The sequence below is a fragment of the Limanda limanda genome, chromosome 20 (genome assembly GCF_963576545.1).
Source record: "Limanda limanda chromosome 20, fLimLim1.1, whole genome shotgun sequence".
In the NCBI taxonomy this organism is placed as follows: Eukaryota; Metazoa; Chordata; class Actinopteri; order Pleuronectiformes; family Pleuronectidae; genus Limanda; species Limanda limanda.
The window spans coordinates 1,029,768-1,099,336 of NC_083655.1; the positions used below are offsets into that span (position 1 = coordinate 1,029,768).

General features: G+C 45.2%; 7 protein-coding genes across 7 annotated transcripts in view; 6 read left to right on the forward strand and 1 right to left on the reverse strand.

The window, feature by feature from the left end:
• The first annotated feature begins 1,254 nt into the window (after nucleotides 1-1,254).
• Nucleotides 1,255-4,909, forward strand: hus1 (HUS1 checkpoint clamp component). The gene is made up of 8 exons (XM_061093827.1): nucleotides 1,255-1,432; nucleotides 2,422-2,549; nucleotides 2,745-2,921; nucleotides 3,006-3,113; nucleotides 3,337-3,411; nucleotides 3,911-4,010; nucleotides 4,174-4,308; nucleotides 4,573-4,909. The coding sequence occupies exons 1-8, from the start codon at nucleotides 1,381-1,383 to the stop codon at nucleotides 4,653-4,655; spliced, it is 858 nt and encodes a 285-aa protein (XP_060949810.1). The 5' UTR covers nucleotides 1,255-1,380; the 3' UTR covers nucleotides 4,656-4,909.
• Nucleotides 4,910-23,120: 18,211 nt separating this feature from the next.
• On the forward strand, nucleotides 23,121-32,532 carry LOC133027218 (NLR family CARD domain-containing protein 3-like). Its single transcript, XM_061094250.1, has 7 exons — nucleotides 23,121-23,176; nucleotides 26,088-26,290; nucleotides 26,522-27,847; nucleotides 28,624-28,816; nucleotides 29,353-29,526; nucleotides 30,831-31,004; nucleotides 32,207-32,532. The coding sequence occupies exons 1-7, from the start codon at nucleotides 23,121-23,123 to the stop codon at nucleotides 32,223-32,225; spliced, it is 2,145 nt and encodes a 714-aa protein (XP_060950233.1). The 3' UTR covers nucleotides 32,226-32,532.
• Nucleotides 32,533-37,456: 4,924 nt separating this feature from the next.
• On the forward strand, nucleotides 37,457-40,669 carry LOC133027219 (CD276 antigen-like). Its single transcript, XM_061094252.1, has 6 exons — nucleotides 37,457-37,528; nucleotides 37,907-38,009; nucleotides 38,133-38,214; nucleotides 38,385-38,737; nucleotides 39,101-39,361; nucleotides 40,183-40,669. The coding sequence occupies exons 1-6, from the start codon at nucleotides 37,457-37,459 to the stop codon at nucleotides 40,494-40,496; spliced, it is 1,185 nt and encodes a 394-aa protein (XP_060950235.1). The 3' UTR covers nucleotides 40,497-40,669.
• A 12,408-nt stretch (nucleotides 40,670-53,077) lies between these two features.
• LOC133027220 (NLR family CARD domain-containing protein 3-like) lies at nucleotides 53,078-56,511 on the forward strand. Its single transcript, XM_061094253.1, has 4 exons — nucleotides 53,078-53,082; nucleotides 53,175-53,338; nucleotides 53,567-55,367; nucleotides 56,078-56,511. The coding sequence occupies exons 1-4, from the start codon at nucleotides 53,078-53,080 to the stop codon at nucleotides 56,508-56,510; spliced, it is 2,403 nt and encodes an 800-aa protein (XP_060950236.1). The 3' UTR covers nucleotide 56,511.
• Nucleotides 56,512-56,707: 196 nt separating this feature from the next.
• Nucleotides 56,708-59,976, forward strand: LOC133026592 (ribonuclease inhibitor-like). Its single transcript, XM_061093478.1, has 3 exons — nucleotides 56,708-56,961; nucleotides 57,340-57,513; nucleotides 58,327-59,976. Exons 1-3 carry the CDS (start codon nucleotides 56,708-56,710, stop codon nucleotides 58,337-58,339), a joined length of 441 nt encoding a protein of 146 aa, XP_060949461.1. The 3' UTR covers nucleotides 58,340-59,976.
• A 1,377-nt stretch (nucleotides 59,977-61,353) lies between these two features.
• On the forward strand, nucleotides 61,354-68,499 carry ssr1 (signal sequence receptor, alpha). The gene is made up of 9 exons (XM_061093505.1): nucleotides 61,354-61,495; nucleotides 63,235-63,368; nucleotides 64,240-64,336; nucleotides 64,431-64,534; nucleotides 64,633-64,791; nucleotides 64,941-65,017; nucleotides 65,255-65,333; nucleotides 66,122-66,215; nucleotides 67,163-68,499. Exons 1-9 carry the CDS (start codon nucleotides 61,429-61,431, stop codon nucleotides 67,228-67,230), a joined length of 879 nt encoding a protein of 292 aa, XP_060949488.1. The 5' UTR covers nucleotides 61,354-61,428; the 3' UTR covers nucleotides 67,231-68,499.
• A 636-nt stretch (nucleotides 68,500-69,135) lies between these two features.
• The window catches only part of LOC133026593 (sodium channel protein type 4 subunit alpha-like), an 87,796-nt gene continuing 87,362 nt past the window's right edge, over nucleotides 69,136-69,569 (reverse strand). The window contains exon 32 of the mRNA XM_061093479.1: nucleotides 69,136-69,186. Within this exon, the coding sequence (XP_060949462.1) occupies nucleotides 69,136-69,186 (51 nt within the window). The remainder of the gene's footprint in view (nucleotides 69,187-69,569) is intronic.

A 69,569-nucleotide genomic window follows, 5' to 3' on the forward strand; every position in this document is an offset into this window, starting at 1 on the left:
CACGTGTGATATCAATAAGTTGTATTTATTTACTTTTACTTTAAAAAGAGGATTAACAACTTAAATTAAAATGCAAACAAATACAAAATCTGAATTCTGAAATATAAGGAAAATAACTTTCAATCAAACAACATTGAAAAAGATACATTAACAGAATAAGACAAATTTATGTTCACGATTTCCCTTTATTTTTATTTTTTTTTACAAAACATTTATATTTCACACTTGATCTTGTTCTGTAGTCGACTAAATAGATTTGAATCGTAGCTGCTTCATCATCAGTCTGAACAGGAGTGATTTCATCTATACACAACGGTGACCTCTGACCTCTGACCACTGAAACCTCATTTGGTCATTGTTTGAAGAACTGTTCCTGAGAAACTGTTGATTTGTAAAGTTGAGTGTCTGCACTTCATCATAAAAAAAAATCACAAATGAGATTTGGTGGAAGTGATTATTCATCATTATTTCCTCCACACACACACACACACACACACACACACACACACACACACACACACACACACACACACTGAGAAACTGTTGATTTGTAAAGTTGTGTGACTGCACTACATCATAAAAAAAAATCACATATGAGGTTTGTAAATTAGTAGATTTAGTTTTAGATTTATGTATAAATAAAGAAACCCCTGCTTTATTTTGTTATCATGACAACAAAATAAGAGGATGAAGCAGGAGGAGAAAACACTGAAATACATCATAGTGATGAATTCTACACACTCGCTGTGTGCTCCAGAATCTGCTCCAGATGTTTAAATAGTTTACAGATGAATCCAGGATTGTTCTGTTGTTTCAGACACAGGGAGAATCAGAGGAAAGATTTTTGATTCGCTGAGCAGATAATAATAATCAAGCTTTATTTGTAACACGCTGCAGAAAAGACAATGAGTCAAAGGTCAAGCAGAGAAACTTCACACGCTCATGATATGTTACTGTTCAACTTTCTTTCCACTGTTTCTACTATTTTTCATTTCAGGTTTTTAAATCCATTTTTTTAATATACGTGTTTACACTTGCTTGTTTGTTTCAATAAGATTACATTTTTTAAAGGAAGTTAATTTTATGGATGTAGATTTTGGCAAATATAAATCATACATAAATAATCAGTAATAAGACATAAGTAATCAGAAAAATCATAAACGTTGTTCATTGGGAGAAATGGATGAAAACTTATTAACAAATCGTGTTTTTAAGTGAAATGTATTTTATTGGGATCGGTAGGAATGTATTGACAGTGTCTTGTTTCCCACGGACCGCTGATCGCACGGACCGAATACAAACAACCGCGGCAGCGAAGTCTTCCGGCTGAATGTGAACATCTCTCCGACTTCACGCGTCGCTTTACGGCCAAAGATCAACATGAAGTTCCGAGGGAAAATCATAGATGTGTCCTGCCTCACCCACTTCACCCGTGAGCCGCTTCACCTGCTAGCCTGCTAGCTAACCTGCTAACTTAACTTACCTGCTAGCCTGTTAACTTAACTATCCTACTAGCTTAGCTAACCTGCTAGCTTAACTAACCTGCTGATCTGTCAGCATAACTGTCCCTGCTGACCTGCTAGCTTAGCTAACCTGCTGACCTGCTAGTTTAACTAACCTGCTAGCTTAACTAACCTGCTAGCTTAACCAACCTGCTAGCTTAACTAACCTGCTTCTATGTGCTAGCGTAACTAGACTGCTGACCTGCTAGCTTAACCAACCTGCTGACCTGCTAGCTTAACTAACCTGCTAGCTTAACTAACCTGCTAGCTTAACCAACCTGCTAGCTTAACTAACCTGCTTCTATGTGCTAGCTCAACTAACCTGCTGACCTGCTAGCTTAGCTAACCTGCTTCTATGTGCTAGCTCAACTAACCTGCTGACCTGCTAGCCTGCTAGCTAACCTGCTAGCTTAACTAACCTGCTAGGTTAACTAGACTGCTGACCTGCTAGCTTAACTAACCTGCTTCTATGTGCTAGCTTAACTAACCTGCTGACCTGTTAGCTTAACTAACCTGCTAGCTTAACTAACCTGTTAGCTTAACGAACCTGCTGACCTGCTAGCTTAACTAACCTGCTAGCTTAACTAACCCGTTGACCTGCTAGCTTAACTAACCTGTTGACATGTTAGCTTAACTAACCTGCTTCTATGTGCTAGCTTAACTTACCTGCTGACCTGTTAGCTTAACTAACCTGCTAGCTTAACTAACCTGTTAGCTTAACTAACCTGCTGACCTGCTAGCTTAACTAACCTGTTAGCTTAACGAACCTGATGACCTGTCAGCTTAACTGACCTGCTAGCTTAACTAACCCGTTGACCTGCTAGCTTAGCTGTCCCTGCTTACCTGTTAGCCTAGCGGTCCCTGCTGACCTCCTAGCTTGACGGAAGCGGTCCCTAACTAGCTCCTCCCTCCTCCCCAGGGGTCGTCACCACCATCTCCAAGCTGACGAAGCTGTGCGTCCTGAGACTGACTCCAGATCACCTGTTCTTCGTTCTGTCTGGGAAAGTGGCCAATGGAGGGGTCAGCATGTGGTGTGAGCTGTCACAGGTAAGAGACCGGTGGGTCACTGACCTCCCACCACCACCACCACCACCACCCCCACCTCCCTGTTACTGCATGGGACCTGGACCGAACTGATTCGTTGTCTCTGGACAGTAATGGAAACGTCTTCAACCACCTGCATGACTCAGTATCTCCAAGCTCTTTCAGCTCTTCCCTCCGTTTGCCTTCCTCCCTCTGCAGGCCAACTTCTTCGATGAGTACCAGATGGAGGGTGTGTCCTCTGAGGACAATGAGATCTGTCTGGAGGTGACTCCAGAGAACCTGTCCAGAGCCCTGAAGACGGTCCAGAACGCCAAGTCCGTGAAGCTGAAACTGACCAAGAAGCACTGCCCCTGCCTGACCATCGCTGCCGAGCTGGTGAGTCTGTGGAGACGTGTTGTGTTCAGCAGCAGATGTGACAGCCATGACACGTGAGGTGACTCCTCCCTTTGTTCCGTCCAGCCCACGCTGTCCAGCATCAGTCGAGTCGTCACTCACGACGTCCCGGTCAACGTCATCCCACGCAGACTCTGGCATGAGTTCAAAGAACCGAGCATGCCCGACTTCGATGTGAGTGCAACACACGTCCCGGTATTAAATCAAGCAGCGTGCACATTAAACACGTTTGGTTCAAGTACAGGTCACTCTCTATGTGTCACTAAGATTTGTCTGAAGTGTCTGTCTGTCTGGAGACGTCTGTGAATGGAACACGATGCTGGTTTAGTTTCAACATAGATTTAAAGATGAGATTGTCCTCTGCCTCCAAGGTGAGTTTGTGTGTCTGTCGTCTCAGGTCAGCATCTACCTGCCTCCTCTGAAGACCATGAAGAGCGTCGTGGACCGGATGAAGAACCTCTCCAACTTCCTGGTAGCGTCACATTCCTCCAGAGCTGTGTCTGAGTTTAAGGGCCGGTACAGTTCCAACGTTTTCAAACCCGAAAGCATGAATGTCAGATTAAATAAAGTGTTTAGTGAACAACACATTAAAACGATGAACAGAGAAGTTCTACGTGTTTGAGGCAGAGTTGTTGAACCACAGACTCCAAAGGACGTCAAGAAGCACAAGATGGCTGCATTCGTATCTGAATCGTGGTTTGAGTTATGACAGTTATTATTATTCTTTATTAACAGTCTCTGATTCAGACCAATGACAATTTATTCCTGCTACATCCTTCTCTACTTTTAATTCTATGTGAAAGGATGTGAACAGGGGAACATGAACTTCAACAATATTATTCCAGATAGAAATTATGCACAAAAACTTTTAAAATAATAATCACAATGATTTGGACTAAATATACAGTGACCATTTCAAAGGTTTTCACTGTGTGTGTGTGTGTTTGTGTGTGTGTTTGTGTTTGAATCAGGTAATCGAGGCCAACCTGAACGGACAGATGAATCTGAAGATTGAGACGGATCTGGTTTCCGTCACCACGCACTTCAAAGACCTGGGGAATCCACCGTGGGGTGAGACTGGTTTTTATTTTATTTTGTGTGAGAGCGAGTCTGGTTCAGACAATAATATCGATGATGCTTCATGGTGAAAGATAAATCTGCTTCACTATTGAATGAGCACTCTCTTCCTCCTCCCCTTCTGTCCCCCTCCCCTCCCTGCCTCCTGTCCCTGCAGGTGAAGACGCCTCCCAGGAGGACAGTGCGTCTCAGAGCCGGGACCCAGAGTCCATGGCTGAGGCCAGAGTGGACATCAGGCGGCTGCAGCAGTTCCTCATGGGACAGCAGGTCAACCCCAGCAAGGCCATGTGCAGTAAGTCCGCTCCTCGTCCAGCTGTGCTCGGCTCAAAGGGATTATTCATACGTCACAATATCAGCATTCTAACGGGAGAAAGGTTTTTAATACAACATCACTTTTATCTGCTACATCGTTTCTATAGAACCTAGAGAAGTGTGAAGCTCATAAAGTCAGGACTGGTGCTGGTCACGTCTGTTTTGTCTCTGCTGTAAACGTCCCTGAAGGATTTCACTCTGCTCCATCACTGGTTGAACATTATGTTTCTTCTCGTCCTGTCAGATATCGTGTGTCAGAGGGTCGTCCACCTGATTCTGCTGCATGAAGATGTGTCGCTCCAGTATTTCATCCCCGCTGTGGCCTAGACGCCAGAGCTCATGAGCTAGTTCTGCTCGCTGTGAGTGTGGGGAAATGAAAACTGGACAACAGAACAGTTTCAGGAGTGTTTTCCCCTCATCCTGTTTCCTGTCGGAGCTCAGAAGAACAATGTGAAGAGTTCACCTGTCCCATGTTTCAGAGACCTTGCTCCTTTCCAGTCCTCCCACTGGACCTCAGGAACACACTGACCTCTGGTGGACAGATGGTAAACACACAGGAAGCAGTGTTTGGGGCAGTTGGAATGCACAAGCGAAAAAATTTGCACACACCTTGTTTAAGGAAGTACAGATGTTATATTTTTCATTAAAAAATGTTGAAAAACGAAAAATATTTTGATTGAAGTTCTTATTTAACAAACACACAAACCTTGTGGCTCTTATTTGGTTCTGGTCATGAAAGATCTCGTTAGCTTTTGGTGAGATCACGTTCTTTAACAATGTAAAATCTGATGTTTTCATTCATAAAGGACTGATATTCACGACTGTGTGTGATTTGGGGCAGATTGAGCTTGCAGCACTGTTGGTTCTTGGCGGAGATGTGGGATCTACTGAGAGACTTTCTAGTTCTGGGTGTGAAGTTATGAGTAATGATGATGTGCTTTTATTTTAAAGTAAAGGCAGAATGAGAAAAGCTGACTTGTCATATAACGCAGCTCCATGTGTCTTGTAGAATATTTTACTGGAGTTCCGAATTAATATTTTCATTTTTTAATTTAGTACAGGTATGACTGAGTTATTTTGCAAATTTAAATGTATATTATGAAGATGGCTCATAGAAACAGGAAGAGGACAATGAAACTAAACTTAGCTGTTAGTAAAAACTGGGAAAATGCTAAATTTTGGTACATGATTCATAGTTGAACCTCTCTATGCTGAGACTCAGCTGTCAGTCATGTTCATTTATATAAATTAAATAAGGACTTAGCTAACCTATTGTTAGCAGAACAATGTGACATGTTAGCATTGATGCTGACCTGCAGCTGGTATTTAACAAGTTTTCTTATTGTATATGTATTTAAAGACTTAAAGTTAAATATCAACCTCTTCTCATTTTACTCCAATATGTTTAATTGGAAAGAACTTTTAAACATTATCTAAAAATGAAAAGTGTAGGGAGCCCCCAGTAATATGTCTAATAAAGGTAACTGATTGTTCTAATAAATTAACAAAATATCTGCCTGAAGTTTAACACAATAAATAAAGTAGAAATACATAAAACTAGTAAAAAGTTGTACTAAAATTTGAGTTTGGATGATCATTGATGGAGCCCTAATTCACATCTTATTCTCTACGAGAACAATAATATGTCATGTTTTTATGTGTGTGTCTCCTCCCCCCCACAGAGCAACTGTCATGTGATTTCTTATAAATGCTGAGAGGATGAGGAAGTGAAACTTAGGGTGTAGTCAGACTCCATTTTAACAACACAACGCAGACGGTGAAACAAAGTGCAGAGTCCAGTGAGTGTTAACACAACGATGTGTTGAATCTATCATTTTACTGTCAGAGACTCAGAGTCAGGTTTCTACCGGTGGACTGTAGAGAGAAGAAGAGTCGGGACAGACAGAAGTAAAGCAGGAAGTGTGTGTGTGTGTGCGTGTGTGTGTGTGTGTGTGTGTGTGTGTCACTGTTCACAGATCAGATCTGTTAAGGCGTTGTAAAGGTCACCGCCGTGCACTTTATGGATCAAAAAAAAAGTTACATATGTCATTGGTCAGACACCTTAAAACTATAGGAATGAGGAAATGGATCTATGTATGTTTTTGTTTATTATTTGTGTGATTGTTTATTATTTGTGTGATTATGTAAATATGGGGGTTTTGTAAAGGAAATGTGTTAAATATGGGGAAGTGACGTCCCGTCGAGAGGTGTGTGTTTTTTTTTGGAGCTGCGGGCGGGCGGTGCGGCCAGTGGTTCGAGGAACTGGATATATAATTTACAACCGAAAGGATTTTTTCTCTGGAACGGGATTATTACCTGGGAGATTTTTGTAATGGCTTATATCGTGGACTGAACATTTTCTGGGCACTGGAAGGGGGGGAGAAAGCGTGGACTTTGATTTGTTTGCGGCACTCACCTCGCCACACCTGCAGACATTTTTGTTTTGGACGTTTGTTTGGGGATTATGTTTGGACCTGGGGTGGGAAAATATTGTTGTTTGAGTGTGTGTAAATAGCTTGTTTATGTTCACGGGTCCGCCAATGTTTGCGGGCATGAGCGAGGGGGGTTATTGGTGTTTTGTGTAAATACAGTATATAATAAGCAACCGGTTTGAGTGTTTTCCGTTTATATATATATTTAGTTAATTTTTGGTAAGACCGATAACTAGGTTCGGTCCAATTAGGGATTTTTCGTTTATGTTAACTTGTTCAGGCAGCGTGCAACAAACACAGTGGGTCGGCTCCGCCCGTGTCCTTTAAATTTAATGCGTAGTAACTTTGCCCTGGGGTTGAAACAGGGCGATTTGTTACAGAGTGGTGGCCAGTATGGGGACCAGTGGATGATAAATTAAAATCGATATCGCTGTGACGGAGCATGTGCGTTTGTCCCGAGGAGTTTTTTTCTCCCGTCGGGCTTTTGTTTGTTTCAAGTTAAAATAACACGGGCCGAAAATTGTGTTTGATACAGCGAATTCTTCAGTATCACGGCACTTTACGTGTTATCTATATTTCATTAAGAATTAAGTTGCATAACTGTGTTGTTTTTTCCAATAACTGTATTAGATATTCAGTGACTGTTAAGTTTAATTAATTGATTTGTGGCATAACTGTGTTGTTTTTTCCAATAACTGTATTAGATATTCAGGGACAGTTAAGTTTAATTGATTTGTGAAGATTAGGATCAGAGCAGGGTAGCTGTGCAAACCTGGCCTACCTATATATATATATATATATATATATATATATATATCTATACATACATGTATATTGCAACTACAGTACAGTGAATACATCCTTGTATTAACGAATACTGCAACATTAAGCACACATTTCCCTGAGGGCTTAGCTTCACTTGTCAGTTAAAATGGCGGCTTCAAGGCAGCAGGGGTCACCCAGGTGTGATGATGCACCTGAAGAGAGCTCACTGCCCCTCATCGATTTGGCTCGAAATATCCCTTCTCCTCCTGAAGATGACAATTATCGGCATGTTACCTGCAGACACAACCGCAGTGGCCTCAGTGAGGTAACCAGCATGCTCGAATCGATGTATCTTGACCCCCAGGATGAGGATCAACATCAGTCAGAGGACAGTGATGATAATGGAGCCATTGGAGTGGAGGAACATCTGCAGGACTTACAGTTAAAAATTGAGTCTTTGGAGAACCGGTTTAAGGAAGCAGCCGATAGTACGCTCAATCGGGAGGAGGGGCTCCGAGCAGCAATTGATGCAATGGCTAAGGAGGCGAAGGAGTATATTGACACAAGGCTGCAGAGATTTGATCAAGCTCTGGTATCCTGCCTGCAGCGGAGGGATAAACGGTGGGATGAAGAACTTAAGAAGACCATCAACAAAAGCCGGTCTTCATGGAAGCCTGTTAGTTTCTCCACTCCGGCTGTGGTCTTGTCTGCCGGCCGCCAAACATCTGTGAGAGATGGTTCACTCCCGGCCGCGGCCGCAGCTTCAGCTAAACCACCTATTAGAATGGAGTTTCCCCAGTTTGGTGACTCGAGGAGTTCAGCTGATGTCACTGATTTCATCGAACAGTGTGAGAACTTTCTTTCTTTAAGACCACTGAGTGACTTTGAGTTCCTGGGCACCCTTAACGCCGTTCTAAAAGGACCAGCACGGAGCTGGTGGTTAGCCGCTCGCAGCAAAATAGCTAATTGGGAGATGTTCAAAAATGCATTCCTGGAAGCTTTCTTGCCCACTGATTACCAGTCGGAGATTGAGGAGCAGCTCCGTTCTAGTGTGCATCACATGGAGATGCCGTCCTTGACTCAGGCTGCACATACACATTGATGAACAGAACCTTATGGAACAACCTAAGGAGGGCTGGAGAGACTCTGAACGTGAGTGAAGTCCCGAGGTTCGTTATGGCCAATGGACATGAGAGTAAGGCTCTAGGGAAAACTAACCTGCTCCTCACCCTCAATGACACTCATGTCTCCATCAGCGTTCATATATTGAGTGATGATCAGCTGTATATGCCTCTACTACTCGGGTTAGACTTTATGTGTGCAAGCCAGATAGTCTTAATGCCCCACCTTAGGAAGTATGTCATGCCAGGGGGGACAGAGCACAAGTTTTTAACGAAAACCCGGGATGCATTGCAGTGGGGGTTTCAAGGCTCAATAATACATTTTTACGTAGCAGTATTTGAAGAGGCTAGCATCAAGCAGCCAAGCCTGCCTCTAGTAGAGGCTCAACCGGTGGTGGTTAGGCCACTGCTGCAGAAATGGCCTACAGTTTAGACAGAGTCCACAGGTGCAACTGAAATCGTAAAGCACAAAATCATGACCACGGATGAGCTGCCAGTGCGAAAGAGAGCCTATAGAGCATCGGTACATAAGCAAGCAGTCATCAAGGAGCAGATTAAGAAGATGCTCAGTGATGGTGTGATAGAGCCTTCCTCATCGGCCTGGGCCTCCCCAGTGGTCTTAGTCCCAAGGAAGGATGGGACACCCCGTTTCTGTGTGGACTATAGAGGCCTCAACGCCAAAACGCATCACGATGCATATCCAATGCCGTTGGTGCATGAAATTCTGGAGTCCATGCAGGGGGCCCGATATTTTAGCTCACTGGATCTCCAGAGTGGTTACTGGCAGGTGGCCATGGACGAAGAAAGCAAAAGGAAGACCGCCGTGACCACCCATCTAGGCCTCTTCCAGTTTAGAGTTATGCCATTTGGACTGCGGAACGCAGGTGCCACTTTTCAGCGGTTGATGGAATCTGTCCTTGGGGAGTTAAAGGGGAAAATCTGTTTCGTGTATATAGATGACATCATCATTTTTTCCAAGACTCAGGAGCAGCATTTACAAGATCTGGATGCTGTCTTCCAAAAGCTGCATGAGGCCAGCCTAACCCTCAATGTGAAGAAATGCCATCTTCTTCAGACTCAGTTAACATTTTTGGGGCATATAGTATCAGGGGAGGGTGTAGCCGTGGACCCAGCAAAGATTGTGGCCATATCAGCCTATCCAGCACCAACAGACTTGAAGAGTCTCCAAAGATTCCTTGGATTAGTGGGCTGGTACCACAAGTTTCTACCTAGACTAGCGGACATTGTGGCTCCACTGAATAACCTCAAGAGGAAAGGGGTATTGTGGGAGTGGACTGAGCAATGTCAAGACGCCTTCGAACATCTGAAGATGATGTTGCAGTCACCACCAGTGTTGGCTCAGCCGCAGCCGCTCCTTGGCTTCCAGGTGCACTGTGATGCCAGCGACGTGGGACTAGGGGCCGTCCTGATGCAGACTATTGAGGGGGAGGAGAAGGCCATAGCCTTTGCCTCAAGAACACTGCAGGGTGCAGAACTGAGATACTCCACCTCGGAGAAGGAGTGCCTAGTGGTCGTCTGGGCAGTGGAGAAGTGGCGACACTACCTAGAGGGGGAGATGTTCCAAGTATTCACGGACCACAGTGCTCTAACCTGGGCCTTTAACTGCCCTAAGACGTCGTCTCGCCTGACCAGATGGACTCTGCGGCTCCAGCCTTACTCCTTCAGAGTCAACTATAAGAAGGGCTGCTGTAATATTGTCCCTGATGCACTATCCCGGGCACTGCCATTATCAGAAGGGAACGTTTGTGTTGCGGTTCCAAAATCAAACTGGTCTGCCTTACCCAGCTCCCTTCAAGATATTGAAAGCGCCCAGCAGTCTGACACACTTTGTAAAGAACTTGGCCTTTCCATCGAGCAGCCCACACCTGGTCGCATTCACTATGAATACCAACAAGGAGTGTTGTACCGGGGTGTGCCTTCAAAGTACGGGGGATTTAATTACCAGATGGTTACCCCAGAGGTATTGGTGCCAGAGTTTCTGGTTTATTTTCACAACAGCCCTTTTGGAGGACATCTAGGGAGGATGAAAACCCTCCTGAAAATATTGGAGGTGGCGTGGTGGCCAACGGTCCGAAAAGATGTGTGGAGCCATGTCCGAGCCTGTTCTGTGTGCCAGCAATATAAGCCATCCAACGAGAAACCAGCTGGGCAACTCCAATCCACAGAGGTCAAGGTTCCAGGAGAAATGATTGGAGTAGACTTCATGGGACCCCTACCACTAAGCAAAGGCCGGAATTCAGTGCTGATGGTAGTCGTGGATTACTACGCCAAATGGGTGGAGCTTTTCGCCCTGAAGGATTCTAAGACGCCAAAAGTCTGTCAGGTCCTGAAAAATGACATTTTCACTCGCTGGGGGGTTCCCAAGTACTTGGTGTCAGACAAAGGCCCCCAATTCACAAGCCAGCTGATGGCTAGCCTTTGTCAGTCGTGGGGCGTAACCCATAAGCTCACTACGGCCTACCACCCACAGACCAATCTGACAGAGAGGGTCAACAGGACCTTGAAGACCATGATCGCCTCTTTTGTGGGGAATTACCATTATGATTGGGACCGGTGGCTGCCAGAATTTAGGTTCGCGATCAACACTGCAGTGCACGAGACCACTGGGGTGACCCCTGCAATGTTAGCTCTTGGTCGCACCCTCAAAGGCCCACTGGAGCGTCTCATACACCAGTCCCCTGCACCTAGCTCATCAGCATATCATATCCTACACTCACACACACAATTGCTGGAGGAGGTTGAAAGGCATGTTGGGGTGGCCAAAGCTAGACCAGCCAGATATTATAATGCACGACGCAAAGATGTACACTTTGCTGTTGGGGATCTGGTCTGGGTTAGGGCACATCCTTTGTCTAAAGCCTCAGCTAAATTCTCTGCCAAATTTGCACCCAGATGGTCAGGGCCTGTAAGGGTAGAGAAAAGGTTAGGTCCTATTAATTACCGAGTTCGTTGGGTGTCTGACAAAATGAAGGTGGACAATATAAATGTGGTCGACCTGAAACCCTACTATGGTCCCGATAAGCCGCTGGCTGGGGGGGGGGAATGTAAAGGTCACCGCAGTGCACTTTATGGATCAAAAAAAAAGTTACATATGTCATTGGTCAGACACCTTAAAACTATAGGAATGAGGAAATGGATCTATGTATGTTTTTGTTTATTATTTGTGTGATTGTTTATTATTTGTGTGATTATGTAAATATGGGGTTTTTGTAAAGGAAATGTGTTAAATATGGGGAAGTGACGTCCCGCCGGGAGGTGTGTGTTTTTTTTTGGAGCTGCGGGCGGGCGGTGCGGCCAGTGGTTCGAGGAACTGGATATATAATTTACAACCGAAAGGATTTTTTCTCTGGAACGGGATTATTACCTGGGAGATTTTTGTAATGGCTTATATCGTGGACTGAACATTTTCTGGGCACTGGAAGGGGGGGAGAAAGCGTGGACTTTGATTTGTTTGCGGCACTCACCTCGCCACACCTGCAGACATTTTTGTTTTGGACGTTTGTTTGGGGATTATGTTTGGACCTGGGGTGGGAAAATATTGTTGTTTGAGTGTGTGTAAATAGCTTGTTTATGTTCACGGGTCCGCCAATGTTTGCGGGCATGAGCGAGGGGGGTTATTGGTGTTTTGTGTAAATACAGTATATAATAAGCAACCGGTTTGAGTGTTTTCCGTTTATATATATATTTAGTTAATTTTTGGTAAGACCGATAACTAGGTTCGGTCCAATTAGGGATTTTTCGTTTATGTTAACTTGTTCAGGCAGCGTGCAACAAACACAGTGGGTCGGCTCCGCCCGTGTCCTTTAAATTTAATGCGTAGTAACTTTGCCCTGGGGTTGAAACAGGGCGATTTGTTATAGCGTGTTTTTTTATCCTATATAATGAGAGAAGCCGATCCAAGATTTTGGTTCAATCAAATGTTTTATTTAAAGATACAATGAAGAGTTATTCATAGCTATGGACAATTATCACAGCCTATGCTAATTAAGTTAGCAGTAGGAAGATGAAAATGGCCCCGAACAGAAGGGGTTTGATATAGTTATAACAGTAGATTTGATGTGATTGGTTATGAATATTTGGAGGGGAGTCACCGCAAATCACTTTGGATCTCCCTTATTGGTCCAGCCGCAGTCCCACGCCTCTTGTTACCGAATCCAGGAAGTGACAGCGAGCAGCTCTCCGTCATGCACCTACGCTACTCTACCGGTTGCTAGGGCAACTCTATCTACCCTGACAGTCTGATGTTGTCTCGTAATTCAGCCTTGAGTAGAAAGTGTCTTGCTCCAGCCATCTCGGCTGCACCAACTTAACCATAACAAACTCAAACTCAGGACAGCTGTTAGACTGGCCATCCTTGTGACGTACAAACATTATTAGAAAATTCCAAATATTAAATATGATAAGCGAAAGGTTGAAAATAATGATTTGTATAAGGTAATGTTATTGACCCACTGCTCCTACCTCCCCTTCCGCCTTTATGAAAAGAGTCATTCATTATGGTTTGAGAAACTATTATTGTGTTATTGTGTGTCTGCTCCATCAAAACAATCTTGACTGTGAATGTGTAAACATTCGCATCCTCGAAACTAAACAATGTCATACTGACTTTGCCCCAGAAAGGACAGCTCCTTGAATTCTGTCTGATGTTGAATACAGCTAATGAAAATATGCTTTAATATCCAAGAAGTTAATTATGAGGACAACTAAAAGATACATTATTGGCACTAAACAGCAACGGTTATTAAATTAATTTGTATGTGCATTATATCTAGCTAAAACTACCTCTAGCTTTATTATTAAGAGTTCTTTCAGACACAACCTATACTTAAAAGTTTGAAATTCCTAACAGATCTCCACAGGAAACGCCTCCATCAGGCTGACGGGGCTGCAGCTTCAGGACCTGGGCCGATACAAGTGCTTCACCATCACCTTCACTGGAGCCGGCAAGTCGTCATTTATCAACCTGAGAGCAGATGGTAAAGAAACAGTGAAAACACAACACAAATACTAGAAGTGATATTTGTCTCTTGTTGCTGTTCCCTTGTTTAACATGTGTACTGTTGGGTTGAGTTGAAGCTGATACTGAAGCATTGGACGTCTCGCTGCTTGCCGGCACCATTACCTCTTTGAAACATGGTTAGTCTCTAAAGTGCAATGCATCCTGGGACAGGTTGGACGGGGACAGATCCACCATGATGAACAGCAAATACTAGAGACACACACACACACACACACACACACACACACACACACACAGTGTGTGTGTTGTACTAAATTTAAACCATAATATGTCATGTTTAAATGTGCGTGTCTCCCCACACAGAGCAACTGTCATGTGATTTCATATAAATGCTGAGAGGATGAGGAAGTGAAACTTAGGGTGTAGTCAGACTCCATTTTAACAAAACAACGCAGACAGTGAAACAAAGTGCAGATCAGGTGAGTGTTAACACAACAATGTGTTGAATCTATCATTTTACTGTCAGAGACTCAGAGTCAGGTTTCTACCGGTGGACTGTAGAGAGAAGAAGAGTCGGGACAAACAGAAGTAAAGCAGGAAGTGTGTGCGTGTGCGTGTGTGTGCGTGTGTGTGTGTCTCCTCCCCCCCTCCTCCTCACAGAGAGATTGTCGTTTGATTTCCATTAAATGCAGAGAGGAGGAGGAGCAGTAACTGAAGGTGCAGTCAGACTCTATTTTAACAACACAACGTTCAGAGTCTGGTGAGTGTTAACACAACAACATGTTGAATCTATCATTTTACTGTCAGAGACTCAGAGTCAGTTTTCTACCGGTGGACTGTAGAGAGAAGAAGAGTCGGGACAAACTTCTGTCCTCATACGGACACACAAGTAAAGAAGGAAGTGTGTTGTGTTGTGTTGTGAGTCGATGGAGTCGGATCCTGTGTGTGTGTTGCTCATTGTAAAGGCTCCATTATGCTTCTACGTATCCGTGTAGCGGAGAGAGACGCACGGAGAGCGCGGACTCTCTGATTTTTGTTTTTCCGACGACCGTCCGTCTGAAAACAATTCACCGCCAAACAGTAGGTGGCGCAACGGAAGACGAGCTCAGAGAAGTCTACCCCACTTCTGGCAAGAAGAAGTCCACGCTGTTTATTTACTTACTCCCCACTTTCTGCACACAGTGTAGCTACGATGGCAACTAAATAAAATAAAGTGACACCCAGCGGGTCAAGATGCTGATGTAATCGTTTCTTAGCGCAGCGGTTCCCCGGTCTTGTTTCCGAACTGTGTTGCTGATTCCACAGCTTGAGGCTACATGTAGCTAGAAGCTAACCGGAGCTAGCTCCCCCCAGCTTCCACACACAGTCAGCAGGACTCCCGACACTAACTACTATCCAGTGTTTGCTTCTAACCTGACGGTATTATAGAAACAGTGTCATGATAGAAGTGGAATTAAAGTCGTGACCGCGGGTTTTTGCACTGTTACCACCGCAGTTAGCATGGTGGCTAGCCCGCTAGCTAGCCCGCTAGTGCCGTTTTGAAGTCTCGTTATAACCGTATGTGACCGTGCACACATGCCCTCAGTGCTCTAACGAGCCACCGTCAGCCGGACAACTCCGCTGGCTTAACACACACGTCACATTAATCGTAGAATCATAGTTGTGTTTGGGTTTGATGTGACACAGGGAAGGAAACAGGAAGTTTGAGGGCTGGAAATGACTTTGTACAGAAATTATGTCGTTAGCGGACCAATCACAGCCAAGAGCGGTCCGTTGGGTCTCCGAAATAAACACGGACAGTTAGAAAAATCAGAGGTGTACGAAAAGCTCTCCGAGGCGCTCGGAGAGGGCGTTCCTATCTGTCCGTATCCGTCAAAACGTAGAAGCATAAAGGAGCCTTAACCCTGGGTCCAGACTGTGTGTGTCTGGTGTTGAACTGAACTTGTTGACGAGTCGTTTCCATGATGTTTACATGAGTCTGATGAACTGGATTCAAACCAGCACCCAGTGACGTCATGTCAGGACCTGATCAGAACATGAGGTCACCTTGGGCCATTCCACTCCGTGGCCCCGCCCCTTCTTCACCACAGTAGCGGAGGTGTGTCCTGTGGGACCGAGGGGCGGGGCCGGGGGTTGGAGCCGAGGGGGGGGGGGCTCTATACCTGTCCAACCGGTCCTGACAGATAACTCACTTCGAACTGAGGTGTACCCAGAATGCCTTGTGAATCACCTCGGAGAGAGACACACAAATGCAGTATTTTCTCCATTAATAACAATTTAAAAAGTGTGTGTGTGTGTGTGTGTCTTTACCAGTGAATTCAGAGAGGAGGAGCATTAACTGAAGGTGAAGTCAGACTCCATTTTAACAACACAACGGGTCCTGACAGGAATCCTCACTTCTAACGGAGGGTTACCCTGAACGCCTTGCGAATCACCGGCCACCTGAGAGAGACACAAATGTAGTATTTCCTCGTTTAATAACAATTTAAAAATTACGAATCTGAACCTCAGCTGCTCTGACTCTGTGTCATGAGTCGAACCATCTGTTCACTGGTCTCTTCTTCCTTTGATCCACATTCAGTTCTCACAGGATGAAAGAAAGATGTCTGCGTTCAAGTCTCTGGTTGTGTTGATCCTCAACTTGTGGACTCTCACCACAGCAGGTCTGATCTTACTCAGAAATCACAGCTTCTGTTTGAACGTAGGACTTTGTACAAGCATGTTGGTTTCCATCAGACCAAGCAGGAAACATGAGAAATGATTGTGAAGGTTTATAACAACAAAGAGAAACATGTTCTCACTGAGCTGGAGGTGAAACAGTTCACACCAGATGTTGGGTTCTTATATTCTTCATAGAAACGTGAGCATCAACAGATCTGTGTGTGTGTGTGAGTGTGTGTGTCCGCGTGTCCGCACGGGCAGAATATACAGGGAAAATTTACTTTCAACACAGTTGTTTCACACACGATTCTAAAAAAATTAATCTTTCTTTACGTCTAAATTTCCAGATACTAAACTCTTCTCATTACTAGGAATGTTCAGATTTTGTTTTTTGACCCGGTGTCTCACAGATGTTGAGGTCTCCTGTGTTTTAGCGGAGAGCTGCATCTTACCCTGCAGGTTTCAGCCTGGTACAGACCCAGTCATCTACTGGGTGAAGGTGGAACCAGGAAACACTCGTGTCCACTCCTACTACAGCTGTTAACTGGTCTCTTCTTCCATTGATCCACTTCCAGTTCTCACAGGATGAAGATGTCTGCGTTCAAGTCTCTGGTTGTGTTGATCCTCAACATCTGGACTCTCACCACAGCAGGTACGTGAAGTCTGATCTTACTCAGAAATCACAGCTTCTGTTTGAACGTAGGACTTTGTACAGGCATGTTGGTTTCCATCAGACTGAGTTGTGTTTTTTAAGTGTGTGAGTGTGTGTGTGATTGTGTGAATAAATATCATCTCCGTCTGCCGTTGTCACACATTGATGCGGAAATGAAAAAATGGCGGTAATGAAAATCCAGCCGCACCGCGCCCATGTTAACAAACCAGTTCTGTTGAGACGTGGTTCAGTTCTCTCTGAGTTTCTCTGCGTTCAGCTCGTAGTTCACTGCAGAATATACAGAGAAAATTAACTTTCAACACAGTTTCAACGTTTATCTTTTAAATTAATCTCATAAAGATAAATTACTGCATTGCTGCCTTTGCACATAGCAAAATAAAAGCAAATCAGCGTTTCTGTGTAGACCATAGACTGTACAGTGGATATAAACAGTCTACACACTCTTGTTAAAATGACAGGTGATGTTGAGGTCTCCTGCATTTTAGAGGAGAGATGCATCTTACCCTGCAGTTTCCAGCCTGGTAGAGACCCAGTCATCCACTGGATGCAGGTGGAACCAGGAGAACCTCTGGTCCACTCCTACTACAGTGCCAGAGACCAGCTTGATCTCCAGAACGAGCGCTTCAGAGGCCGGACATCGCTGTTCACAGATCAGATCTCCAGAGGAAACGCCTCCATCAGGCTGATGGGGCTGCAGCTTCAGGACCAGGGACGATACAAGTGCTACACCAGTACCATCACTGGAGTCAGGGAGGAGTCATTCATCAACCTGAGAGCAGATGGTAAAGAAACTCACAGTGAAAACACAACACAAATCCTAGAAATTATATTTGTCTCTTGTTGCTGTTCCCTTGTTTAACATGTGTACTGTTGGGTTGAGTTGAAGCTGATACTGAAGCTTGAACGTCTCGCTGCTTGCCGGCACCATTACCTCTTTGAAACATGGTTAGTCTCTAAAGTGCAATGCATCCTGGGACAGGTTGGACGGGGACGGATCCACTCGTTGGAGCTCGTCTTCAAATGCAGACCCTGAATTGAGACACAGCTGATGTCAGCAGCTCCACATATTGGCTCATATGTGACATGTTAAATAATAAGCACAATATGTCAGATTAATGAAGAGCTCCACAGAGCACGAGGCAAAGATGATCAATGAGTTATAAAGAGAACTGTTGTCTTGCAGCTCCGGTGCGTCACGTGGACATTGAGCAGGTGGAGGACAGCTTCACCTGCCGCTCAGAGGGGATCTACCCCGAGCCGCAGCTCACCTGGTCCACCAGGCCTCCGTCCAACGAGACCCTTCAGAACCAAACCTCAGTGAAGAGGACGGAGCAGCAGCTCTATGAGATCAGCAGCACAGTGACACTGTCAGACAGAGACACTGTTCTGATCTGCAGCATCAGCACTCGCAGTGGCTGGAGGAGCTCGGTGTGGTATCAACCCAGTACGTTGGATCTGCTCTATGGAACTGAACCTTTGCTTGTTTCACCTACTGCTGCATATTCATATCTGCTCCTACAGATAATTCACATCTTATATCAATGCTGATTCTCAATCTTTACCTTGTTTCTTTTTCTGCTGAACAGATTTCCACTGAACTAGTTGTGAGGATGAACGTGGGCCACAGGTCCCTCAGTAGAGCTCAGACCTCCACTAGGCCCAACAGTCTCCTTATCAAACCACATGGAAATTCCCCAGGCTTAAGATCTGCACCAAATTTCACACACTCATAAATATCAGTCCTCTAAATTTGTCAGATTGTTTCTTCACCTTCATCAGTTATTCGAAGGGAAATCAATGAAAATGTTGAAAAACGTCCTCTCTCACGATGTTAATGTGAAAAAACAACAAATCCTGGATCCACACAAACATGTGATGAGTTCTTCTGTGAGCCTGACCCACAACTCACCTTCCTGACAAGTTTCATGGAAATCTGTTCAGAAGTTGTTGTGTAATGTTGCTTGAAGCCCAACAAACAAATGGAACATGGAACAGATCCATTAGTTTTCTTTCTTTAACATTGGACCTTTCTGGACATTTCCCCTGAGAGGACTGATGTGTGTGAGATGTGGAGCAGCTTGAAGTGACTGTTGGTCCTTGGAGGAGATATCAGCTCCACTGAGTGACCTTCTGGTTCAGTTCATCATTCCAAGGCCACACCCTCCTCCACATGAATCATTCTGATGATAGAAGATGTTCAGAAAGTCTCATCAGAGCCTGAAACCACATTCTGACAACAATGATATTATTTGATCTCTTTTCTTTTCAGCTCCCGTCCATGTGTCATCGTTTAAAACAAGAACAACAATCCACTGCACTGCTCCAAACACCAAACCCCCGACACACCGGGTGTGGAAGTTCAACCACAGTCAGATCATTGTGGACCAGACCGGGGTGGACGGCCCCCCCAGGGTCTCAGAGCAGTGGAGGCAGCAGGTGGAGGATGTGTCAGCGTCAGGCAGCCTCAGGCTGCACCACTTATCTTCAGATCACCAGGGAACGTTCACCTGTGAACTCAGTAGTGAAGAGGAGACGCACTTCATCAACCGCTACGTGACGATAGAGGAAGGTAAGATCCCATGAGACGAGAAGTGATGATGAAATCCTCAGAGCGACTGTCAGACCTGAGGCTGGTGCAGTGAGTCCTGGTTCCTCCTGGTGGAGCAGATCCCCCAGGGCTCCGTCCTCCAGCTCATCAGGAGCTTCATGTCCACATGTTGTCAGGAGAACATCCAGGAACCAGGAGGACACACAAACACACACACACACACACACACACACACACACACACACACACACACACACACACACACACACTACACTTTACACTGAAGACACATCACATCACTTTGTTGATGCTACAGTTCTACTCTCTGAATTACAGGTTCTTCAGGTTCAGTTGCAGCGATTGTGGTCGTAGTCCTCCTTGTGTTAGCATTAGTAGCTGGAGCAGCATTATTATACTACTGTATAAGACTAAAGGTAAATGTTAATATTTACAATAATTCTGCTACTTATTTATTATGTGATGTTTCTTCTAATGATTATTTCTTTTGAACTCAGAGAAAAAAGAACAAACCCAAAACGAACAATCCACCATCAGACGCTCCAGAGATGAAACCTTTACAGTAAGTTTACTGTATATTCTGTCCTGAGAATTACAATATTCTGCTCTAAAGAATAACCCTGTTGTCATGGAGATGCTGTAAACTACTTTATTCTTGTCACGTTGCTCTAACAGCTTCATCTCCGCTGCATCAGCAGACTCGTCCTAAAGCATCAGTTTCTGAGAGTTCGTTCAAAACCATATCATATTAGAGTGAAAGAAAATCTGATACCGATATATCAGCCAATAGATTTATGAAAAAGATTTGACAATGATTCCTAAGATGTCGTTATCAAACCCTTACGACAAAGAAATGTAACTGAGAATTGATATTTTACAGTTTAACCACGAATTGTATTATTAATAACACAAATACAAAGAACTCTCATTACAATATTTGTATTTATTTCAAATGTAACATCTATTAGTATCGTTCATTCTGTAAAATGAAAGTTTCCATATCAGCAAATATGAAGCAGATTTGTCTGTGAACGTCTCAGATAATTTCATCTGTTATTTCTGTCGTTTCCTGGAGGAGATGTTTGTCTCAGGTTCGTGGAGCAGAAGCAAAAGCACAAAGAAATGCATGATATAAAAAAAGAAGTTCAATGGATTCAATAAGATTAAGAGAGAAAGAAAATGTTTCCTCACTTCAAACGGAGGGTTACCCAGAATGCCTTGCGAATCATCTGGGAGAGAGACACACAAATGTAGTATTTCCTCCATTATTAACAATTAAAAAATTACAATAATGATTGTAACATCTTAATTTAAGATCATTTAAATGGTTTATGGTGACTTATGCTTTTTTTAGGGTTCCCAACGACCCTAAAAAAAACCTAGCGTTAGAATACTGGCCTTAGCATGCTAGCTAGATGACTACTGAGAATGTAACGGCTTCTTGAAGGACTGTCCCTAATCGCAGGGGAAGTTCCAACCACACACACACACACACACACACACACACACACACACACACACCAGTGATTTCCAGTAACTGCCGAGCAGAGGAGGAGGAGCCTCCAGTGAAAGTGTTCAGACTTAGTTTTATCTGTAAGGAGCAGACGCACGCGTGAAGTCTGAAGCTGGTGAGTGTTCAGCAACATTTATATGTGTGTGTTTGATCTCTCACTGTTTTTCTTCTGAGTGGTTATGTGGAGGAAGAGGAGGAGAGAGCAGAGTCTCCAGGGTTCAGCTGTCTGTCTCTGAAGAGTGACTGGTCCATGGGAAATCCTCCAGTCTTCAGTAATGAACCTGGACCCTCACACACAGAGTAAGAGACCTGCTACAAACCCGTAAACTGAATCCTCACAGACAGTGGCGATTTTAGCCTGAAATTTCTGGTGGGGCAATTTTGTATGACGTCATGTCACCGTCACAAAAATAGAGGTAGCTGATTATTATAAGCAGTAGGCCTATATAGACCAGTGAGATATACCATGGGCTGCATTTTGAGCAGGGAGCAGAAATCCTATTTCAAATACATTTCACATGCTTTAGCGCTCAGCCCGACACAAAGATGTTGCCTATATTACAGCATTAAAGTAAAATGATTGCAACAAAGTAAAAAGATTAGACAGACACATAGCTCAAATAACTTGCATAATTTATTATTATCAACATGAGGCGACATGCACCAGCTTCATCTGCACAACACTTTGTGTTTTCCTCCCCAACTAAAGACGGCCTGCAACTGTTTAGAGTTGGCAGTCATTGCTAAGTGTCATGGATAAAAGAGTTTATTTCTATTTTCATTATATATTATATATTCAAATGAAGACTTATTAGAACAATGTTTATCTTTTGCTTTCTGATTTGATACACTTTAGATAAGAACCCAGTGTTTTATTCTTCTTCTTTGCCATAAGAGACAGAACACGGTCAGCACAGCTGTGTCCTTCAGGCTCGTCCGTTCCTAATAAAATGATAGGAAACATAAAATATGGCATTATTGTAGAGGAAGTGTTACACAAAGTTTATATCTTTATTTTCTGTGGATATTCAACTACTGATTTTGAATATGGTTTTGGATTAAACTGTGCAGTACTAAGACGATGCATGTACTGTGTGGAGTTCTTCCACATTATTAGTATTTCATAGCTTATTCTCCAAACACACTCATCCTCATAAACGAACGCTTCTCTCTGCTGGGTGGCCCGGATCATGTGGCTTCATGTCGGGTCAATAACTTCGTAGGCTATGGTCCCGTTAGCATCGCTATTACTACTGTAGGCATGCCTGCGGGCTAGCCGAGCTAAGCTAACACCCAGGTACAGCAGGTACCGAATCCCTACTTTTACAGATAACTACAAAACTAAACTTGACAAACCTCACCTCAGAACCGGGAGCTCACACGTCTTCAGCCTCTCTGCCAGGAGAACAAGCTGAACTTCAAAACGTATTATTCATCCGATGTGAGTGAACCTCTCCACAGACCCGGGTGGTGTCCACTGAGGAGCTAGCCTGTTAGCCTGTTAGCTCAGGTGACGTCGAACTGGAGCGTCAGCCTGTTTCCGGGCGACGCTGACGCTGGAGTCGAGTAGCTCGCCGGGAAACGTCGTAGGGCCCATCTGCATAATCACTACTTTCCAATGTTAACAGTGGCCTGTGTGCTTCACGCTGATTGGTGCTCCCATGGCAACAGGTCTGCAGCTTCCCCTGTGTGCCCACAGCTGAGAAGTACGGCAAGAGGGAAGCGTTTGACAAAGCAAACTCACAGACAGAAACACACACGAATCAAATGACTCCAAAACAAGACTATAATGCTTGTGAGTCTCGTTTATTCACACACACATTCACTCTTTTTGCATATAAAATAAAATAAAATATATTTTTGCCACAAAGTTCAGATATGCAGTATTTAGCTTTCTGCACACCAGCGCCATCTGGTGGGGCAGTGCCCCACCTGCCCCTTATGTAGAAACGCCACTGCTCACAGAATGAACCAGTGAATGATGTGTTCTGAATAAAAACATGTTTGTGTTTGCAGAGGTCAGGACCACAGACTGAGAGCAGAGTCTCCAGGGTCCAGCTGTCTGTCTCTGAAGAGTAACATGTCCATGAGACCTCCTCCAGTCTTCAGTAAAGAACCTGGACCCTCACACACAGAGTAAGAGACCTGCTACAAACATGTGAACCTGCGAACTCTCCACTAGGGATGCACCGATCCGATATTTGTATCGGTATCGGTACCGATATTGAAGAAATTTCTAGATCGGGTATCGGTGACAATGGGCCGATCCATATCGGCTGATCTATTCAGTGTAATTCTATGCTGTGCGCTGTGAGTGACGTCATACGCAAGCAACAAGCCGTGCGGAGCCGACAGTGTCCGGCGCCTCTCCCCCGGTTCCTGGTGCGAGCCGAGCCGCCTCCACCAGGGCCGCGGTGCTCCCCGGAGCCGGGCTGCCGGCTGCTGGTGCTGCTGCCCCGGGACCGGGAGCCGGACCGGGACCCGGAACTTTGCCCACTCCGCCCCCCGCCGCCGCTAGCTTCCCCCGGGCGGCTGTGAACCACGGTCCGGGTCCCGGTCCGGCACCCGGTCCCGGTCCCGGTCCGGCTCCCGGTCCGGCTCCCGGTCCCGCTCCCGGTCCCTCCGCCGGCCCGGTGCCGGACGGGTCCCGGTCCGGATCTCCCGCCCTGCTCAGTTTGAACGGAACCGGCGGAGTTGCAAAGTTGGTGAACTTGCCCGCGGCTGACTTAGAACTGGTGCGGACCAGGGGAATCCGACTGTTTAATTAGTATCGGTATCGGCCGATACTAAACCTCAGATATCGGTATCGGTATCGGAGGTGAAAAAAGCGGATCGGTGCATCCCTACTCTCCACTTTCTCTCAGTGTTTATTTGGTGGAGGTCACTGCTTGTAGCTCTAAATATGTTTTTCATGTTGGTGAGTTGATGCTGACCACTGAGGTCACTTTGTTCTCGTAACATTGCCTCAGAATTAAAACCACATTAATTGTGGACAAAGGGGAACGGAGTAGCTGCAGGCCCCAGCTGATCCAACAGATGATCGTTAGTGACACAGGTGGAAGAACAGAAGATCTCAGGAGTCTTAGGAAACATCAACATTACTGTGTTGAACTAGCAATGTAAATCCCGTGGAGTCATTCTGCATCGAGGTCTGACAGAGAAGCAAGTTGCACCATCCACTCATCTAAAGAAACAACCGTGAATCCCAGTGAGCATAATAACTCCTCCCAGGTTTCTCTTTGAGGATCTTTAACAGACTCCAGTGTGTTTGTGGCTCAGCTCATTAGAATCTGCTCTGTTGAAGCTTCATGACCACATCCTTCTGTCTGTGGCCTCTGGGTCTGCTGCTGTTTGAGTTCTGCTGGACGTCACCACAGCGTTCCACACAGTCCTGACATGTTAGTAAAACACCTGGAGGTCCAAGTTGCTCTTCATCGTCCAGTGTTGAAACGTTTCGCTTCCTTAACGAGAGACGGAACCTTCTTTCATCCTCTGCTCCCATCGATTGTTGTGACCATCAAGGTTCAATTCATGGACCACTTTTATTTTCACTGTTCCTGTGACTTCTCTGCTCGATCCATCTGTTACGTGTGGCCAGGAGGTGGGGCTCTGTGTGAGAATGTGTGTGTGTGTTTGTGCCTCTCTCCACCTTTCTCTCTCTCTCCACGCAGCCAGTCCTCAGGTGAGACTCATCACCTCGTCAGCTGGAGCTGACTTAAGGAGGCTGTGAATTTCTTTCTTGCTCTCTATTCTTCCATGCAGGTGAACGGGTGAGGAGACCGAGGCTCCGGTTTCCCCCATGCCAGAAGTCCTTTTGAGCTTTTGTTATGTTGGTAGTTGGTTCGGGGGTTCCCGGTAGTCCTGTTTTCGGATAACCTTTTTCTTTCATTTAGGTAGTGGGTTATTTAGGCAGACTTAGTTCGGGGGTGAACACTGACTTCGACGGCCGATGGCTGGCTCAGTGTTCCCCTCTCTTTTGTTTGTTTTGGCCGGGAACCTCCAACCCTTTTGGTTTGTTGCCTTTCTAAATATTTGTTTGTTTCAACCAATAAACATTTGTTATTATTTAGTGGCAACAGTTGTTTCTGATTCGTTTATTTGATGTGTTCCGGGCCTCACGAGCCATTTCTTATAGGTCCGTAACATATTTGGGGGCTCGTCCGAGATCACATGTTGGGTCTTCAGTGTTTTCTGTTGATTCCAACTGTGAGTGCCGTGTCTATTGTGATAGGCCGTGTCTAGTTGATTTTGTGGTGTGACTTGGTCGTCACTGACAGAGTTTGTTGGCTTGGACTTCCTAGTACAGTAGTAAAGTACAATCGTCTTTCTAACTTTAATGCAGACGACATAGTTTTATCCTCCAGTTCCACCTGACGCCTGCAGCTTGCCCCAATACATTTTATTAACGGTCTTTATGATATCAAACCCTGGAGCTTTGAACAAGTCAATAAAAACAAACTTAATTATTATATTTGACCCTCAAAGCTCTTGAGACCCTTTACTCTGTGACACCCAGCAGCCAGAAGCCCCTTGTTCTCAGGCTCTGTCCGTCCAGACCTTTCTTGTGAACGGGATATCTCAAGACCGCCGTGAGGGACTTTCATCAAACTTGCTACAAATGTTCTTTTAGACTCATTCACCAGATTTGGGAGGTCGAAGGTCACGGTGGCCTCACAAATCATGTTTTGGCCTCTTGAACAGGATGTCCCAAGTCTGTTGTGAGGAAGTTACTTCACATTTTGACCACTTGTCACTTGGTCTTAAAGATGAACTGTTTAGATTTCAGTGGTCAAAGGTCTCTGACCTCATGAGTCTGGAAACAATTGGCAGTATTTCCAGTTTGAACCTGTTTGTCTTGTGCTTCTCATGTCTCCATTATTAATCAGTTTAAATGTGCTTTATATAAAATATGAGTTGCCAACTTGTTACTCTGGAGTCTGCCTGACTTCAGATGCTTAACTGCAGTCATCTTGAAGCTGTCTATCATTCATGACAAAATGACAATCTGTGACTGTGACATGTGAGTGATCAGGAAATGTCTTCACAGGGAGAGGAAGAGGAGTCATGTTTCTGAGGAGGAGCAGTCGTCCTGCTGTGCTTCGTGTCAGGACGTCCTGAAGGATCCAGTCTCCACCAGCTGTGGACACTGGTTCTGCAGACAGTGCATCACCTCATACTGGGACCAGTCTGGTTCTTCAGGAGACTCCTCCTGTCCCCAGTGTGGAAAAAGATCCAGAACAGGAGCTGGAGGTCAGACAGCCGGTCAGAGCAGCACTGTACATGTGTCTGCTGATGTCTTCACTTCTGACAACAGCACATGTGCTTTTATTTTGTTCCTTCATACAGCATCAACATTTAACATCGTTAGAAAAGCACAAAGTTAAAAAGCTTTTATTTTCTGTAGTTTTTCTGTATCTGATGAAAACAATCAGCAGATTCTCAGATTCTCTGTCTCTGACATTGTTTCTTGTCTTTCAGCAGATCGTGGTCTGCAGGAGGTTTTTGATGAACATCAGCTCAGTCTGAGGAGGAGATGTGAACATGTGACTGAAGGAAGTGATGAAACAGGAAGTAGAACCCTCCTCAACAGGATCTACACTGAGCTCTACATCACAGAGGGACAGAGTGAAGAGGTTAATACTCAACATGAGGTGAGGCAGCTTGAGACGGCTTCCAAGATGAAGATCCTCCACGACACTCCCATCAGGTGCCACGACATCTTTAAAGCCTCCACTGACCAGCAGAGCAGCATCAGAGTCGTCCTGACCAACGGCGTCGCTGGCGTTGGAAAAACCTTCTCGGTGCAGAAGTTCACTCTGGACTGGGCAGAGGGTTTAGAGAACCAGGATGTGGGTCTGCTGACTGTGCTTTCGTTCAGGGAGCTGAACCTGGTGAAGGACCAGCAGCACAGTCTCCTCACGCTGCTCCGTGTTTTCCATCCAGCGTTACAGAAGCTCACGGCAGAGACGCTCGCTGTCTGTAAACCTTTGTTCATCTTTGACGGCCTGGATGAAAGCAGACCTTCTCTGGACTTCAACCACAGGGAGCTTGTGTCTGAGGTCACACAGAGGTCATCAGTCAACGTGCTGCTGACAAACCTCATCCGGGGGAATCTGCTTCCCTCGGCTCTCGTCTGGATAACCTCCAGACCTGCGGCGGCCAATCAGATCCCTCCTGCATGTGTTGACAGGGTCACAGAAGTACGAGGCTTCACTGAGGCCCAGAAGGAGGAGTACTTCAGGAGGAGATTCAGTGATGAAGAGCTGAGCATCAGAATCATCTCACACATCAAGACGTCCAGGAGCCTCCACATCATGTGTCAAATCCCAGTCTTCTGCTGGATCAGTGCTACAGTTCTGGAGCACATGTTGACCACAGACCAGAGAGGAGAGCTGCCCAAGACCCTGACTGACCTGTACTCACACTTCCTGCTGGTTCAGACAAAGAGGAAGAACAACAAGTACGGTGAGGGACATGAGACGAGTCCACAGCAGCTGACGGAGGCTGACAGGGACGTTCTCCTGAAGCTGGGGAGGCTGGCACTGAAACATCTGGAGGAAGGAAACATCATGTTCTACCAAGAAGACCTGGAGCGGTGTGGTATTAATGTCACAGAGGCCTCGGTGTACTCAGGAGTTTGTACTGAGATCTTCAGAAGAGAGTGTGTGATCTTCCAGAAATCAGTCTACTGCTTTGTTCATCTGAGCGTTCAGGAGTTCCTGGCTGCAGTCTACATGTTCCACTGTTACACCGAGAGGAACACAGAAGAACTCAACAACTTCTTGGGAACATATAGGAACAGAGACAGTACCTTCTCCCTAGATGACCTCCTGAAGAGAACCATGGAGAAATCCCTCACCAGTACAAATGGTCATCTGGACCTGTTTGTTCGCTTCCTTCACGGCCTCAGTCTGGAGTCCAACCAGAGAGTCTTAGGAGGCCTGCTGGGTCGGACAGGGAACAATCCAGAGATCATCCAGAGAGTCTTAGGAGGCCTGCTGGGTCGGACAGAGAACAATCCAGAGATCATTCAGAGAGTCATCGATAACCTGAAGGAGATGGAGAGTCGTGGTTCTCCTGACAGAAGCATCAACATCTTCCACTGTCTGACTGAGATGAACAACCACTCAGTTCATCAGCAGATGAAACAGTTCCTGACGTCAGAGAACAGATCAGAGGAGGAACTCTCTGAGATCCACTGCTCAGCTCTGGCCTACATGCTGCAGATGTCAGAGGAGGTTCTGGATGAGTTGGACCTGAAGAAGTTCAACACATCATACCAGGGTCGAATGAGACTGATCCCAGCTGTGAGGAACTGCAGGAAGGCTCGGTGAGTGAGTGAGTGAGTGAGTGAGTGAGTGAGTGAGTGAGTGAGTGAGTGAGTGAGTGAGTGAGTGAGTGAGTGAGTGAGTGAGTGAGTGAGTGAGTGAGTGAGTGTGTTCCTCTGTCAGTCTGAATGAACACTTGAACCAAATCTGAAAGGATTCTCTTGAGGAGTTTTTAACATGAGGGGATTTACCAGGGTGAGGGTCACATGATCACGTTTTGTATGAATGTTGTGTTTTCTGATATTATTCTAACAGATATTTTCTTTAATTACAGTCTCGCTGGTTGGGAACTCTCAGAGACTCACTGTGAAGTCGTGGCCTCAGCTCTGAAGTCAGACCCCTCACATCTGACAGAACTGGATCTGAGTAACAATGACCTGCAGGATTCAGGAGTGAAGCTGCTGTGTTCTGGACTGGAGAGTCCAAACTGTCGACTGGAGACTCTGAGGTCTTTAAATCCTTCTTCACTTTTCAGACTTTCTTTCTTATTGGGTCATTATTTATTTAACTTGTCTCAGTTCTGCTCTTCTCACTGTCCCTCAGTCATCTGTCCCTCACCCAGCCTGTCAGTCACGTCCACCTCATCAACTCCATTCACCTGCACTCACCTGCTCCTGGTCACTGAGAAAGTCTCAGTAAATAACATGTGGACTGAGGCCTAGCACTCGTCCTCCTCAGGTTTTCAAAATAAGACACATTCTTATTGAAACACGTTGGACAGTTGATAAGTATAGAAACAAACAGGAAGTGACATCAGGAGCCGTCCCTACTTGAAACAGTGTTTAATTACACAAACCTGCTCAGTGACCAACACACAGAGAAGAAGCTGATGAATGAAACAATGGTCCAACATGTCTGATCTGATATTTATCTTCAGGTCACAGACTGGACTGAGGTCAGCAGCATGTTGAGAGTCTGTGTTGACATGATGACGATCCACAACAACAGGAGGACACATTCTAATATTCATATTTCTTTATCCAGGTTGAGGAGCTGCAGTCTGTCAGAGATCAGCTGTTCTTCTCTGGCTTCAGCTCTGAAGTCAAACCCTTCTCATCTGAGAGAACTGGATCTGAGCTGGAACAACCTGCAGGACTCAGGAGTGAAGGAGCTGTGTGGTTTTCTACAGAGTCCAACCTGTCGACTGGAGACTCTGAGGTCAGTTCACTGACTGACTTTTGTAGATCTCATATCTATAAAACAGCATTTATACACAATTGATCTCATTTAATTATAATTTAACATTATTCCTCTTCATACATAACTTGAATCCATTCATTAATTAATCTGTGACATTTTAAATATTCATCTACTTGAGCAGCACCGGCTCACGGGCGGGCCGGTGCTGCCGATAAGCCTCAAACATTGTTATTTTCAGAACTGCCTCGTACCGCTAGATACTGATGCAACATATCATTAGAAAGCTAAGATTCTTCCGATTCAACTGATGTAAACCATTTCAAGATCCGATCACCACAGCCGGTACAATTAACGTCTCAGTCAAGTCACTAACACAAAAAAAACAATCACAAAGTCGACGTCACTCACCTAAGAAGCTTCATATTAATCCACCGATCGCTAATATTCCAACGAAAACAGTCTTGGTACAAAGGTCCAGACGATCCAATTCAGTAACATAATCAGTCCAAAACACACTATTACATCAAAGAATAGCCACAGTCAGCTGTTGCGTAATCTCAGCGCAGCCAGCATCAAGATGTAAACAACATGAAAGATGTTTATTTGTATAAATTTTAAACCATATGACCGGTTTTGCCTCCTTTATATAAAAGTATGATTTTGAGTGTAAAAGAAGCCTTTTTAGCCTGGTTGGTTACCATAGTTCCAAATGGCCTTTGTGGAAAACGCCTAGACATGCCCTTAGGAAAAAATCTGTGAAATATTCATTTTCTGTGGTATTGTTATCAAATTTGAACCTGGGCTAGTCAAGGCTTCATGCTAGGATCCCAGTGTGTTTTCCAGCTCATAAGTCCCAGCTAGAGTCATCTGCAGGCATCTGTTTAACAAAAATTATTCAGGTGAAAATAAAAACCTTCTACTTCACTGTGTTCCAACTGCTATTACTCAATGTCAGTAGCACTTAGACTGATTCTGACTGTTGGGGGGGAAAGTTCAGAATGTTACCTTTCAAAGAGACCAAGCTCATGCATGTACTCCAAATGGTTCAAGAACAGCTTTCAATTTACTTTCGGTACTCCTCAGACAGGCACTTTAGGCGAATCTCACCCGCTGCTTAAGAGGCTACAACACTGAGTTTAGTTCTGGATTTCCTAAACTGATCTGCAGGACAGAGACCGGGTCCAAATAATCTATTTATACTGAATCAGGACTCTTTTTTAGTCCAACATGTCTGATTTCATATTCATCTTCCATGTTTTGAGTCTGTGCTCACATGAATACGTGTCTGCTATTTTCACAGTTAAGTTTTATTCTTTATCCAGGTTGAAGAGCTGCAGACTGTCAGAGATCAGCTGTTCTTCTCTGGCTTCAGCTCTGAGGTCAAACCCCTCTCATCTGAGAGAACTGGATCTGAGTGACAACAACCTGAAGAACTCAGGAGTGAAGGAGCTGTTTGATCTTCAGCAGAGTCCAACCTGTCGACTGGAGACTCTGAGGTCAGTAGATGGGTGGAGTCAGTCCACGCTGCTTTCATCAGTATTTTACTAAACACAGTCAGTATCACAGATCCAGGGTCTGTGCTACCAAGCAGGATTTGTGGTTATCAGGTTAACTTCAGGTTTAGTTTTTTCAGTCCTACGAAGCTCGTCCACTTTTTAAGGAGGTAAATCACCATGGTATCTTCTGATGAACGGCTAACCTGCTAGTGGTCACGTGATAAAGTGACGCAGACGTGAGGTGTTGAACTGAAGCAGATTATTGATCCAATTCATCATTTACATTAAAACCAACAGCTTAGTTTTGCTCGCGCGACATATCTGCTCCACAGCCTTTTAATCTCCACCTCACTAACAAACACTAACAATGTCAGTGTCAGAAAGTTTCACTTCCTCTTGACATCGCTTGATGCCGTGACTCCATCAGGACTCACGGTGGAAACGCATTGGTCAGCAGCATAATTTAATATTCACGCCGTGCTTTGCATTGACCATTTATGGTTGAAAGTGGGCGTGTGGAGGGCGGATTTGGAGGCAGATCCACATACAAATGTTTCCAGGTGGACTGTGATTTATAAAGCGAACATTGCGTTCAGGTGTACGTGCGCACGGTTTTATAAATCGGAATTATCTTTTGCGTACGCCATTTCCGGCTTTTGTACGTACTTACACTTTCAGTATGAATCCTGCGCACTGTTTTATAAATGAGACCTCAGAAGCTTAATACACGGTGTAGTCTTCATCTGATCTGAGACAGTTTGTCCTCTCACTTCATCAGTGAAGAACTGATCAGGTGGATCTTTGTCACAGCTCTGAGATCAGTGGGACTGAAGCCTCTCCTCATCACCATGGTAACCAGGAGCTCTTTATACAGAGCAGAACCTCTGCTGAGGTCCATCTGTCTCATCTGGTCCCAGTTTGTCAGAAGCAGATGTTCATCAACACACAGTGAAACATGTCTTCACCTGTAACAGCAGTAAATCCACCTCTCAGGTGTCCACTCTGCACTTTGACATGCAGAGGACACACACTGAGCTCTTAGCGTGTTCATTCCAACACGTGAACATGAAGCAGAGAGGAAGCTGCTCCACCTCTGAGCAGGACTGAAGTCCCTGCTGCTCTTTCTACTGGATGAGCTGCATCACTGACTCACAGCTGATGAAGTGAGTCTCTGGGACACTGATGTCTTCTTCTCTCAACAGATGGGGGTGGAGATCTTAATGTGTAGAGGACAGTGTGTGTGGACGGAGGCTGAGCTGTGTCCTGAGGATCCAGAGGCTGAAGCAGCAGCAGCTTGTGTGTAGTCTCCAATCTACACAACCCCTAATCTGCATGTGTTTGTGAGATGAAGCCGGAGCACCTGGAGAAAACACGTGGAGAACATGCAGACTCCACACAGGAAGACCCATCTGAACCGGATTCAAACCAGCAACCTTCCTGCACCGATTGTGTTTATTCACATGAAGATTGTGTTTATTGAAATGACACAACACAAGCAGAATATATAAACCCTCTATAAAGAGTCACATACAGTGTGTTTAAGTTTGTCTTTATTATTGTCCACCTTTGTCCCTCAGTATGTCTCCATGTGTGTAGAACCACATTCTGTGTAGATGTTTGTTTATGATCTTAAAGTTCCTGGATTCACGTCACAAATTGATTTAGTTCAACACAAAGTTAAACACATTGAAATCACTTTTAAAATCAGAGTTTTGTCTTTGACACAAAAGATCAAAACTCTGGACTTAAAAATGGGACGTTTTCATTTCTGCATCAGGTGCAGAGCGGTGGTGGCTTTTCTACTTTTGACCCACAGGTGGCGCTGCAGTATAACAGCAGCACATCCCAGTCAAAGCCTTTATATTCCGTCTTTGAGTCAAACACATGGATCATTTCCTCTGTGACAAACCAGATGTAACGAGAAGAAAAACATCTCAGAGAGAAAAGTTCTGTTTCTACTTGTCTCTGCTTTAATGCTCAATAAACATCCTTCCACCGACTTCACTGGAATCATGACTCAGCGTTTCTTTCCTCTTCAAACAAACAGGTGGAAACATCTCGTCCTTGGTGCAGGTAAAAGAACAAAATCACCAGTTTGACAGAATGGAAACAAGCAGAAGAAAAGTGAATGAGACATTTACAGAATGAAGAAGAGTCGATGAAGAGCAGAGCATCTTTAAGTCTCTGAGGAAACTGTTTCATAAACATTTTACCATATTTAATAGAAAACTGACCCGAGGACGTTTTATACAAACGTAGATGAAGATTCTTGTTGTGTGTTCTCGAGCACCACCTCAGAACAACCACCAGGGGGAGACTGTAGCAGCCTCTGGGAACAGCTGCATGCTGGGAAATAATTGATGATGGGAGGTTCCCAGCAGAGACAAGGGACAGAAAGTGTCTGAGAGATGATGTCCTGAAGACAGGGGACATGTTGGGCCTGTTGTGTTGAACAGTTTGTGTTATTTTGTGGAGACACTTGTCTCAACATGATGATGTCACTTCCTGTTCAAGCCCGTCTCAGTTCTTTGTGACTTCAGGATCAGAAATGTTTGACAGAGTCAGTTCCTGACAGGCTCCAGTTCTCACTGTGTGGAGAGGTCATCATGTGACTTTGTGATGATCCTCAACACACGTGTGTCAGTGTAACATGTGACTGTGACGCCATGTTCATGAACACGCTGCTCTAACATCTGTCCAGCAGATGTTGATGCTCTGAGGTCACTTCCTGTGCAGCAGAGTGAGACCATCATCTCTTCATGGAGCTGTGCACCAGGCTGTTGTCACGGTGATCAACACACAACCAACTTGGTGTGAATCTGAGCCTCTTTTAGTTCACATCTTTGGTTTGACAGTAAATGTACGTTACACATTTGAATGCCTCGTGTGGCAGGAGGTTGTTTCTGTGAAAGCAGCTCAGATGAAACTACTGTGTGTTAACTGTCAACAGCCAAACAGACAGACACTTCCATCAGGATATTTACATTCACAATCCGTCTGGGAGCAAATGCTCTAATTGCACTTTGAAAAAAGCTTCTATTCACCACAGTTGATCCTGAACTGGTTGTTTTTTTACCCGGTGTCTCACAGATCAGAATCAGAATCAGAATCAGAATTCTTTTATTTGCCAGGTATGTTTGCACATACAGGAAATTGCCTTGGTGTCATTGGTGCACTACTTTTGTACATAAAACAACAATATAAAAAACAACAATATATAAGAAATAGAATAAAATAAAATAGAATAAAATAAAATCTTTAAGAGTCTTTTTGATTTTTACTTCTCCGACACAGTCCGTCCGAAAAAATTCATCGCCAAACCCATAGGTGGCGCAACGGAAGACGAGCTCAGAGAAGCCTACCCCATTTGGGAAGAAGAAGTCCACGTGTCTCTGTTGACATGTTAGCTCCTCCCACACACTGAACCATGGCAACTAACAGAACTAAATAAAGTGACACCCAGCGGGTCAAGATGCTGATGTAATCGTTTCTTAGCGCAGCGGTTCCCCGGTCTTGTTTCCGAACTGTGTTGCTGATTCCACAGCTTGAATCTGCTTGAGGCTACATGTAGCTAGAAGCTGCACGGAGCTAGCTCCCCCCCCAGCTTCCACACACAGTCAGCAGGGACTCCCGACACTAACTACTATCCAGTGTTTGCTTCTAACCTGACGGTATTATAGAAACAGTGTCATGATAGAAGTGGAATTAAAGTCGTGACGGCGGGTTCTTGCAGTGTTACCACCGCAGTTACCATGGTGGCTAGCCTAGCCCGCTAGCCTACCCTGCTAGCGCCGTTTTGAAAGCTCGTTCTAACCGTATGTGACCGTGCACACATGCCCTCAGTGCTCGAACGAGCCACCGTCAGCCGGACAACTCCGCTGGCTTAACACACACGTCACATTAATCGTAGAATCATAGTTGTGTTCGTGTTTGTTGCTACAAGTAAACAGGAAGTTTGAGGTCTGGAAATACGGAAATGACGTCATACGGAAATTATGTCGTTCGCGGACCAATCACAGCCAAGAGCGGTCCGTCGGGTCTTCAACATGAAGACGGATAGTTAGAAAAATCAGACGTGTACGAAAAGCTGTCCGAAGCACTCGGAGAGGGCGTTTCACGACGGATAGGGCGGTCTTATCTGTCCGTAATAGAAAAAACGGAGAGGTATAAATTGGCCTTAACAGAGTTTTAAAATCAGAGTTTTGTCTTTGACACAAAAGATCAAAACTCTGGACTTAAAAATGGGACGTTTTCATTTCTGCATCAGGTGCAGAGCGGTGGTGGCTTTTCTACTTTTGACCCACAGGTGGCGCTGCAGTATAACAGCAGCACATCCCAGTCAAAGCCTTTATATTCAGTCTATGAGTCAAAGCTGTGCGAAGGTGCAGAGATTGGTGATAGTGCCAGTAGTATATAAGTAATAAATTATAAATTATGTGCAGGGGGTGGGGTGTGGTGGGGTAGAGTCAGTGTGGTGCAGGGGGCTTGTTTGTGAGCCCCACTGCCACGGGGAAAAAACTGTTCAGATGGCGAGACGTTTTGGTCCTGATGGCCCGGAACCTTTTTCCGGAGGGAGTCTCTGGAACAGGTGGTGACTGGGATGTGAAGGATCAGCAATGATCTTGCCTGCTCTCTTACTGGTCCTGGAGTGGAACAGGTCTGGGAGAGCCGGCAGGTCGCAGCCGATGACCTTCAGCTGACCTTATGATCCGCTGCAGTCTGCCCTTGTCCTTGGCAGTGGAGGCAGCGAACCAGACGGTGATTGATGAGGTGAGGATGGACTCAATGATGGCTGTGTAAAACTCAACCATCACTTTCCGCGGCATGTTGAATTTCCTCAGTTGCCGCAGGAAGAACATCCTCTGCTGGGCCCATCTTGATGATGGAGGTGATGTTCTCCGCCCACCTCAGGTCCTGTGCAATGATGGTCCCCAGGAATCTGAAAGACTCCACTGTTCTAACTGGGGAGTCACACAGGCTGGGGGGGGGTGTTTGGGCTGGGCTCCTCCTGAAGTCTGCCACCATCTCTACAGTCTTCAGAGCGTTCAGCTCCAGGTGGTTCTGGCTGCACCAGGAAGCCAGGCTGTTAACTTCCTCTCTGTAGGCGGCCTCGTCCCCATTGGTGATTAATCCAATAAGGGTCGTGTGGTCTGCAAACTTCAGGAGTTTGACAGTGGGGGGGCTGGAGGTGCAGCTGTTGGTGTAGAGAGAGAAGAGAAGAGGGGACAGCACACAACCTTGTGGGGCTCCAGTGCTGATGGTCCGGGACTCAGAGACAAGCTTGCCCAGCCTCACGCGTTGCTTCCTGTCGGTCAGGAAGTCAGTGATCCACCTGCAGGTGGGCTCAGGCACGCTCAGCTGTGTCAGCTTGTCCCGGAGAAGAGCTGGGGCGATGGTATTGAATGCCGAGCTGAAGTCCACAAACAGGATCCTGGCGTAGGTGCTGGGGGAGTCGAGGTGCTGGAGGATGAAGTGGAGTCCCATGTTGACTGTGTCGTCTACGGACCTGTTGGCTCTGTAGGCAAACTGCAGTGGGTCGAGGAGGTGGTTGGTTAAGGTCTTGAGGTGGGTCAGCACCAGGTGCTCAAAGGTCTTCATTACCACAGAGGTCAGGGCGACTGGTCTGTAGTCGTTAAGGTGATCCTCTGCTTCTTGGGAACGGGGATGATGGTGGATGTTTTGAGGCAGGCGGGTACAACACATTCAGCCAGTGAAGTGTTGAAGATGTTCGTGAACACTGGAGAGAGCTGGTCTGCACAGTGCCTCAGTGTGGAGGGGGGGGGGACAGCGTCGGGTCCAGGTGCCTTGCGGGGGTTCAGTTTCTTCAGAAGCTTGTTTACATCTCTCTCCTGAATTGAGAGAGGTGTGATGGGGGGGAGGGGGCAGTCAGGGGCCATATTGTGGGGGGGGGGGTTGAGTCTTTGTCCAGGCTGGGGTGAAGAGGTGTAGTCATTCAGTTCGTTTGCAAGTTTCAGGTCTTCCACAGAGTGGGGGGGGGTTTGGTTTTGCAGCCGGTGATCACCCGCAGCCCCTCCCAGACTGACGAGGAGTCGTTGGCTGCAAACCAGCTTCTTTGAATACTGGCGTTTGGCCTCCTTCATCTCCTTGCCAAACGAGTATTTTGCCAGTCTGAAACTATCCATGTCCCCACTCTTGAAGGCCGCCTCCTTCTCCAAACAAAGCTGTTTGAGTTTTGCAGTGAACCAGGGCTTGTCGTTGTTGTAACTCACCCTGGTGCGTGTTGGAATACATCTGTCTTCACAGAAGCTGATGTATGACGTCACAGCATCTGTGTATTCATCAAGGCTGTTGGAAGCAGTTCTAAAAATGTCCCAGTCAGTGTTGTCCAGGCAGTCACGCAGCTCCTCCACAGCTTCTCTGCTGCTCCAGTTCTTTGATCTCAGCACAGCAGGTTTAGAAAGTTTGAGTTTCTGCCTGTAAGCCGGGATCAGATGAATGAGAGCGTGGTCGGACAGGCCCAGAGCAGCACGGGTCACTGCATGATACGCCTTGTTGATGGTGCTGTAACAGTGATCCAGAGTGTTCTCCCCCCTGGTCGAGCATTTGATCAACTGTTTATATTTGGGGAGTTCCTGAGATAAGTTCCCCTTATTAAAGTCCCCGAGGACAATAACAGGGGAATAAGTGTTCTCTCTCCTCCTCTCCACCCCCAGGACCTGCTCGGCGAGTTGTCGTTGTGCCTCGCGCACGTCCGCTTGTGGGGGGGTGTAAACTCCTGCCAGGATGAAAGAGGTGAACTCACAGGGAGAGTAGAACGATCTGCAGGTGATGAAAAAAGTTTCCAGGTCTGGAGAACAGGACTGTAAAATGACTTTCACGTCGCTGCACCAGCCCTGGTTTATATAAAAACAAATCCCTCCGCCTTTTGCCTTGTGTGAGAGGATCGGGTCGCGGTCCGCGCGTCACAGCTGGAAACCGGTCAGCTGTGTGGTGGAGTCCGGTGTGGCTTCGGTCAGCCACGATTCCGTGAAACACAAGACAGAAGTAAGGGAAAAGTCTCTATTTGTCCGGATGGGGAGGCGCAGTTCGTCCATCTTATTGCACAGCGAGCGGACATTGGAGAGGAGGATGCTCGGGAGAGGTGAGCGTAACCCCCGCTCCCTGAAGCGCACCAGGGCCCCAGCGGGCTGCCCTCGTCGTCTCAGCCGGAGTCTCACTGCGTGTCCGAGGACCACAGCACCTTTGATGAGTAGGTCCACTAAATCCACGGAAGAGGCGATAAAGTTGGGACATAAATCGGATGGTGTTGTGTCCCTGATGGAAAGAAGCTTGTCCATCGTGAAATTAATCTGAGTAGGGTCGCAGTAAACAGAATTAAAAACTAAAAACAAACACAAAAGTGCGCACCAACACACCGAGGCGACCGTTCGTGGCGCCATCTTGTAACAAGTTGATTGAGGTCTCCTGTGTTTTAGAGGAGAGCTGCATCTTACCCTGCAGGTTTCAGCCTGGTACAGACCCAGTCATCAAATGGAAGAAGGTGGATCCAGGAAACCCTCGTCTCGTCTCCTACTACAGTGCCAGACACCAGATTGAACTCCAGAACGAGCGCTTCAGAGGCCGGACATCGATGTTCACAGATCAGATCTCCAGAGGAAACGCCTCCATCAGGCTGATGGGGCTGCAGCTTCAGGACCAGGGCCGATACGAGTGCTACACCAGTACCATCACTGGAGTCAGGGAGGAGTCATTCATCAACCTGAGAGCAGATGGTAAAGAAACTCACAGTGAAAACACAACACAAATACTAGAAGTGATATTTGTCTCTTGTTGCTGTTCCCTTGTTTAACATGTGTACTGTTGGGTTGAGTTGAAGCTGATACTGAAGCATTGGACGTCTCGCTGCTTGCCGGCACCATTACCTCTTTGAAACATGTTTAGTCTCTAAAGTGCAATGCATCCTGGGACAGGTTGGACGGGGACGAATTGAGACACAGCTAATGTCAGCAGCTCCACATATTGGCTCATATGTGACATGTTAAATAATAAGGACAATATGTCAGATTAATGAAGAGCTCCACAGAGCACGAGGCAAAGATGATCAATGAGTTATAAAGAGAAATGTTGTCTTGCAGCTCCGGTGCGTCACGTGGACATTGAGCAGGTGGAGGACAGCTTCACCTGCCGCTCAGAGGGGATCTACCCCGAGCCGCAGCTCACCTGGTCCACCAGGCCTCCGTCCACCGTGACCTATCAGAACCAAACCTCAGTGAAGAGGACGGAGCAGCAGCTCTATGAGATCAGCAGCACAGTGACACTGTCAGACAGAGACACTGTTCTGATCTGCAGCATCAGCACTCGCAGTGGCTGGAGGAGCTCGGTGTGGTATCAACCCAGTACGTTGGATCTGCTCTATGGAACTGAACCTTTGCTTGTTTCACCTACTGCTGCATATTCATATCTGCTCATACAGATAATTCACATCTTATATCAATGCAGATTCTCAATCTTTACCTTGTTTCTTTTTCTGCTGAACAGATTTCCACTAAACTAGTTGTGAGGATGAACGTGGGCCACAGGTCCCTCAGTAGAGCTCAGACCTCCACTAGGCCCAACAGTCTCCTTATCAAACCACATGGAAATTCACCAGGCTTAAGATCTGCACCAAATTCCACTCATAAATATCAGTCCTCTAGATTTGTCAGATTGTTTCTTCATCTTCATCAGTTATTCGAAGGGAAATCAATGAACATGTTGAAAAACCTCCTCTCTCACAATATTAATGTGAAAAAACAACAAATCCTGGATCCACACAAACATGTGATGAGTTCTTCTCTGAGCCTGACCCACAACACACCTTCCTGACAAGGTTCATGGAGATCTGTCCAGTAGTTGTTGTGTAATGTTGCTTGAAGCCCAACAAACAAATGGAACATGGAACAGATCCATTAGTTTTCTTTCTCTAACATTGGACCTTTCTGGACATTTCCCCTGAGAGGACTGATGTGTGTGAGATGTGGAGCAGCTTGAAGTGACTGTTGGGCCTTGGAGGAGATATCAGCTCCACTGAGTGACCTTCTGGTTCAGGTCATCATTCCAAGGCCACACCCTCCTCCACATGAATCATTCTGATGATAGAAGATGTTCAGAAAGTCTCATCAGAGCCTGAAACCACATTCTGACAACGATGATATTATTTTATCTCTTTTCTTTTCAGCTCCCGTCCATGTGTCATCGTTTAAAACAACAACAACAATCCACTGCACTGCTCCAAACACCAAACCCCCGACACACCGGGTGTGGAAGTTCAACCACAGTCAGATCATTGTGGACCAGACCGGGGTGGACGGCCCCCCCAGGGTCTCAGAGCAGTGGAGGCAGCAGGTGGAGGATGTGTCAGCGTCAGGCAGCCTCACGCTGCACCGCTTATCTTCAGATCACCAGGGAACGTTCACCTGTGAACTCAGTAGTGAAGAGGAGACGCACTTCATCAACCGCTACGTGACGATAGAGGAAGGTAAGATCCCATGAGACGAGAAGTGATGATGAAATCCTCAGAGCGACTGTCAGACCTGAGGCTGGTGCAGTGAGTCCTGGTTCCTCCTGGTGGAGCAGATCCCCCAGGGCTCCGTCCTCCAGCTCATCAGGAGCTTCATGTCCACATGTTGTCAGGAGAACAGGAACCAGGAGGACACACACACACACACACACACACACACACACACACACACACACACAACCACACACACACACACACAGACACACACACACACACATACACACACACATACACACACACACACACACACACACACACACACTCACGCATACACACACACACACACACACACACACACTCACGCATACACACAGACACACACACACACACAGACACACACACACACACACAGACAAACACACACACACACACACACACACACACACACACACACACACACACACACACAGATACACACACACACACAGACACACACACACACAGACACACACACACACAGACACACACACACACAGACAAACACACACACACACACACACACACACACACACACACAGATACACACACACACACAGACAAACACACACACACACACACACACACACACACACAGACACACACACACACACACAGATACACACACACACACAGACACACACACACACACACACACACAGTTGATGCTACAGTTCTTCTCTCTGAATTACAGGTTCTTCAGGTTCAGTTGCAGGAATTGTGGTCGGAGTCCTCGTTGTGTGTTTAATAGGAGCTGGAGCAGGATTATTATACTACTGTATAAGACTAAAGGTAAATATTAATATTTACAATAATTCTGCTGTTAATGTATTATGTGTTGTTTCTTCTAATGATTATTTCTTTTGAACTCAGAGAGAAGAGAGGAAACCTTTACAGTAAGTTTACTGTATATTCTGAACTGAGAATTACAATATTCTGCTCTAAAGAATAACCCTGTTGTCATGGAGATGCTGTAAACTACTTTATTCTTGTCACGTTGCTCTAACAGCTTCATCTCAGCTGCATCAGCAGACACATCCTAAAGCATCAGTTTCTGAGAGTTCCTTCATAACCATCGTTATCAAACCCTTACGGCAAAGAAATGTAACTTTGACTTGGTATTTTACAGTTTAACCATGAACTGTATTATTAATAACACAAATACAAAGAACTTTAATTAAAATATTTGTATTTATTTCAAATGTAACATCTATTAGTAACATTCATTCTGTAAAATGAAAGTTTCTATATCAGCAAACAAGAGGCAGATGTGTCTGTGAACGTCTCAGATAATTTCATCTGTTATTTCTGTCATTTCCTGGAGGAGATGTTTGTTTCAGGTTTGTGGAGCAGAAGCAAAAGCACAAAGAAATGCATGATATAAAAAAAGAAGTTCAATGGATTCAATAAGATTAAGAGAGAAAGAAAATGTCCTGATGTTTGATAGATTCACATCTTCTGCAGTTTGTGTTTATGACTGATATGAAATCCAGGAGATTAAGATTTCAGCAGCTCTGAATTTTCTTTTACGTTTACAGGTCAGTCAGTGAAGAAAATGATGAGAACACGACACGAAAATGAAGAAATGCTGCTTGAGACAGACGAAGACGAACAAATATCTAAGGATGAAGAAGAGGAGCCGAACATGTAGAAGATGAAGACGTCAACTTGGAAAGACGAGGAGGTTCCAGAGCTTTAGGTGATGAGGCCGACGTTGGTTTCCATGGTAACGAGTCCGACCCGGACAACATCCTGCTGCCTTCTTCTTCTGTGAAAGAGCAAACGGCTTCAGTCACTGAACCATCAAACCCATTTGAATCCAGCTGCTGGTTTGAGGTGGAGACATAGTGTTGCTTTAAGTCTGTTTGAACTCTGGACAACATCCGGCAGAGACTTGAAAACCAGCAGCACCTGAATGAAACATCTGAGAGCAAACTCATCTGACACGTTCAGCAGACTCACACAACCTGAACCAGCTTAAAGCTGAATTATAATCATTTAAAGCTCTGGAAAGAATGTACTGCTTTGTATTTTATATCTGGTACTGTTTTGTATTTGCACATATTTTTATGAAACTTTACTTCGACTGTTATTGCACATTTAATGTTTTATTAAAATGTATTTGTGACGGAGCGCACGGCGCTCGTCACTGCAGTAGTCCACTGCTCCGTGTACCCGTGTGTGCGGGTGCGCATGGCGACCGTCGCGGCCTGAAATAAACTGCCCGTTGACACGTGTTGTGCTGTATAAATGTTTTCTATGTGTGTTACCTGTCTGTTGTGGACCCGTGAACTCGCGGTGTTCCAATTTTGTGTCCCTATGTTCTAGTATTAGTAGGCTATGCCTTCTTGGAACAATGGGGTGTATATATGTGGCTGGTTATGTTACCAGCCATATGTAGTTTTATTGTATCAGCTGCTGAAGCTATGTAGAGGGCTTTACCTGGGACACCCCTGTAGCTAATGAATATTGGAATGTTCCAATTGTACGGGGTGTGGCTAGGTCTATTTAAGCCGGGCTGCTCATTGAGTCGAGGAAGGAGACATGGGAGGACGTAAGTCTGAGAGAGCTGCTATGAGAAAAGACATGAGTCTGAGAGTTCTCCCCAGTACCGTGTGTTTAAACAGTATATTGTTATTGTAATTATTTGTGTGGCCATCGTGCCTTTTTATTTTCTTATTTCGAAGTGTTTGTTTTGTTGCTCTTGTTTGATGTTATATTTGCTTTGATAAACTCTGCCTTGTAAGCATTATATTGGGAAGAATAAAATTCCTGCTTGCACCTACATCTCTAAAATACTCCTGAGAGTTATTTCCATCAAGCTCAGCCGCTCATCGTCATACCTACCTCTAACAGTATTTTTATAAATCTGTGTGGTATCTTTCTGTATTTTACACATTTAGGATTTGACTCATCAGTGGATGAAAAGCTTAAATACAGAACAGAGGAGGACTGCTCATGACTTTGGTGAACTTCTATCTTGTCCTCTAGCGCCACCTGCAGTTCCAAGCTTCCATTTATCCACTGAAATCTAATGAATCTCCAGATGTCTTCTCCTCTGGCTCCACCGTGTGGTCACTGGTTGTTCCAACACTTCCTGAGATCTTGTTCCTCTATGATCATGAACTTCACCCTCAGTGGAAACACTGGTTTCCTTCAGGAGACAGAATCACTCTTTTCTTTGATCCTCCTTCACTGGATCACTTCCTCCTTGACTTCCAGCCCTCGTCCTCTCACACTGATCATTGGTTCATCTCAACACAGAGAACACGTGACTCTCACTGATCGATGCAATCAGCTGCTTTTACTCACGGTTCCTCACGTGTCACCGATGTGTCTTCTTTTCTCCGACACTTTTCTTTTCGTCACATTTTCTTTGGACACAATAAACTCACATGGATGTTCACAGTGTTTGTGTCTCCTCCTCTGTCGCTCTATCCCTCCATCATCTCTCCCAGCTGTCATCACCTCCTCATCAGACATCGCTTTATTTCAATTGAATTAGTGAAATTAAATCATCACCAGAAATGATATCATGATCAGAGAGAAGAAGAAACTATTGACAATACACCACTGTTCACACACATACACACACTTTAACGTGTAGTCAGAGACACATAGCGTAAACACACAAACATAACACATAGTTCTTCTCCTGCTTCTCAACCTCAGAATGTTTCATACTCCTTAAAAAGGGAGTCTGCCTTAGCGGACAGATAACAGGTTTTCAAACCTCTGGCTTCATGAATCACTTCATTATATTAGTTCTGAGACATCCTCTCCTGTGCATGGTACGTCCCACACATCAGTACACACACATACATAAATAAGCGCACACACCGAGGCAATATGCTCATGAACTCTAGTAACCGCGACTCAGCGTGCACGTCATCACGCAACGCCAGGAAGAAGACCCAGTGACGCCAGGAGGATGACCCAACGAGATCCGACCAATCCCAATCCAAGAAGAACCTCTGTCACGCCATTTTTCCTGAGCAGGACTGATGGCCCATGCATGGACCCATGCATGGACCCATGCATGCTCATTTGCTAGACACCGCAGTTTCCTGACCTGTGACCTCTGAATAAACTTGCTTAATTTTAACTTGAGAACGACGCCTCCTGCCTTTGATTTCCACCCGCAACAAAACACTGAATATACAGGATGTTGCAAAACAAAATATATTCAACACACACAAAAAATATATATATATTAACATTGTAACAGCACATTATTCTACAGTATTTGTCACCAGTTATAATTTAGATAAAAGTGCAGGAATCTACACGGAAACACTGATATCTGCTTACAATCATATTTTAATTGTTTATATGCTGCTTATAAACGGCGACTTTCAAGTGTGTTAGCATTATAATAAAATATATACAGAACAAAACTAAAATCAAAGATGTCTGCTGAGTTCAAATGTTTATTCAAACCACACAAATCAAATTAAAATACTATTTTAGTTATTCTTTTATTCAGTTGTCAACTTTTGATTAAAGAAACACACAACTATGCACCTGGACCCACAAATAATAAAGATGCAACAAACTTCAGACCCACATGGCAGTGTGTGTGTGTGTGTGTGTGTGTGTGTGTGTGTGTGTGTGTGTGTGTGTGTGTGTGTGTCTCTGTAGTCCACATTGTTGCTACACATTGTTACACTAAAGTTGAACTCTGCCGGGTGGATCTCTGCGTACAGCTGCTCTGTCATCCCTCCGTCGTCCTGTGGACTCACCACTGCACAACCAGAGCAAACACACAGAGCAGTTTGGTGTAGACAACACACACACGCAACAACACAAAGAGCTCACACACAAAGGAGTTTTTGTCTTTTCACTGGTTCCTCACAGAATCCTTCATGGACCTTGTCGTGTTCTTTTATCCCAAATATGAGAAGAGCCGGTGTCGGTTTGGTTCAACAAGTGTTTATTAAGAAGCAATAAAAAGGTATGAAAAGGTTCAGCACAGCAATGGTTACACAACACACTGCCCCGGCCCTAGAGCAGCACCGGTTGTAATATTTATAACAGTAGGTAGAACAGGATAGTCAATAACGAGGGGGGGTTTAGACTCTGTTCTTCCTTGATGGTGCTCAGGTGTAGTCCCCGGCTCTTGGCACTGGAACCAGGAAATGATGAGGAGCCGCTCCCAGTTATGTGCAAAGTTTGATTCTGTGTTTCATAAACAAGTCTGGACTCGGTGACGCCCTGTGAGTCTTCAGTGAGCAGAGCGTTCTCCAGACTCAACCACACCTTCCTCTCCCTAACCCTGTCAGAACCTGAGGCAGCTGCTGGAACTCTGTGTGAGGATGAATACAGCTCAGGAGTTATGCTTTAATATGAAAAGTTAGGTATGAGAACAAGTTAAAGTACAGTGTATCACATGCCACAGATTTACAGTCTCCTGCCAGGCAGCGGCTCTTATCAGAGCTCTTATCAGACAGGTGTGAGGCTGAGCTGCGATGTGACGCACACACACACTAACCAACTTCAAGATTAACACAACGCAGCAAAGGTTATTAATAAATCATTTGTGTGAAGTCCTTATATCTGCTCAAACTGCTTCCCCCCTCCTTTCTTTTATTGTTTAGAGTGTAGTTGCATAAACATCTTCACACAGACCAGCTAAAATGTAATATCCCAGCAATCTCCACAGACACACACACAGACACACACACACACACACACACACACGATGTATAAAGACGACGAAACAGAAAACTAAATACTTCATCCTTGGTATCTTAGATTGTTTGTCTTATTAGGTGTGTGTGTGTGTGCGTGTGTGTGTGTGTTGTACTAAATTTAAACCATAACAGGTTAGTTTTTAATGTGTGAGTCTCCTCCCCCCCCCCCCCCCACAGAGCAACTGTCATGTGATTTCCAGTAAATGCTGAGAGGATGAGGAAGTGGAACTTAGGGTGTAGTCAGACTCCATTTTAACAACACAACGCAGATAGTGACACAAAGTGCAGAGTCCAGTGAGTGTTAACACAACAATGTGTTGAATCTATCATTTTACTGTCAGAGACTCAGAGTCAGGTTTCTACCGGTGGACTGTAGAGAGAAGAAGAGTCAGGACAAACTTCTGTCCTCACACGGACACACAAGTAAAGCAGGAAGTGTGTGTGTGTCTGTGTGTGCGCGTGTGCATGTGTCTCCTCCCCCCCTCCCTCCTCACAGAGAGATTGTTGTCTGATTTCCAGTGAATTCAGAGAGGAGGAGGAGGAGCAGTAACTTAGGGTGCAGTCGGACTCCATTTTAACAACACAACGCAGACGGTGAAACAACGTTCTGAGTCCGGTGAGTGTTAACACAACAATGTGTTGAATCTATCATTTTACTGTCAGAGACTCAGAGTCAGTTTTCTACCGGTGGACTGTAGAGAGAAGAAGAGTCGGGACAGACAAGTAAAACAGGAAGTGTGTGTGTTGTGTTGTGTTAAGTTGTGTAGTGTTGTGAGTCGATGGATCCTGTGTGCGTGTGGCTCGTTGTAACTCTGGGTCCAGACTGTGTGTGTCTAGTGTTGAACTGAACTTGTTGACGAGTCGTTTCCATGGTGTTTCCATGAGTCTGATGAACTGGATTCAAACCAGAACCCTGTGACGTCATGTGCTGGTTATCAGGACCTGATCAGAACACTAGGTCACTTGGGGACATTCCACTCCGTGGCCCCGCCCCTTCTTTAACCCTGTAGCGGAGGTGTGTCCTGTGGGACCGAGGGGGTGGAGCCGAGGGGGTGGAGCCGAGGGGCGGGGCTCTAACTGTCCAAACCGGTCCTGACAGATAACTCACTTCGAACGGAGGGGTACCCAGAATGCCTTGCGAATCACCTGGGAGAGAGACACACAAATGTAGTATTTCCTCCATTATTAACAATTTAAAAATTACAATAATGACTGTAACATCTTAGTTTAAGATCATTTAAATGTTTTATGGTCATTTGTGTTTTTTTTAGGGTTCCCAACGACCCTAAAAAAACACTAGCGTTAGCATGCTAGCGTTAGCATGCTAGCTAGATGACTACTGAGAATGTAACGTCTTCTATAAGGACTGTCCCTAATCGCAGGGGAAGTTCCAACCAAAACCCTGTGTGACTCTCTCACACGCACGCACACACACACACACACACACACACACACACACACACACACACACACACACACACACACACACACACACACACACACACACAGAGCCTCCAGTGAATGTGAAAGTGTTCAGACTTGTTCTCACTTCAAGGAGCAGAGGACACGTGGAGTCTGAAGCTGGTGAGTGTTCAGCTACATTTATATTATATGTGTGTGTTTGAGCTCTCACTGTTTTTCTTCTCAGACTGAAGATGAGTGGTTATGAGGAGGAAGAGGACAGAGCAGAGTCTCCAGGGTTCAGCTGTGTGTCTCTGAAGAGTGACATGTCCATGGAGCCTCCTATAACCTTCAGTAAAGAACCTGGACCCTCACACACAGAGTAAGAGACCTGCTACAAACATGTGAACCTCCAAACTGAATCCTCAGAGAATGAACCAGTGAATTATGTGTTCTGGATAAAAACATGTTTGTGTTTGCAGAGGTCAGGACCACAGACTGAGAGCAGAGTCTCCAGGGTCCACATGTCTGTCTCTGAAGAGTGACATGTCCATGGAGCCTCCTATAACCTTCAGTAAAGAACCTGGACCCTCACACACAGAGTAAGAGACCTGCTACAAACATGTGAACTGAATCCTCAGAGAATGAACCAGTGAATGATGTGTTCTGAATAAAGACATGTTTGTGTTTGCAGAGGTCAGGACCACAGACTGAGAGCAGAGTCTCCAGGGTCCAGCTGTCTGTCTCTGAAGAGTGACTGGTCCAAAGGAAATCCTCCATTCTTCAGTAATGAACCTGGACCCTCACACACAGAGTAAGAGACCTGCTACAAACATGTGAACTGAATCCTCAGAGAATGAACCAGTGAATGATGTGTTCTGAATAAAGACATGTTTGTGTTTGCAGAGGTCAGGACCACAGACTGAGAGCAGAGTCTCCAGGGTCCAGCTGTCTGTCTCTGAAGAGTGACTGGTCCAAAGGAAATCCTCCATTCTTCAGTAATGAACCTGGACCCTCACACACAGAGTAAGAGACCTGCTACAAACATGTGAACTGAATCCTCAGAGAATGAACCAGTGAATGATGTGTTCTGAATAAAGACATGTTTGTGTTTGCAGAGGTCAGGACCACAGACTGAGAGCAGAGTCTCCAGGGTCCAGCTGTCTGTCTCTGAAGAGTGACTGGTCCAAAGGAAATCCTCCATTCTTCAGTAATGAACCTGGACCCTCACACACAGAGTAAGAGACCTGCTACAAACATGTGAACCTGCAAACTCTCCACTTTCTCTCAGTGTTTATTTGGTGGAGGTCACTGCTTGAAGCTCTAAATATGTTTTTCATGTTGGTGTGTTGATGCTGACCACCAGTGTTGCCACAGTTACTTTGAAAAAGTAACTTAGTTACTTTACAGATTACTTGATTTTAAAAGTAACTTAGTTAGATTACAAGTTACTTGATTTTAAAAGTAACAAAGATAGATTACAAGTTACTTTATTAGTTACATTCAGAAGCTGCCGACAACACCCCCGTCGCCTCAACATAAAAATGACAACCGGTTTTGCCAACACTCACTTTATTAGAAGTGCATTTTTAACAGTAATGTACACAACAACAACGTATAATGTATCTCCTGACATTTTAAGTTGAACTTAAAAACTATTTCCTGAAAAAATACATTTTTTTATAAAAATAAAATAAAGACAGTCTTTCTTGACCTGACATATTTAACTGTTAACACTGTAATGGAAAAACGTACTACCTTGTTTATAAAAGTAACTTTTCAACATGTTTTATGAACATTGTACCTGTTGTTCACAGAATTAGACAAGCAAGGAGTGGTTTTACAAAAAGCTGTTCTGTGAGGCAGCCCGGTGTAACAGGCCATAGTATACCCCCCGGCCGGACTATACCCGGGGTTAAAGTGGCCTAGGCTACATTATACCCTGGGTATATTATGGCCTAGGCCAATTTATACCCCGGGGTATATTATGGCCTAGGCCAATTTATACCCCTCAGGCCAGATTATACCCCAATGATATCAGTAGTGTTGAATGATATACACAAGAATTACTTAATTTTTCAACATTTTATTGGGGGTTCAGCTTTGACAGGTAAATTAAGGGAGAAAGCTAACTAACTTAAATCTCAAAACTCTAAATTTCTTTTTTGCTGTTGTGTCGGTGATCAAAGGCACGCTTCTGGGGTCTCATTTATAAAAGAGTGCGTAGGATTCATACTAAAAATGTAGGTATGTACAAAAGCCGGAAATGGCATAGGCAAAAGATAATTCTGATTTATAAAACCGTGCGCACGTACCTGAACCTGAACCTGAACGCAATGTTCGCTTTATGAAACACAGTCCACCTGGAAGCGTTCGTACGTAGATCTGCCTCCAAATCCGCCCTCCACACGCCCACTTTCAACCATGAATGGTCAATGCAAAGCACGGCATTAATATTATTTGGTGCTGCTGACCAATGGGTTTTCACCGTGAGTCCTAACGGAGTCACCACATCAAGCGATGTGAAGAGGAAGTGAAACTTTCTGACACTGACATCGAGGTGTTTGTTAGTGAGGTGGAGGTGGAGAGCGACTTTATGGGACAGCAGTGATGTCACTAATAAAGAAACTACACTGAAACTCTGCCACTGCTGCTGTGGATAACACACTGTGTGAGATCAGAGATCACATAACACACTGTGTGAGATCAGACATCACTGAACCCTCGCTTCCTCCTCGTCCTTCCATTCACATGCACACATCGAGCAGATCCCCGCTCCACTGATTCCCTCACATCAGTGGATCCTCACCTCCTCTGGGATATTATTTGGAAAGTTTCTTGATTTGTTGTAAGTGATTTCCAGTGCGCTCTGTGCACCGGAATCTGCCCTCTTTCCCGTCTCCAAAACGTTCGTACGCATGGGTCAGGGTTTTCGTGGAAATACGCAAATTCTCCCGTCAAGTTTGTTTTTATAAATCCCAACGTTGGCGTGAGAAGTGGCGTACGCACGTTTCAGGTCTGTTTTGTACGTACGCAACGGTTATAAATGAGACCCTGGTTGCAATTCCAATTGATGCAGTGTAAATTATCATTAAAATATAAGAGAATATCAAGCCTAGATTTTGAAGATTTAAATTCTTTGATAGCACAATACAACTACTATGCCTACCTGACCTTAGAGCTAAATCAACCACATATCCATCATGTATAGTTTTGCCTTGGACAGTGTATCCCCTGGGGTATACTCTGGCCTGGAGGGGTATAGTTTGGCCTAGGCCAGTTTATCCCCCGGGGTATACTCTGGCCCGGGCCAAAGTATACCCGGGTTTAATTTGGGCGGGGGTTAATTTGGCCTGTTACACCGGCATTGACAGTAGTAGGGACCTTGTTTATTATGGCACGAAACGAGGGCGATTCAACTTAATTGTCACATAGGCTACATGACCTCACTCCCAGAGACGCAAGAAGAAAATCAAATATATTGTAACGGACTGGGTTTATGTTTATGTTTGGATTTGACGTATGTTCAGTAAAACACTGTTTTGAAGGAGCGTTCCGATATCCTGAGGGTCAGTGAAGGGGTCGGGGTGGGACATGTGACTGTTTGGACCAATAGGATGGCGTTTTGGGGGTTGTCAGGCCCTCATTGGCTGCTTGTGTTGGGGATCGGGGGGGGGGGGGCAATGAGGAAGTGAAGTCTTGTTGATGTATGCGAGTGACGGAGTAAGAGCGGGAAGTGCACATGTTTGTGTAGATGATAATAAAAGTAACAAAACGTAGACAAAATAGTAACGCACAGTGACTTGGAGGAGTAACTTTAATCTGATTACTGGTTTGGAAATAGTAACGCGTTAGATTACTCATTACTGAAAAAAGGGGTCAGATTAGAGTAACGCGTTACTAAGTAGCGCGTTACCGGCATCACTGCTGACCACTGAGGTCACTTTGTTCTCGTAACATTGCCTCAGAATTAAAACCACATTAATTGTGGACAAAGGGGGACGGAGTAGCTGCAGGCCCCAGCTGATCCAACAGATGATCTTTCGTGACACAGGTGGAAGAATAGACGATCTCAGGAGTCTTAGGCAACATCCACGTTACTGTGTTTTAGTTTTAAACACAGTCATGTTGCTATATTTCCACCTCACACATAAAGTAACAGACCACAAACCCGTCAACCTCCAAACTGCTCTCTGTTTATTGAGTTGACGTCACTGCTTGTAACAGGAGATGGGCTCTTACAGCAGGTGGAGAAGATTCTCTCATTAGAAACCAGGGGTCCCACTCATCATCCTCTGTGGAGGTTAGCAATGTAAATCACGTGGAGTCATTCTGCATCGAGGTCTGACAGAGAAGCAAGTTGCACCATCCACTCATCTAAAGAAACAACCGTGAATCCCAGTGAGCATAATAACTTCTCCCAGGTTTCTCTTTGAGGATCTTTAACGGACTCCAGTGTGTTTGTGGCTCAGCTCATTAGAATCTGCTCTGTTGAAGGTTCATGACCACATCCTTCTGTCTGTGGCCTCTGGGTCTGCTGCTGTTTGAGTTCTGCTGGACGTCACCACAGCGTTCCACACAGTCCTGACATGTTAGTAAAACACCTGGAGGTCCAAGTTGCTCTTCATCGTCCAGTGTTGAAACGTTTCGCTTCCTTAACGAGAGACGGAACCTTCTTTCATCCTCTGCTCCCATCTATTGTTGTGACCATCAAGGTTCAATTCATGGACCACTTTTATTTTCACTGTTCCTGTGACTTCTCTGCTCGATCCATCAAAAGTACAATCGTCTTTCTAACTTTAATGCAGACGACATAGTTTTATCCTCCAGTTCCACCTGACGGCTGCAGCTTGCCCCAATACATTTTATTAACTGTCTTTATGATATCAAACCCTGGAGCTTTGTACAAGTCAATGAAAACAAAGTTAAATATATTTGACCCTCAAAGCTCTTGAGACCCTTTACTCTGTGACACCCAGCAGCCAGAAGCCCCTTGTTCTCAGGCTCTGTCCGTCCAGACCTTTCTTGTGAACGGGATATCTCAAGATCGCCCTGAGGGACTTTCTTCAAATTTGGGACAAATGTTCTCTTAAACTCCTTCACCAGATTTGGGAGGTCGAAGGTCACGGTGGTCAAAGGTCACGGTGGTCGAAGGTCACGGTGGCCTCACAAATCATGTGTTGGCCTCTTGAACAGGATGTCCCAAGTCTGACTTGAGGAAGTTCCTTCACATTTTGACCTCTTGTCACTTGGTCTTAAAGATGAACTGTTTAGATTTCAATGGTCAAAGGTCTCTGACCTCATGAGTCTGGAAACAATTGGCAGTATTTCTAGTTTGAACCTGTTTGTCTTGTGCTTCTCATGCCTCCATTATTAATCAGTTTAAATGTGCTTTATAAAAATATGAGTTGCCAACTTGTTACTCTGGAGTCTGCCTGACTTCAGATGCTTAGCTGCAGTCATCTTGAAGCTGTCAATCAATCATGACGTAATGACAACCTGTGACTGTGACATGTGAGTGATCAGGAAATGTCTTCACAGGGAGAGGAAGAGGAGTCATGTTCCTGAGGAGCAGCAGTCGTCCTGCTGTGCTTCGTGTCAGGACGTCCTGAAGGATCCAGTCTCCACCAGCTGTGGACACTGGTTCTGCAGACAGTGCATCACCTCATACTGGGACCAGTCTGGTTCTTCAGGAGACTCCTCCTGTCCCCAGTGTGGAAAAAGATCCAGAACAGGAGCTGGAGGTCAGACAGCCGGTCAGAGCAGCACTGTACATGTGTCTGCTGATGTCTTCACTTCTGACAACAGCACATGTGGTTTTATTTTGTTCCTTCATACAGCATCAACATTTAACATCGTTAGAAAAGCATAAAGTTAAAAAGCTTTTATTTTCTGTAGTTTTTCTGTATCTGATGAAAACAATCAGCAGATTCTCAGATTCTCTGTCTCTGACATTGTTTCTTGTCTTTCAGCAGATCGCGGTCTACAGGAGGTTTTAGATGAACATCAGCTCAGTCTGAGGAGGAGATGTGAACATGTGACTGAAGGAAGTGATGAAACAGGAAGTAGAACCCTCCTCAACAGGATCTACACTGAGCTCTACATCACAGAGGGACAGAGTGAAGAGGTTAATACTCAACATGAGGTGAGGCAGCTTGAGACGGCTTCCAAGAAGAAGATCCTCCACGACACTCCCATCAGGTGCCACGACATCTTTAAAGCCTCCACTGACCAGCAGAGCAGCATCAGAGTCGTCCTGACCATCGGCGTCGCTGGCGTTGGAAAAACCTTCTCGGTGCAGAAGTTCACTCTGGACTGGGCAGAGGGTTTAGAGAACCAGGATGTGGATCTGCTGACTGTGCTTTCGTTCAGGGAGCTGAACCTGGTGAAGGACCAGCAGCACAGTCTCCTCACGCTGCTCCGTGTTTTCCATCCAGCGTTACAGAAGCTCACGGCAGAGACGCTCGCTGTCTGTAAACCTTTGTTCATCTTTGACGGCCTGGATGAAAGCAGACCTTCTCTGGACTTCAACCACAGGGAGCTTGTGTCTGAGGTCACACAGAGGTCATCAGTCAACGTGCTGCTGACAAACCTCATCCGGGGGAATCTGCTTCCCTCGGCTCTCGTCTGGATAACCTCCAGACCTGCGGCGGCCAATCAGATCCCTCCTGCATGTGTCGACAGGGTCACAGAAGTACGAGGCTTCACTGACGCCCAGAAGGAGAAGTACTTCAGGAGGAGATTCAGTGATGAAGAGCTGTGCAGCAGAATCATCTCACACATCAAGACGTCCAGGAGCCTCCACATCATGTGTCAAATCCCAGTCTTCTGCTGGATCAGTGCTACAGTTCTGGAGCACATGTTGACCACAGAGAAGAGAGGAGAGCTGCCCAAGACCCTGACTGACCTGTACTCACACTTCCTGCTGGTTCAGACAAAGAGGAAGAACAACAAGTACGGTGAGGGACATGAGACGACTCCACAGCAGCTGACGGAGGCTGACAGGGACGTTCTCCTGAAGCTGGGGAGGCTGGCACTTAAACATCTGGAGGAAGGAAACATCATGTTCTACCAAGAAGACCTGGAGCGGTGTGGTCTTAATGTCACAGAGGCCTCTGTGTACTCAGGAGTTTGTACTGAGATCTTCAGAAGAGAGGGTGTGATCTTCCAGAAATCAGTCTACTGCTTTGTTCATCTCAGTGTTCAGGAGTTCCTGGCTGCAGTCTACATGTTCCATTGTTACACCACGAGGAACACAGAAGAACTCAACAACTTCTTGGGAACATATGGGGACACAGACAGTACCTCCTCCCTGGATCACCTCCTGAAGAGAACCATGAAGAAATCTCTCACCAGTACAAATGGTCATCTGGACCTGTTTGTTCGCTTCCTTCACGGCCTCAGTCTGGAGTCCAACCAGAGAGTCTTAGGAGGCCTGCTGGGTCGGACAGGGAACAATCCAAAGATCATCCAGAGAGTCATCAACAACCTGAAGAAGATGGAGAGTGGTGACATTTCTCCTGACAGAAGCATCAACATCTTCCACTGTCTGACTGAGATGAACGACCACTCAGTTCATCAGCAGATGAAACAGTTCCTGACATCAGAGAACAGATCAAAGGAGAAACTCTCTGAGATCCACTGCTCAGCTCTGGCCTACATGCTGCAGATGTCAGAGGAGGTTCTGGATGAGTTGGACCTGAAGAAGTTCAACACATCAGACCAGGGTCGACTGAGACTGATCCCAGCTGTGAGGAACTGCAGGAAGGCTCGGTGAGTCCAGACATGATCAATAACATGTTCAATCAGTGGAGATGAGTCGTTCTTCAAATACACTCAGTGTTAAATGATCCTCATTGTTTTGAGCAGCATGGTGTTGCAGTGGTCAACACTGTTAGTGCAGCCTTTCTGTGAGGAGGAGGTTCTCCTGGTGTCTGCAGGGTTTTCTCTGGGTTCTCCAGCTTCCTCCACAAACCATAAGACATGGAGATCAGAGTTAGGTTGATTGGAGTTTGTTTGTGTGAGTGAGTGTGTGTGTGTGTGTGTGTGAATGTGAGTGTGTGTGTGTGTGCGTGTGTGTGTGAATGTGAGTGTGTGTGTGTGTGTGTGTGTGTGTGTGTGTGTGTGTGCGTGTGTGTGCAGTGTCCGTCCCTCCAGGTTCCTGACATGTTGCATTCACACAACATTAGGTCACTGTAACCTTTGACCTTTGACCACTGAAATCTAATCAGTTTATCTTTGATTCCAATTGGTAGGCTATGAACATGTTGTGTGACCTTGACCTTTGACCCCCTGAATCTAATGAGATCCTCTGTCAGTCTGAATCAACGCTTGAACCAAATCTGAAAGGATTCTCTTCAGGAGTTTTTAACATGTTCATGAGGCAAAGAGGGGATTTACCAGGGTGAGGGTCACATGATCATGTTTTGTATGAATGTTCTGTTTTCTGATTTTATTCTTACAGATATTTTCTTTAATTACAGACTCGGTTTTTGGCGACTCTCGGAGACTCACTGTGAAGTCGTGGCCTCAGCGCTGAAGTCAGACCCCTCACATCTGAGAGAACTGGATCTGAGTCTCAACGAGCTGCAGGACTCAGGAGTGAAGCTGCTGTGTTCTGGACTGGAGAGTCCAAACTGTCGACTGGAGACTCTGAGGTCCTTAAATCCTTCTTCACTTTTCAGACTTTCTTTCTTATTGGGTCATTATTTATTTAACTTGTCTCAGTTCTGCTCTGCTCACTGTCCCTCAGTCGTCTGTCCCTCACCCAGCCTGTCAGTCACGTCCACCTCATCAACTCCATTCACCTGCACTCACCTGCTCCTGATCACTAAGAACGTGTCAGTAAATAACATGTGGACTGAGGCCGAGCACTCGTCCTCCTCAGGTTTTCAAAATAAGACACATTCTTATTGAAACACGTTGGACAGTTGATAAGTATAGAAACAAACAGGAAGTGACATCGTGAGCCGTCCCTACTTTAAACAGTGTTTAATTACACAAACCTGCTCAGTGACCAACACACAGAGAAGAAGCTGATGAATGAAACAATGGTCCAACATGTCTGATCTGATATTTATCTTCAGGTCACAGACTGGACTGAGGTCAGCAGCATGTTGAGAGTCTGTGTTGACATGATGACGATCCACAACAACAGGAGGACACATTCTAATATTCATATTTCTTTATCCAGGTTGTGGAGCTGTAGACTGTCAGAGATCAGCTGTTCTTCTCTGGCTTCAGCTCTGAGGTCAAACCCCTCTCATCTGAGAGAACTGGATCTGACTGACAACAAGCTGCAGGACTCAGGAGTGAAGGAGCTGTGTGGTTTTCTACAGAGTCCAACCTGTCGACTGGAGAATCTGAGGTCAGTTCACTGACTGACCTTTGAAGATCTCATATCTATAATACAATATTTATACACAATTTATCTAATTTAACATAATTCCTCTTCATACATAACTTGAAGTCGTTCATTAATTAATCTGTGACATTTTAAATACTCAGCTACTTGTTAAAACACTGAGTCTAGTTCTGGATTTCCTAAACTGATCTGCAGGACAGAGACCGGGTCCAAATAATCTATTTGAACTGAATCAGGACTCGTTTATAGTCCAACATGTCTGATTTCATATTTATCTTCCATGTTATGAGTCTGTGCTCAAATCAATATGTGTCTGTTATTTGCACACATGAACTAAGTTTAATTTAAAGTTTAAAGTTTAAAGTTTTATTCTTTATCCAGGTTGCGGAGCTGCAGACTGTCAGAGATCAGCTGTTCTTCTCTGGCTTCAGCTCTGAGGTCAAACCCCTCTCATCTGAGAGAACTGGATCTGAGACACAACAACCTGCAGGACTCAGGAGTGAAGGAGCTGCTTGACGTAAAGCAGAGTTCAACCTGTCGACTGGAGACTGTGAGGTCAGTAGATGGTTGGAGTCAGTCCACGCTGCTTTCATCAGTATTTTACTAGACAAACTTTGTCAGGTTCAGTTGAGCTGATCTCAGAAAGATCTCCTGGACATGTTGAAGTGTCTTCGTAGTTCAGGCCTCAGTGTTTCCTCAGTGAAGCTGTGAGAGGACAATGAGGACAGACGTCAGGATTGGACAGAGACACAGAGAGACAACAGTCGGCCAATCAGACGAGCCACAAGCTGCTTGGGATCATGTGATTGAGTTGACGTGAAGACGACAGTTGTTGTTGTTTTCATGTGAACAGGAAGTGAAGCTGGACCACAGCTGACAGCCTCACACGAGGGACAGAGACGTCTTCATCTGAGCTGAGACAGTTTGTCCTCTCACTTCATCAGTGAAGAACTGATCAGGTGGATCTTTGTCACAGCTCTGAGATCAGTGGGACTGAAGCCTCTCCTCATCACCATGGTAACCAGGAGCTCTTTATACAGAGCAGAACCTCTGCTGAGGTCCATCTGTCTCATCTGGTCCCAGTTTGTCAGAAGCAGATGTTCATCAACACACAGTGAAACATGTCTTCACCTGTAACAGCAGTAAATCCACCTCTCAGGTGTCCACTCTGCACTTTGACATGCAGAGGACACACACTGAGCTCTTAGCGTGTTCATTCCAACACGTGAACATGAAGCAGAGAGGAAGCTGCTCCACCTCTGAACAGGACTGAAGTCCCTGCTGCTCTTTCTACTGGATGAGCTGCATCACTGACTCACAGCTGATGAAGTGAGTCTCTGTGACACTGATGTCTTCTTCTCTCAACAGGTGGAGATCTTAGTGGAGCAGACTGTGAAGAGGACAGTGTGTGTGGACGGAGGCTGAGCTGTGTCCTGAGGATCCAGAGGCTGAAGCAGCAGCAGCTTGTGTGTAGAGCGGCTCTGACTGGGCCTTGTTGCTGGGAGGCAGGGGCGGCTCCTGGCATAGGCGAAGTAGGCGGTCGCCTAAGGCGCAAAATGCCGAAAGGGCGGCACAAGAGACTGATTTATCATGACGTGACACATGCAATATAAACCAATACATTCACATCACAACCATCATCTTCTAAACCCGGGGACGCACCGGAGATAGAAGCGCCACGAAAGCGGTCCGCCTCCTTTCCGCGCCCATGTTAAATAATTGGGCTGTTCGCACCCGCAGCGTCGTGCCGGGAAGCGCCGCGGCCAGCTCGCGATCTGCAGCGAGGGTTCCGGGGTCTGTTCTATTTTTTTCGTTCGCTGCGAGCAAGTCGGGCCGGAAAACACACTGAATATTGATATATTTTAAACGATATAAGTGATATATTATATACATGATTAAATATACATCCCATACTTTTGATTTCTCCGCTGTTCTCCTGGAGTTTCATTTCCCTGATTATTGCCACCACATGATGAAATTTCCCCATCTTCAATTATGTACTTAATCCACACATTTGTCAGTTGCGTCTAAACAGAGAGAAACACACAAGCACATACTCTCTGGAAGCGCAGCAAAGTAGGGGAGGAGAAGAAAGAAGAATAAAGAGGTAGAATCACCCCGATTGTGGACAGCATTAATGTTTATTTTTGTCGACATGACATGATATGCTGTCAGTTCAGCTGATTTCAGACTTTTTATATTTTTATTATATATTTTAATTATGTTTTATAGCTTACAATTTTTTCTGCCTGTGTGTGCATCTGTATACAGTCCAAAAGTTCTTGGGGATGCATGACAATTTGCGTGTGTATGTTGGGGGGGCGCCATTCTGAAATCCCGCCTAGGGCGCCAACATTGCCAGGCCCGGCCCTGGCTGGGAGGCAGAGTGGAGACAGAGCTCCAGAGGTATCAGAGGAGCTGGTTGTAAAATGTAACTTCACCACTAGATGGCCCTCCACACCCGTTGTGTTTATTCACATGAAGAATGTGTTTATTGAAATGACACAACACAAGCAGAATATATAACCCCTCTATAAAGAGTCACATATATGTGTTTAAGTTTCCTTTATTCTGTTCCACCTTTGTCCCTCAGTCTGTCTCCATGTGTGTAGAACCACATTCTGTTTGTTTATGATCTTAAAGTTCCTGGATTCACGTCACAAATTGATTTAGTTCAACACAAAGTTCAACACAATCTAATCAATTTGAGTTTAAAATCAGAGTTTTGTCTTTGACACAAAAGATCAAAACTCTGGACTTAAAAATGGGACGTTTTCATTTCTGCATGAAATGAAAACGTGGTGGTGGCTTTTCTACTTTTGACCCACAGGTGGCGCTGCAGTATAACAGCAGCACATCCCAGTCAAAGCCTTTATATTCAGTCTATGAGTCAAACACATGGATCATTTCCTCTGTGACAAACCAGATGTAACGAGAAGAAAAACATCTCAGAGAGAAAAGTTCTGTTTCTACTTGTCTCTGCTTTAATGCTCAATAAACATCCTTCCACCGACTTCACTGGAATCATGACTCAGCGTTTCTTTCCTCTTCAAACAAACAGGTGGAAACATCTTATCCTTGGTGCAGGTAAAAGAACAAAATCACCAGTTTGACAGAATGGAAACAAGCAGATGAAAAGTGAATGAGACATTTACAGTATGAAGAAGAGTCGATGAAGAGCAGAGCATCTTTAAGTCTCTGAGGAAACTGTTTCATAAACATTTTACCATATTTAATAGAAAACTGACCCGAGGACGTTTTATACAAACGTAGATGAAGATTCTTGTGTGTTCTCGAGCACCACCTCAGAACAACCACCAGGGGGAGACTGTAGCAGCCTCTGGGAACAGCTGCATGCTGGGAAATAATTGATGATGGGAGGTTCCCAGCAGAGACAAGGGACAGAGAGTGTCTGAGAGATGATGTCCTGAAGACAGGGGACATGTTGGGCCTGTTGTGTTGAACAGTTTGTGTTATTTTGTGGAGACACTTGTCTCAACAGGATGATGTCACTTCCTGTTCAAGCCCGTCTCAGTTCTTTGTGACTTCAGGATCAGAAATGTTTGACAGAGTCAGTTCCTGACAGGCTCCAGTTCTCACTGTGTGGAGAGGTCATCATGTGACTTTGTGATGATCCTCAACACACGTGTGTCTGATCCATACATTTATCTTTTAGTATTTATCAGTTCAATGTTATTTGTATTTCACCAAATCACAACATATCGTTGCACTGGTCAAGTTGAGAGACAAGAAACTGGGGGAGAAGGAGAGAGAGAGATCAGGAGCAGGTGACTCATCCACTAGTTGTTATTAAATCAATAATAGATGAAATACATAGATGTAATTAATTGTAATAGCAGCTCACATTGGCTGATCTTGGTCAATGTATCTCCTGGTCAACTTGTTAACCTTCATCCAGAAGAACAAGAACTCAGGAACTGTTGCTGCCGATCCACAAACTCCTGATTGGGATTCTTTTCATGTTTATACACAACATATGCATTTTACAGAATATAACATATCTCACCTGTAAATGTGACCTCATCAGCACCTTAATCTACTATCTGTTCTTTCTGGTTCAATGGAAAACTGCTTTTTGTTGTACTTGTATTACAGGAAATTACAAACTTGAATCTGACCTTTTTATTTTCTCATTGTGAGACGGGACGTTTTACAACATTTTCAGGGATTATTTCATGGATCTTGATAAAAATCCTGTTGAGTAATTATGATATTTATGACAAAATTTGTTTTGAAGACTGAACCAGACAGAACTCTAGAACCAGACTGAACCAGATGCTAATGTCGAGCTAATCTCGCGATAAGCACATGGAACCATCGACACGACATGGAACACGGCACACAGCGCTGGGGACGTGTTTCGCCGGCGGACCAACTGTTTCCGGTCGGTGTGTTTAAAGCGGAAGTGAGTGTCGGACACTGAGTGAGAGCTGCCGCTGGTTCCTAAAGATGAAGTTTCTTCCCAAACTGCTGCTGCTCGCGCTGTTAGCCTTCCCGGCTGCGCTGCTCACCAGAGGTAACAGAACCCGAACCCTATAGCTAACCCTAATCTGAACCCTAAAGCTAACCCCAACCCGAACCCTCCGCTGGAGACAGGAAGCTGGTAGCTAGCTGACGTGCTAGCGCTAGTAGCTAGCTCAGTGAACCCGGACTCATTAGATCTACCTCTCTGTAACCGTGTGTGACACGTGGCGCTTCCTCTGACTCGGTGCTAGTTTGTGGTCGAAGTGAAGTGAAGTGAGTTCTGTACCGTGAATGTCTGTGGATGGAGCCGAGTGTTAGCTGCTAGCTGCTAGCCCCAGGGCCGCACTTTGTCCGCCTGCTAACACTGACGTGTCCTTACTGAAGCTAACATGCTAACTGTCTCCGGGCTCTTCCAGGAAGAGGCTTCACTCCCCCGGTGACCTCACTTTACATCGACGGGACTAAGAACCTTTAATAAACTGAGACTTGTCTGTTTTTTGTTGATTCAGCAGAAACACCAGTCTCATTTTAAATGTAGCTTCATGCTAACAGCCTTCATGCTAACAGCCTTCTGGTTGGACGCGTCACGGACAGTCTGGATCCGTTTCCTCATTGTGATTATTATTATTATAATAATATAATATAGAGAATGTGGTCACGTGGCTGAAGATAATCTGCAGCTTCTCTTTAAAGTCGAGACTTTGATATTCTGTCAGTTTCTCTCTCACAGGCTGTAACGGGACAAACTACATGCCATCATTTATTGTCTCTTACTGTATATATTGTTTGATTTATGTAAAGTGCACCAACCACACCATGGCAATTTCCAATATAATTGTCAAAAAAAAGAATTCTGATTCTGATGTTCTACGTGACATGAGCTAACCTGCGTTTTCACTATTGTTCCAAACCTCATTCTGTGTAAAATCCACATGTGGAACTTTAAACAAGTACTTTTTTATTAAAGTCTTATTCTGAAGGAATTCATATTTCATCTCTTCAGAATGATTTTTCTGATTGTTGCGTGTTGGTCTCGGCTCCAAGTTACGATTTTCCAAATTGTACGAAATATAGTTTATATATAGTTTACAACAACGCTCCTCCAGCAGCTGTAATCAGAACTGATCACGTGTTTGCGTGTTTCAAATCTACATTCAAAGAGATATCTGAATCTGATCTTCTGTCACATGATGAGACTGAAGCCAGCGACTCCAAACGACCACGATGACTTTAAACAACTTCTAATCGCTTCAGCAGAAGATCGCAAACATGGTTTTAGTTCAAGAACTCCGGGGCTTCAGGCTGGATGAGCACAAGGTGCGATGTCTGGAAACGATGGCGTAGACGATCACGACTGCTGATTAGGACTTTCCTGATTGGTCCGGCTCCGGTCACATGACCTCTCTCCAGTAGAGAAACCTCCAGCCTCAGCTCCCAGAAACGAACACAAACATGGAGAATCAGTTAGTGACCCTGTGTGGTTGCTAACTGATGTTCACACTGACACGTGCATGTGAGAGGTCGTGTGATGTCAGTTTTCATGCGTGTTAGAATGAACGTTGATTCAAACTGAGACAGAAGTCGTGTTGGTGTGAAACCTTCGCCTGTCGGATGCAGGCTGATTGGTGCAGTCGGTTTGGAGAACTTCTCCTCTCCTGCTCGGAGGTTCTGGTTTTGCTGGTGAACCAGAGACCTTCAGACTTTTGTACCTGTTGTTTCTGATGTGGTTAAAAAATCCGTGAAAAGCTCTTGACCCAATTCCCTGAGAGTAACATGTTGTTGTGATGTCAGGGCCGGTGGCGAGCGCTCAGGATCTGACTGAAGATGAGGAGGCCGAGGCCGTGGAGGAAGATGTGGTGGACGATGTGACGGCTGAGGATGAGGACGATGAGGCGGAGGTGGAAGATGATGAGAACGTCGAGCTGGTGAGTGAACGCTGCATCAAAATATCACAAAGAAAACACGTGGACAGAATGTTATTCACACAAAGATGATGGAGGATTTAAAATGTTCTACAGTGACATGTTTATATATTATATTACCTATTGTATAGTCAAATACTTATATTCATATTCATACCTCTACTATATATCATATATTATATCATACTCTGTATATTCTTTGTATACATAAGTCTATATACACGTATTTATACATGTGTACATGTTATAATTACTATTATTATATCACTGTTACTATTATTATTATATATACTGTTGCTGACATTATTACTATATACTGCTTTTATATTGGTATAATTACTATCATATATAAATATATATTATGTTATATTATATACTATATATACTGTACTATTCTTATATACTGTCTAACAATAACATTACCATCATATCATCAGTACTATTACCATCATCTTGCCACTGCACCTTATCTACCTATTTATCTTGTGTTTCTGTTTTTATTCTTTCTACCTCAATATTTTTTATTTTATTCTATTGTATTTTATTTTATTGTATTCAAATATACCGGCTGCTATGACGACTTAATTTCCCTTCGGGGATGAATAAAGTTATCTATCTATCTATCTATCTATCTATCTATCTATCTATCTATCTATCTATCTATCTATCTATCTATCTATCTATCTATCTATCTATCTATCTATCTATCTATCTTATAATCTAAAATGTCAACATGTGGACTCATCTGTTGATTAAGAAACTAATCATTAAATACATTTTTGCACAAGCTTTGATTCAACTTGAAGTTATGAATTAATACTCAGGGAAACTAAACCTGCTGATTGTGTGTCTGTGTGTGTCTGTTTGTGTGTAGACGGAAGAGAAGGAAGAGGAAGAGGAGGAAGCGCTGGCTGGAGAGGTGAAGGCTTCCCCCCACGCTGACACCACCATCCTCTTCGTCAAAGGAGATGGTACAGAACTCATTTCTCTCATTCATAACTTCCACATCTGCTCCGAGGCTGCACCGCTGTGAAACCTCTGATCCGTGTCCTGGTTTCTCTCCAGACTTCCCAGCCAACGACATCGTGAAGTTCCTGCTCGGCTTCAGCAACAAGGGAGCCGAGGAGTTCGTGGTGGAGTCGCTGGACGCTTCCTTCCGTTACCCACAGGTAGGAAACAGGCTCCTCCTCCCGCTGCTTGGCTCCACCCACCACTGGTCCCTGGTCTCAGTCTAACAGTCTAACCTGGTTCTGCTTGTCCCGCTCAGGATTACCAGTTCTACATCCAGAACTTCACGGCTCTGCAGCTGGGCACCGTGGTGCCGGCCAGCAAGCAGGCCACGTTCGAGTACTCCTTCATCCCGGCTGAGCCAATGGGGGGGCGGCCCTTCGGACTCGTCATCAACCTCAACTACAAGGACGCCAGCGTAAGGATCTCTCCAGGCTCTTCAACCACGTTTAACCTTCTGACCTCTGACCTTTGTTTCTTCCTCCATCTCTTCTCCTCCCACTCTCCATGTTGATCCTCTCTTGTCCTGATTTCCCTTCTCTTCGTTCTTTCTCTTCCGCTCTGCAGGGAAACATCTTCCAGGACGCAGTGTTCAACCAGACGGTGACGATCACTGAGCGAGAGGACGGGCTGGACGGAGAGACGTACGTGGTTGTCCTGCTCGTCTCTGTCATTTCTGTAATGTCTCTGCTCTGGTGACACCTAGTGGCCGGAGGCGTCATGTGAACGTGATATCTCAGAAACGCCTTGAAGGAGTTTCTTTAAATTCAGTTCTGGATGAACTAGATTATATTTAGAGGTCAAAGGTCACAGTGACCTCATGAGTATGTGATTGAACCTGCCCTGTTTCGTACTGACCCTCTTGTCTCCTTCATGTTCAGGATCTTCATGTACGTCTTCCTGTCGGGCCTCGGGCTGCTGGTCATCGTCGGCCTTCACCAGCTGATGGAGTCTCGAAAGGTAAACATCACGTTTATCATCTCTGGGGGGGGAGTCGTTAAGTCTTTCTTGTTTAACTTTCCTCGACATCTCTAAAGATAAAACACCTGCATGTTCGTTCATTAACAGAGGAAATGAGCCAGAAGAAGAGTTATTCATTTAAAAGCTCAGTTTCAGATTAACCAACCAATCATGTGCATGTAGAAGTCAAATCTCTTGATGAAGTGAAAGTGATTTCAAATTTATTTTATTTTATTTGCCTTTATTTAACCAGGTCGGGCCCATTGAGATACAATGACCTCTTTTCCAAGGGAAGCCAAGACAGCAGCATACAAAAAATTTCAACTGTCACAAGACACACAGAAATCACATAACACAGATAAAACACATTTGAAAATAGAAACAAGATAAGGCAACAGGACTAAAGCTCCGGATTCACACCAGAACAAGAACAAGTGCGGTATGAAGCCGCTCCAATTTCTCTCACACGAGTCTTCAAAGTTTCAAGGTTTATGAGCTGCTTTAACTTTAGAGTTTTTTGCAGTGCATTCCAAGCAGCAGGTGCAGCGAACTTAAAATAAATAATAACAAGAAGTGTTAAAGATGGACATTACACTCTGTTGTCATGACAACAGGGAAACCTTGAGTTTGTCATATTTGAAGAAACCCTGAAGTAACGTGTCTGGCTTCTGTGTGTGTGTCTGTGTGTGTGTCTGTGTGTGTGTCTGTGTGTGTGTCTGTGTGTGTGTCTGTGTGTGTGTCTGTGTGTGTGTCTGTGTGTGTGTCTGTGTGTGTGTTTGTGTGTGCAGAGGAGGCGTCCAGCTGCCAAGGTGGAGATGGGAACCTCGAGCCACAGCGACGTGGATCTGAGCTGGATCCCTCAGGAAACCCTCAACCAGATCAGTACGTTCACTTCACTCATTCAAACCTTTTTAAATCAACAACTGGTTCAGTGATTTAATCTTTGATCCCGAGTGAAGACAAACCGCTGAATGAGATCAGGTGAATTAACCTGAATACTGCTGGAGTCCAAACCTTCTCCATGTCCTTCGGTGTTTCCTCTCTGGGTCGGCTGACGTCTCTGTTGTCTTCCTGCTTCACCTGTTTCTCCGTGACCTTTAACCTTTCTCTCTCTCTCTCCTTCTTCCTCGCTGTCACGCTTCCCTGCGTCTTCAGTGCAGAGTCGCAGAGGTGAGGTCTGCTTCATGTCGTGTGTCTGGACTCTGAACCTTCTAGTCTTATTTTAATGTTTCTTCTCGATGGGCTGGGCTCTAGTTCTAGCTCCTGAACAATCAAAGCACTGTGTCATAATTAAATATTTAACCATGTTTGGTCAAATGAAGTGTGGTCACATGGAGAAATTTTATTAATACCAGCACAAGATCTACATTTCGGTTTTTGAATCTTAATCCAGGAGCCTGTATGAAAACTGAAACCTTGTTTTCCTCTTAATTCATCAGTTAAAACCAACTTTCTCTCTTTATGAGCAAAACTTATTCTATTAATAATAATGATTAAGATTTTATACGAGATTAAAGTGGAGCTTCGGCTGCACCAATAAATCTCTTTACTTAACCACAATTCTCTTTTTGGACTAAACTGTCTAGAACACAGACTGTAACGTCATCTGTGTCGCCCCCTGGTGGCCGGCTGCAGTGTAGCTCATAAACCCCTCCTCCTCCATGTTAGTAGAGGAAACTTCTTTAATGTGGCGTAGGTGTTAATCTGCATGTAGAAAAGGAAGTGATCATGTGATCATAGGCTCAGGATGAAGTTTGTCTTCTGGTCAGAAACCATCTCTCTCTCTCTCTCTTCTCCCTCTCTCTCTCTCTCTCTCTCTCTCCTCACAGACAAAGCGTCTCCGAGACGATCTCCTCGCAAAAGGAACCAGAAACGCTCGGCCGGCTCGGACGAGTGACGGGCGCCCGTCACCACGGCGACAACACTCCACCCGCCCCTCTGAGGGAGGGGGGGGGGGGGGGGCTGCGAGCGCCACATCAAGCGCACTCTGTCGCTCCACTGAGAAACTTTGACCAGGGCCGAGCTCAGCGCTGGCTCTACGTTCAGCCTGAGAACTGCTGAGCACACACACACACACACACACACACACACACTGCACTGCCCTGTTTGTTTAAGTTGTGTTGCTGAAGCCGTCACACAACGGTTTGTTGTGTTTCTGAGACACGACAACGTTTCTCTCTGACGGGTCAATAACTGCTGATGTCATCATTGTTCTTTCTGTTTGTTTTTTTTAACTGTTCGGTTTGGTTCATTGGGCTGAAAAGAATCAAAGGATCAAAGGATCCAAACGAAACGAATCTGTTTAATCTACGTCCGTTTTCTAGAAGAAATAATGAATCGTCAGCTTTTTGAAGTGTTGATGGAAAACAACTCTTTTCTACGTTCTGTAGAAATGAAAATGAACGGACGCTGTGATTAGCAGATTCGTTCCTGAGTCGATTCACTCCGGTGTGCGATGGAGACAACATGACGACTTTTCTTTTGTGGTTTGTTTCTATTTTTCGGTGTCGTTTTTGCGTTAGAATCCATCTTTTTGTTTTTGTGGCGAGTGTCCGCTCTGCTCCATCTCCTCCATCCCTCCATCCATCCCTCGTTCCTCTGCTTGTGTCACTCCTCCGATCCGGAGAGAAGGTTCACTCGGCGCCTGACGCTTGCGCTCTAAACCAGCGCCGCTGACACTCTGAAACACAAGCAGGTCCAGATCCTCCTGTGAGGCAACAACAGGGACGGGTTTGGATTTGGAGACGAAACTTAAAAAACGATTCAAACTAAGAAAATGTCAAAGTGAACATAGAAGAAGTTTGAAAGATCAACTCGTGAAATGAAGTCAAACATTTTCCATTGAATCATGAGAACCCTGAAGCACTGGTGCAAACACTGATGGACGCTGACGCAAAATGATCGAGCTAATTTATTTGAGTGACAGATTGGGCTTAACTGGGAAGGTGGGTTTCTGCACTGTATTTCTGTTTTACCACTAGGGGGCGTCTCGGGCTCTGCAGCGTTTGAATGTCGGTCGACTGTGAAGCTTCTGGAGTCGTTGACCTCAGTTTGGATTGAAACTCGTGATTCGAGCGGGAACAAGCTGCTGAGGTCGGACGTTCACGAGCTTCTACTTTTATTTGCTTTTAAACGTGCAGGAGAATAAACGATGATTTGCTGTAGATCTGCTGCGTCCGTGTGTTTTTAATTCTCCTTAAGTTCTGTCTCAATATTTACTGATAAACAAATTAAAATAGATGCAAATGGAGTCAAAGTTAAATTTAGACGTTACATCAGAAAATTAGTTACTTTTCATAACAATACATTTCAATAGAACATGACTCAGTGTAACTCACAGGTTCAATAAGCTGCAGTGAATCACACGCTCACTAATATCAGTCCACTGGAAACTGGATTCTTCTTTTCATCACGATCCATGAAATGTTCTGAGGAATCAGAGTCAGGGAGGTGAAGGTGTCCCATCTCTCTTGTAGGGCCTGTCTTCTCCAGCAGGAGGCAGTGTTACTCCAGGTTTTAAAGCTCATTTCGTTCCTCATGTCTCCTCTCTCCTTCCTCCTCCTCTCCTCTCTCCTTCCTCCTCTCCGCTCTCCTTCCTCCTCTTCGCCTCTCCTCTCTCATTCCTCCTCTTCCCCTCTCTTCTTGCTCCTCTTTTCCTTCCTCCTCTTCCCTTCTCTTGCAGTGCCTGTTTTCTCCAGCAGGAGGCAGTAAGACTGCAGACTGATTTTTTTTAAAACTAATTTCCTTGTCTCCTCTCTCCCTCTTCTCCTTCTTCCTTCGTCCTCTTCCCCTCTCTCCTTTCTCATGTCTCCTCTTCCCCTCTCTCCTTCCTCCTCTTCTCCTCTTCCCCTCTCTCCTTCCTCATGTCTCCTCTTCCCCTCTCTCCTTCCTCATGTCTCCTCTCTCCTCTCTCCTTCCTCCTCTTCCCCTCTCTACTTCCTCATGTCTCCTCTTCCCCTCCCCTTCCCCCTCTTCTCCTCCCTCCTCTTCTCCTCCCTCCTCTTCCCCTCTCCTTCCTCCTCTTCCCCTCTCTACTTCCTCCTCTTCCCCTCTCTACTTCCTCATGTCTCCTCTTCCCCTCCCCTTCCCCCTCTTCTCCTCCCTCCTCTTCCCCTCTCCTTCCTCCTCTTCTCCTCCCTCCTCACCTCTCTCCTTGCTCCTCTTTTCCTTCCTCCTCTTCCCTTCTCTTGCAGTGCCTGTTTTCTCCAGCAGGAGGCAGTAAGACTGCTGACTGAT

What these genes read in the sequence shown, in the direction of transcription:
- hus1 (XM_061093827.1), top strand. Translation starts at nt 1,381, where the DNA reads ATGAAGTTCCGAGGGAAAATCATAGATGTGTCCTGCCTCACCCACTTC. An exon ending in CGAGCATGCCCGACTTCGAT is followed by an intron (nt 3,114 to 3,336) that starts GTGAGTGCAACA and finishes CTGTCGTCTCAG; the next exon opens with GTCAGCATCTACCTGCCTCC. An exon ending in CCTGGGGAATCCACCGTGGG is followed by an intron (nt 4,011 to 4,173) that starts GTGAGACTGGTT and finishes CTGTCCCTGCAG; the next exon opens with GTGAAGACGCCTCCCAGGAG.
- LOC133027218 (XM_061094250.1), top strand. Translation starts at nt 23,121, where the DNA reads ATGTCCATGAGACCTCCTCCAGTCTTCAGTAAAGAACCTGGACCCTCA. An exon ending in AACATATAGGAACAGAGACA is followed by an intron (nt 27,848 to 28,623) that starts GTACCTTCTCCC and finishes TTATTCTAACAG; the next exon opens with ATATTTTCTTTAATTACAGT. An exon ending in TGTCGACTGGAGACTCTGAG is followed by an intron (nt 28,817 to 29,352) that starts GTCTTTAAATCC and finishes TTCTTTATCCAG; the next exon opens with GTTGAGGAGCTGCAGTCTGT.
- LOC133027219 (XM_061094252.1), top strand. Translation starts at nt 37,457, where the DNA reads ATGAATGAGAGCGTGGTCGGACAGGCCCAGAGCAGCACGGGTCACTGC. An exon ending in TACGCCTTGTTGATGGTGCT is followed by an intron (nt 37,529 to 37,906) that starts GTAACAGTGATC and finishes CTTGTGTGAGAG; the next exon opens with GATCGGGTCGCGGTCCGCGC. An exon ending in CTCGGTGTGGTATCAACCCA is followed by an intron (nt 39,362 to 40,182) that starts GTACGTTGGATC and finishes TTTTCTTTTCAG; the next exon opens with CTCCCGTCCATGTGTCATCG.
- LOC133027220 (XM_061094253.1), top strand. An exon ending in ATCCAGAACAGGAGCTGGAG is followed by an intron (nt 53,339 to 53,566) that starts GTCAGACAGCCG and finishes CTTGTCTTTCAG; the next exon opens with CAGATCGCGGTCTACAGGAG. An exon ending in AGGAACTGCAGGAAGGCTCG is followed by an intron (nt 55,368 to 56,077) that starts GTGAGTCCAGAC and finishes CTTTAATTACAG; the next exon opens with ACTCGGTTTTTGGCGACTCT.
- LOC133026592 (XM_061093478.1), top strand. Translation starts at nt 56,708, where the DNA reads ATGTTGAGAGTCTGTGTTGACATGATGACGATCCACAACAACAGGAGG. An exon ending in TGTCGACTGGAGAATCTGAG is followed by an intron (nt 56,962 to 57,339) that starts GTCAGTTCACTG and finishes TTCTTTATCCAG; the next exon opens with GTTGCGGAGCTGCAGACTGT.
- ssr1 (XM_061093505.1), top strand. Translation starts at nt 61,429, where the DNA reads ATGAAGTTTCTTCCCAAACTGCTGCTGCTCGCGCTGTTAGCCTTCCCG. An exon ending in CTTCCTTCCGTTACCCACAG is followed by an intron (nt 64,535 to 64,632) that starts GTAGGAAACAGG and finishes TGTCCCGCTCAG; the next exon opens with GATTACCAGTTCTACATCCA. An exon ending in GGAAACCCTCAACCAGATCA is followed by an intron (nt 66,216 to 67,162) that starts GTACGTTCACTT and finishes CTCTCCTCACAG; the next exon opens with ACAAAGCGTCTCCGAGACGA.